This window comes from Gossypium hirsutum, chromosome D13 (assembly GCF_007990345.1).
Source record: "Gossypium hirsutum isolate 1008001.06 chromosome D13, Gossypium_hirsutum_v2.1, whole genome shotgun sequence".
NCBI classification, from domain to species: domain Eukaryota; kingdom Viridiplantae; phylum Streptophyta; class Magnoliopsida; order Malvales; family Malvaceae; genus Gossypium; species Gossypium hirsutum.
The window spans coordinates 59,895,528-59,967,616 of record NC_053449.1 but is presented as its reverse complement, the minus strand read 5'-3'; the positions used below and the strand labels follow the sequence as shown (position 1 = coordinate 59,967,616).

Here is a 72,089-nt window from a genome sequence, read left to right as displayed (position 1 = left end):
GAAGGTAATTTCAACCTTACCAGAGAGGTATGAGGCAAAAATCTCATCCCTCGAAGACTCAAGGGATTTGACCAGCATTCCTTTGACAGAGCTCATCAATGCTCTCTATGCACAAGAGCAGAGAAGAGCTAGCAGATTGGAGGAGCACCAAGAAGGTGCCTTTCAAGCAAAGACCAATACTGCCTACAAAGGCAAGAAGATTTGGAAAAATAGGCCTAAGTCTGATGCTGCAAGGAGCAATGATCAACCTTGCAGGCATTGCAAGAGGCCTGGACATCCGAAAGAAAAATGCTGGTTTAGACCAGATGCTGTGTGTCAACACTGCAAGAAGAAGGGTCATGTTGAGAGAATCTGCAAAAGCAATGGCAAACCTAGGCAGAATCAGTTTCAACAATTGAAAGCTGAGGCTCGAGTAGCCAATGAGGACAGTGACCAAGAGGAGCAAGTCTTTGCTATGTCATGCTCACCTGCACAGGAAAGGCTCTCATCTAGTTAGCTCCTAGACAATGGATGCACCAATCACATGACACTTGATGCTGCAATCTTCAAGTCTTTAGACAGAAGCTACAGAACCAAAGTCAAAATAGGTAATGGCCACTTTATAAAAGCTGAAGGCAAGGGTGATGTGCTGATATACACTCCCACAGGTGCCAAAGTCATTTCAAATGTGCTATTGGTACCTGAAATTGACAAGAACCTACTCAGCATAGCTCAATTGCTGGAGAAGGGGTATTCTATGGTGTTCAAGGACAATCAGTGCCAAATCAGTGATCCAAGTGGATCCAAGCTGATGGCAGTCTCTATGGCTGATAAAAACTTTGTGATTAACTGGACAAAGGAGTCAGATATTTCCTACATGGCTACAACAGATGAATCCAAGCTTTGGTATCAAAGACTTGGTCATGCCAACTACAAATCGATGGAGCACATGTGCAGGAGTGGCTTGGCTGAAAATTTCATAAGCTCGGTTCAAAACCAGGAAGTGTGTGAAGTAGTTTAGCTAGGCAAGCAGGCCAGACTTCCATTTCCCTCGAATCAAGCTTGGAGAGCCTCTAAAAGACTACAACTGGTGCACACTGATGTATGTGGCCCCATGAAGACTGAGTCACTAAGTGGAAACAGGTATTTTATACTGTTCATTGATGATTTCTCGATATATTGTTGGCTTTACTTCTTAAAATAAAAATCAGAAGTGGCCTCTATATTTTGAAAGTTTAATACTACTGCTGAGACTGAAATAAGCTGCAAGCTGAAGACCATACGGTCTGATAATGGGACTGAGTACACCTCAGCTCAGTTCCAAGCCTTCTATGATAAGGCAGGCATCAAACATCAGCTTACCAACACTTATACACCTCAGCAAAATGGTGTAACTGAAAGAAAGTACAGGAGCTTGATGGATATGGCCAGGTGCCTGATGATTCAAAAGAATCTACCTAACGCTCTATGGGCAGAAGCAGTTAACACTGCAACCTACATTCAAAACAGGCTTCCAACCAAGGCTTTGGACTAAAAGACTCCATTTGAGGCCTTGTAACACCCCTAACCCGTATCCGTCGCCGAATCAGGGTTACGAGGCATAACCAAACAAACACAACCATTTTTTTTAAAAACCAAACTGATCACAAACATGGATATTAAACCATTTTCTCATGGCTATTTATATTTTACAATCCAAATCTAACCAAAATTATATTCAAACCTATACATGCCATAAGGTCGAGTTCAAAATTTTAACAAAATACCAAAAGAAGTCAATAGTGTGATAGACTATGCTGATGATCCCCGAGCTCGTAACGCGTCTCCAAAATCTATAAAACAAATGGACAAAAACAATCAAAGTAAGCTTTCATAGCTTAGTAAGTCTATAGCATATCTAAAATACATATAAAAGAATGTATATTTAACTAATACACATAAACAGACATATGTATAGACATTATATGCATATAATCAAGTTACAAACATAATCATTAACTGCATATACTGATTTCTCTTGTATTTTTCGCTCGCACTTCATCGGATCCATTTATATATAATTTTCGATTAGGGTCAAAACCAGGTTGTTACAACTCCCCCCTTAAAGGATTTTCATCTCCGAAAATCTTACCGGTGAATAGGTTTGGATAACGCTCTTTCATTGTATCTTCTGACTCCCAAGTTGCTTCTTCAACTCCGTGTTTATACAACAATACTTTAACTAACGGAATTTTCTTATTTCGTAATTCTTTGATCTCACGAGCCAGAATGTTAATCGGTTCTTCTTCATATGACATATCAGAGTTAATTTCAATCTCCGTCGGACTAATCACATGTGAAGGATCAGATCGGTATCTACGGAGCATCGAAACATGGAATACGTTATGAATCTTTTCTAACTCAGGCGGTAACATCAATCTATAAGCAACCGGTCCAACACGCTCTATAATCTCATACGGTCCAATGAATCTCAGACTCAATTTGCCTTTACGACCGAATCTGAGTATTTTTTTCCACGGTGAGACTTTCAAAAACACTTTATCCCCGATCTGAAATTCTATATCCTTTCTTTTCAAATCCGCATAAGATTTCTGACGATCCGATGCTGATTTTAGACTATCCCGAATCACTTTCACTTTCTGTTCAGTCTCTTTAATCAAATCAACCCCGTGTATCTTATTTTCACTGAGCTCGGTCCAATACAATGGTGTACGACATTTACGACCGTACAAAGCCTCGTAAGGTGCCATTTTGATACTAGATTGAAAGCTATTATTATAAGCAAAGTCAATCAAAGGTAAGTATCGTTCCCACGTACCTTCAAACTCGAGAATGCAACATGTCAACATATCCTCAAGTATCTGAATGATTCGTTCAGATTGACCATCTGTCTGCGGATGGAAAGCTGTGCTAAAATGTAGTTTCGTACCTAAAGCATCTTGTAGTTTCTTCCAAAATCGCGATGTGAATCTCGGATCTCTGTCTGAAACAATAGAAATAGGCACACCATGCAATCTCACAATTTGAGAAACATACAATTCAGCAAGTTTATCGAGTGGGAAATTCGTGCGAATCGGAATAAAGTGCGCCGATTTTGTCAACCTATCAACAATAACCCAGATTGCATCTTTCTTGCTCGGTGTCAACGGTAAACCGGATACAAAATCTATCGTAACTCGATCCCATTTCCATTCAGGTATCATGATCGGCTGAAGCAATCCAGATGGTACCTGATACTCGGCTTTAACTTGCTGACAAATTAAACATTTCGAAACAAAGTCAGAAATGTCTCGTTTCATACCATGCCACCAATAGTACTGTTTCAGATCTTTATTAACTTTGAATTTCTCGGTACACATAATCGGTTCCTGAATCTCAAACAATCCTCAGCATCAACTGGAAATTCTGAATCAACATTTGAGTCACACTGAGCTCGTTTTGCAATTAAATCATCATCAGCTTTCTGAGCTTCACAAATCTGTTGAACAAGTAACGGTTTTGCTTTCAATTCAGCTACTATCGCACCATCATCAGATATAGCCATATGTGCGTTCATTGCATGCAAAGCGAACAGTGATTTTCAACTTAAGGCATCAGCAACAACATTAGCCTTTCCCGGATGATAGTCAATCACAAGCTCGTAATCTTTTAGCAATTCTAACCATCGGTGCTGTCTTAAATTCAGATCTTTCTGAGTCATCAAGTACTTCAGGCTTTTGTGATCGGAATAAACATGACATTTTTCGCCAAACAAATAGTGGCGCCATATTTTCAACGCAAATACAATAGCTTCCAATTCCAAATCGTGCGTCGGATAGTTCTTTTCGTGCGATTTTAACTGTCTCGAGGCATAGGCTACAACTTTGCCTTCCTGCATCAAAACACAGCCCAAACCATTTAAAGATGCATCACTATAGATAACAAACTCTTTACCCGATTCTGGCTGAACTAATAATGGAGCCTTGGTCAAAAGAGCTTTCAACTGATCGAAACTTTTCTGGCACTTTTTTGACCACTCAAACTTAACGTCTTTCTGTAGTAGCTTTGTCATCGGGGTTGCAATCATAGAGAATCCTTTTACGAACCGTCTATAATAACCAGCAAGTCCCAGAAAACTTCGAACTTCCGAAACATTTCTCGGAGGTTTCTAATCAAGTAGAGCCGAAATCTTGCTCGAATCAACTCGAATGCCTGATGCCGATATAACATGGCCTAAGAAACTGACTTCACGCAACCAAAACTCACATTTACTAAATTTTGCATACAAATGTTTATCTCGCAAAGTTTGTAACACAAGTTTCAGATGTTCGACATGCTCAGTTTCGTCATGAGAGTAGATCAAAATGTCATCTATAAATACTACCACAAACCATCCAGATACTGTCTAAAGATCCGATTCATCAAATCCATGAAAACAGCAGGTGCATTAGTAAGTCCAAAAGGCATAACTAGAAATTCGTAATGTCCGTACCTCGTTCGGAAAGCTGTTTTTGGCACATCAGAGTCTTTAACTCGCAACTGATAATAACCCAATCTCAAATCTATCTTCGAAAACACTAAAGCCCCTTTTAGCTGATCAAATAAATCATCAATACGTGGTAGCGGATACTTATTCTTTATAGTTACCTTATTGAGTTGTCGATAATCAATGCACATTCTCATCGTTCCATCTTTCTTTCTCACAAATAGAACTGGTGCCCCCCAAGGAGAGAAACTCGGTCGTGCAAAACCTTTATCAGTCAACTCTTGCAACTGTGCTTTCAATTCTTTTAATTCAGTCGGTGCCATACGGTACGGAGCTATCAAAATTGGAGTCGTCCCCGGTACTAACTCAATACCAAACTCTACTTCTCGAATAGGTGGTAAACCCGGTAATTCTTCAGGGAACACATCTGAATACTCACATACAACAGGTACTGATTCAATCTTCTTTTCTATCACTTTACTATCAAGAACATATGCAAGATAAGCTTCACAACCTTTTCTCACATACTTCTGAGCCAACATAGAGGATATCACTGCCGATAAACCATTCAGATCATTAGATTCAATCCGAATAATCTTGTCATTCAGGCATCTTAAATCAATAGTCTTCCTTTTACAGTTAACCACAACATCGTGTAAAGTCAACCAGTCCATACCCAAAATTATATCGAACTCGTCAAATGGCAACAACATCAAATCAGCCATAAAACACAAATCTCGAATCATCAACGGACAATTCTTACACATTTTGTCAACCAATACACACCGGCCCATGGGGTTTGATACTTTAATTACAAACTCAGTAGACTCAACAGGTAGAGTCTTACTGAAGACTAAAGTCTCACACACATAAGAATGAGTTGAACCAGGATCAATCAACGTAATAAAATTAGTATCATAAAGAGTGAAAGTACCAGTAATAACATCTTGAGAAGAAGCCTCCTCTTGAGCTCGGATGGCATATGCTCTGGCAGGTGCACGAGCCTCAGATCGAACTGCTGTGTCTTTTGTCCCTCTCTGACTACCATTTACATTACTCAAATACCTTGGCGGTCTACCCCGTACTGACACATTACTCGGTCTGGTATTCTGCACAGTGTTTTGATCAGGTACTATCGGATACTCTCGAATGAAATGATCATTTGAACCACACTTAAAGCAAGACCGATCATGTAATCTGCAATCTCCAGGATGCCATTTCCCACAATGCTTGCATTCTGATCTATCTTGCCAAACACTACCAACGCTAGCAATTGAAGTAGCTCGTGAACTCACAGGGGGTCGATATCGATCATGCTTAGGAAACCCTGCAGTAGCTTTAGATCGGCTATGATCCTCTCTGGATTTTCTTGAGGCCGACTGGAACGATTTACTAAATGATCTTTTACGGGAATCTCGAGCTTCATAGTTAGCTTTTCTCTTCTCTTTCCCGAGCTCCTCGGCTTTACAATCTCGTTCAACAAGTACTACGAACTCCTTTATCTCAAGTATGCCCACTAACAGTTTAATATCTTCATTCAGCCCATCTTCAAATCTTTTACACATAATAGCTTCAGTCGAAACACACTCTCGAGCATATCTACTGAGTCTCACAAATTTCCGCTCATATTCTGTCACTGTCATCCGACCCTGTTTCAATTCAAGAAATTCCTTACGTTTATGATCAATGAATCTCTGGCTAATATATTTCTTACGAAACTTAGTTTGAAAGAATTCCCAGATCACTCGCTCTTTCGGAACCACCGATACTAGTGTATTCCACCAGTGATATGCAGTGTCCCGTAGCAAGGATATGGCACATTTCAAGCACTCGTTAGGGGTACAAGATAACTCATCAAATACTCGAATAGTATTATCAAGCCAGAATTCAGCTCGCTCAGCATCATCATCATCAGTAGCTCTGAACTCTTTGGCCTCGTGTTTTAAAATTTTATCTACAGGAGGTTTAAGTAATCTCATCGGATCACTTACTTGAGGTATAACAGGAACCGAAGATGGATTAGTCGGGGGTGGAGGTTGTTGTGCAACTGGATTAGTTCGGACATATTGAGTAAACCAGTCATTCATCATTTGGTAGAAGGCTTGTTTAGCCTCTCCCTCCTGGTTACTCGAGGTCGGTCGAGAATCTACCGGCTCTGTCCCTTGTGCGGGAGCAGGCGCTATACTCTCAACATCATCGGCTACAGCTCGATCGGGATCCATTACTATACGAAAACACATTTTTATATATCAGAAGTCTTCACACTATCTCAGTATAAAATATGGCATGTATAGCTAGACTCATACACGCTACGTTAGTCCTAGAATCGACTAAACCATAGCTCTGATACCAATAAAATGTAACACCCTTAACCCATATTCGTCGCCGAATTAGGGTTATGAGGCATAACCAAACAAACACAACCATTTTTTAAAAAAAAACCAAACTGATCACAAACATGGAAATTAAACCATTTTCTCATGGCTATTTATATTTTACAATCCAAATCTAACCAAAATCATATTCAAACCTATACATGCCATAAGGTCGAGTTCAAAATTTTAACAAAATACCAAAAGAAGTCGATAGTGTGATAGACTATGCTGATGATCCCCGAGCTCGTAACGCGTCTCCAAAATCTATAAAACAAATGGACAAAAACAATCAAAGTAAGCTTTCATAGCTTAGTAAGTCTATAGCATATCTAAAATACATATAAAAGAATGTATATTTAACTAATACACATAAACAGACATATGTATAGACATTATATGCATATAATCAAGTTACCAACATAATCATTAACTGCATATACTGATTTCTAGTGTATTTTTCGCTCGCACTTCATCGGATCCATTTATATATAATTTTCCAAATACATATACCAATAGCACATTTTTATACTTATCAATTACAAGTGCCGAATACACATATACATTTATAATCCACATATGCCGAATGTGTTCATATATATATCCAACAATTTCATGACAACCAATATATGTACATACTCAATAATCACAAAGATTCAAACGTTTATACACTCATCAAACACATTGAAACAAATGTTCATATATTTGTCCATTACATATAATCAAAAGCATATATATATTTATACCCAATGCATATAATCACTTAATTTAAACAGATTCACTAGCACTTCATCTGCTAGGTTTAAAGTCTAATTCAGTTCACTGGCACTTAGCCTGCTAGGCTTATAGCCTGATTCAGTTCACCGGCACTTAGCCTGCTAGGCTTATAGCCTGATTCGGTTCACCGGCACTTAGCCTGCTAGACATATAGCCTGAACAATTTCACTGGCAATAAATCCGATTGATACTAAGCTTTAACAAAAGAATCTCAATTCACAGAAGTTGTATCTCTTATTTGTATATAAAATCCACACAAAATTCAGCTCAATATTCATAACTTATATCTTTAAAAAAAAACACATGGATAAATATAAATCCCAATCATCAAATCTAACTTAAATAACTCAATAATTCAACCGAAACACATTTATGTATATATAACCTCATACTTTAGATTCCACTTCTAATATCATAAAATTTAACTTATAATATACTAGGTACCTTTAACATTTGAATTCCATATATACCTATACAATTTCATATACCATCTCAATACAGGACCTTATACATGTACATATATGCATATTCGAATCTAACAAACATATATTACTCTATACTTATATTCGAAACAAGAACATATACCTATATACTCATACATATTCGAATTTAACATATATATATAAATATAATTTCATACTTATACTCAATATAAATATTTATTCATAAGTACACTTACTTATTCACTCCAACTTATACAACTATTTTATACTAAATTCACACCTTATTCGCACACACATACATATGTTCGAATATATCTCATACCTTTGTAATTTCATACCTAATTTCAATACAACAAATTTTACATGTATATACATGTATATTCGAATATAATTTGTACATATATGTTCATACCTAAATTTATTTCAAGGACATTCATATGCATATTTGCATATTCATAGTCATTCGAATCTAACATATATATATACATAATTTCATACTTTCAATTCCAATTTTTATATTTTTAAATTCAACTCAACACACAAACCATTTATATACATACTCATATGCTGATTTAATAAAATTAAATAGCTAATAGACTTACCTCGGACGAAGGAAAATCGAAATCGGACGATTTTTCGACTAATTTGGCTTTTCCCCGATCTAACTCCGATTTCTTTGGTTCTCGATCTAAATATATTCAAAATAAGATAATTTATTTATTAACACATTCAATTTAATCCAAAAACACATAATTTGGTAAATTATTATTTTGCCCCTAATATTTACACCTTTTTGCAATTTACTCCCTATTGCATAAAACACAATTTATACAAAATTTGCCCATACCACACAAGGGCAGAATATTCATGGTTCTCATACAAGTCCACACATTGTATTTATTTCACATTTTAGTCCCCCAAAAATTTAATTTTACAATTTAGCCCTATTTACTCAATTTCACTAAAAATTCCAATACAAAACATATTAATCTATCACATATCTTTCATTTTTCATCATCAACTATCACAAAGTCCAAGCATTCATCAATGGCACATTTCAAAATCATCAACAATTCACAAAATTAAAACATGGGTTTTGAAGAACACAAAGCAACGATATCAAAAACGTAAAAATTATCGAAAACTGAACAAAACACATACCCGAATTAAGCTCCCAAAGGTGCCGAATGTTTAAAGCTTCCAAAGCTTTATTTTCTTCTTCTTAGAATCGGCCAAGAAAGATGAACACATGCATGGCCATTATTTATTTATTTAATACATATTAATATACATTTTACAATTTTAACCTTAATGATTTAATTAGAAAACTATTTAATGGTTGTCTATTTTTGTCCATGCATAATTCTAATGATTAAATTACAACATAAGGACTCCATATAATAAAAATCATAGCAAATAGGTACCTTTGCATATAGCATGCTAATTTTGCATTTTACACGATTAAATCCTTTTAATTAAATCGAGCACACCAACGATAAAATTTTCACACGAAATTTTCACACATATAAATTAACATACTGTAGACTAAAAAAATAATATTAAAATATTTTTCTGACTCGAATTTGTGGTCCCGAAACCACTATTCTGATTAGGGTCAAAACCGGGTTGTTACAGGCCTGGTTTGGATTCAAGCCATCACTGGCTCATCTGAAGGTCTTTGGATGCATTTGTTATGCACATGTACCTACTGTAAAAAGGGACAAGTTGTCTGAAAGGGCTCGACCTGGTGTTCTGGTGGGCTACAGTACTGTCAAGAAGGGGTATAGGATCTTGGATCCTTCAACAAACAAAGTATCAGTCAGCAGGGATGTTGTGTTTGATAAGAAGGTATGCTGGAACTGGGAAAGGAATCAACCTGAGACAGTTTCTGAAGAACTTGCAACTAATCAAGCTGAAATAGAGCAAAATGGTCCTGAAATGGACATTGATGATGAACCAATCAGGGGCACTAGACCATTGGCTGATATTTATGAAAGGGCTCATGTAGCCACAACAGAACCAAGTAGTTTTGAAGAGTCTGAAGCTCAGCAAGGGTGGAAGCCGACAATGGCTGAGGAGATCAGCATGATTGAAAAAAACCAGACTTGGGAATTGGTTGAAAGGCCAGTCAAAAGGAAGGTTATTGGAGTGAAATGGGTGTATAAAGCCAAGCAAAATGCTGATGGAAGCTTGAACAAGTTGAAAGCAAGGCTGGTTGTCAAAGGGTTCAGTCAGAAATATAGCCTGGACTACCTGGAGACCTTCGTACCAGTGGCCAAGCTTGACACCATAAGGCTGTTGATTGCCTTAGCTGCACAAATGCAGTGGAAAATTCACTAGCTTGATGTAAATTCAGCCTTTCTCAATGGAATTCTTGAGGAAGACATCTATGTTGAGCAACCACAGGGGTTTGAAATAGCTGGGAAGGAGCAGATGGTGTACAAGCTGAAGAAAGCCTTGTATGGCGAAACAGGCTCCAAGGGCCTGGTATAGCAGAATCGATGGCTATTTGATTGGTTTGGGATTCGATCGAAGAAAGAGTGAGCCAACACTGTATGTTATGAAGGAAGGGGCACAAACACAGCTCATTGTGTCCCTGTGTGTTGATGACCTGCTGGTGACAGGAGGAGATCGAGCAATGCTGGTCAATTTCAAGACCAAAATGCAGGAGATGTTTGAAATTTCTGATTTAGGAAGGATGTCCTATTTTCTTGGAATGGAGGTGTCTCAAACACAGAATAGGATATTTCTGAGTCAGAAGAGCTTTGCTTTGAAGATTTTAACTAAGTTCTCTATGCAAAACAATAAAGCAACAAGGACTCCTGTTGCTGTTGGAGAGAAACTATCGAGCCAATGTGATTTTGAAAGGGTCAATGAAACAACTTATAGAAGTCTGGTTGGTTGCTTGTTATATTTAACAGCCACTAGGCCTGACATTATGTATGCTGTAAGTTTGCTCTCAAGGTTCTTACATTGTTGCAATGAGAAGAATTTTCAAGCTGCTAAGAGAGTGCTCAGGTATGTCAAAGTACATTGAGCTATGGCTTGATGTATAGGAAAGAAGAAAGTCTAAAGCTAATTGGCTATACTGACAGTGATTGGGATGGTTCATTAGATGACATGAAAAGTACCTCAGGATATGCTTTCAGTCTTGGTTCAGCCATGTTTTGTTGGAGCTTGAAGAAGCAAACCTTGGTGGCTCAATCAACTGCTGAAGTAGAGTATGTTGCAACAGCAAGTGCTGTCAACCAAGCCATTTGGTTAAGGAAAATCGTGAATGATTTGAATGTGAGTCAAAAGGAAGCAACAGAGATTTTTTGTGACAATCAATCTACTGTCGTTATTGCCAAGAATCCAGTGTTCTATGGGAGAACAAAGTATTTCAGCATCAAACTCCATGTTGTTCGAGAAATGGAGGAAGCATTAGAAGTCAAGCTAATTTATTGCAAGACAAATGATCAAATTGCTGATATTTGGACCAAGGCTCTTAGTGCAACTAAGTTTGAATACTTAAGGAAGAAGCTAGGAGTTAGCAGCATGCTAACCAAGGAGGAGTGATGAAGTTGGCTAGCATGCTGTATGATGAAGTGAGCCAGCATGCTGCACCACCAGCCAACATGCAGATCATGAAGATCGAGGAAGGCAGAAGCTACTTCAGCAAGCTCAATCAATCTAATTCTTGTTCATTTTGTAATCTCTAGTTAATGAAATGTAATTTAGTTCATTTAAAACTATGTTAGGTAGATGACTGATGTAATTTGCAGACTTATGAGCTATTAAGGCAGCTTTGCTTGTATGCACAAGTTAAATACTTCAAGTTTCAATGTTTAGTGGTGTTAGGTAACAATTAGGTGAATGCTTACTGTTTTTTGACAAGCTTAGTGCTTGGTTTATGTATTGGCATTATGCCATTATTCATTTTCATGAATGAAATCAGATTGTTCATCAATTTTCTCTCAAGTTTCATTGTTTTTCTTCCTCAAATTTATCTCAAATTTGGTTGTTTGCTCAGTAAGCATCGAGACTCGTTGCACAAGAGTGAAGTCAGACTTGTTTTGTTTCTGTTCTAACACCAACAGATCCCCTCTCTCCTTATTTGTTCGTGTTAGTAATGAAAAGGCTTGGGCATATGATTGAAGTGACTATGGAAAAGGGGTCTTGGGAACCTTTGTTACTTTCTTGTAGAGATCTTCCTTTATCTCTTTTTTTTTTGCAGAGGACCTTCTGGTCTTTTATAAAGCTGATGATAGGGGAGTTGATTGTCTCAAACATGTCCTGGATACCTTCTGTCATTACTCAGATCATCGTGTGAATAGGTTAAAGACCCAAGTATTTTTCTCAAGGAATGTTCCTGATGAGGTATCTTCAAGGTTAAGTTCTAAACTTGGTTTTACTAAAGTCGATAATCTAGGTAAGTATCTTGGTGTCCCTTTTTTTCATAATAGGGTGAGGGTTGGCACTTTTCAATTTCTAGTTGACAAAGTTTGATCTAGACCTAATGGTTGGGATTTTCGAAAACTTTCGTTGGCTAGTCGTCTTATTTTGGTTAAGAGTGTATTAGTAACGATCCCTAACTATTTTATGACTACTGTCAAAATTTCAATGTCGGTCTGCTATGAAATTGATAAGTTGGCTAGTAGTTTTTTGTGGGGATCATCAATATTAGAAAAGAAGGTGTCACTGGTTAACTGGGATATTTGTTGTACACCAAGTTTTAACGGGGTTTAGGGATTAAGAGACTTTAGGATCATAAAAAACTCTTCCTTTTAAAGTTGGGGTTCAATCTAGTGACTAATACTTAAATGCTCTGGGTTCGGATATTGAGGAATAAATATAATATTCACGGGATCCTGGCGGATGATATTCAGCGTAATAACTGCTCTTATATTTGGCAAGTTCATATCTAATGTTTGGGAGGATGTAAAGAAGGGTCTCATCTAGGCGGTTCGAGATGGTTGTCTGTTAATTTCTGGCTTGATACTTGGCTTAATGAGTCGGACCCTTTGGCACAATATTACATCAACAAAAAACTTATTCAAGTTTCCCTACGTATCTGTGATGTTGTAAATACGGATGGTTCATGGGATGCGGATTGGCTACATTCGATTCTTCCTTGTAAGATTGTTGAGCAGATGTTGGGTTGCGTTCCATCGATGGAAGCGATTGGTCAAGATTATTAAACTTGGATATGGATGTCGACAAGTGTTTTCTCTATTACAGGAACGTACAAGAATTTGCTTGCTCTTAACGTCTAAAGGAAGTTCAAAAGTGACTCCTTCACTTGGAAAGTTCCGGCACCACAAAGAGTTCATTTTTTTCTTTAGTTATTTGCCTGGGGAAAACTCTTAACTGATGAGGAATGTACAAGGCAAGGTATGTCCAATTATCCCTTTTGTGAATGTTGTGGCTTGTCTGTGGAATCTACAATTCATGTTGTTAGAGATTGTCGATTTGCTCAAGTTGTTTGGAAATCGGTGGTTCCAAGATTTAATTGGAATGTTTTCTTTAACCTTTTATTTGTCAAATGGATTATTTGGAATATTAGAAATACGGGGAAATTGAATTTCCAAAGTGGTGAGTGAGGTTCTTTCTATTCAATTATTTGTTGGTTCTTTTGGGAGAATCAGAATGAGTTTATCTTCAATCATGCTAGTGGTAACAATCATGATCTTATTTCTTCGGTAGCCACTTAGATTGAGTCTTTGAACACCAAGGGTTTGTCTCAAGCTTGGGCAGCTACATCTAGTTTAAGGAGGTGGTGGCAACTTCTAGATATCGGATGGGCCAAGGTTAATGTGGATGGCTCAGTTTTAACGGTAAGATCGAGGGCACCCTTAGGTGGAGCAATAAGAGGACCTATTGGGGGTTGGCTTGTGAGATTTGGAATGGTGAGAAGATTGACTAATATATTTCATGTTGAAGCTAGAACAATGCTTGAAGGTCTAAAGATAGCTTGGGCACGTGATTTCCATCAGGTGGAAGTGGATAGTGATAATGCTCTTTTAGTCGATATCCTGAGAAATGGATTAGCTGGAACCAACAATGTTGCTGAAGTTAGGATGATTCATACATAAGTTTATTAAAAATTGACAAGAGGTATAGACTCATCTCGAGAGATAGTAACAAAGTTGTTGACTGCATACTGAAAGAGGCTACAAGTAATTTGGATCAATTGATTATTTTTTATGATCCACCTTGCAATGTGTTACGAATTTTAGAAGCAGACATGCATCATGCGCTGTCTGCGATAACTACTGTTTATTATGCTAGATAGTCCTTAGCCTAAGTTACTCTTTCTTGCCAATAAAAAATATTTAACAACAGTTATAAAGATAATTTGAAAGAACAATGCATTAAAAGAGATCAAATGAAACATACTTTCCTAAAGTTTTTCTTTACATGTGACCTTTAAAATAATAATGATAGAGATGTTCAACAAATCCATTCAAGTGATAATTTGGCTCATATAATTACTAAAGCATTGGTTACCACAATATTTGAAAAGTTAATATACAAAATTGAAATACATAAACTCAAAGATCTTACATCATATTGTCACAAGGAGAACAAATTCGAGTTGCACTCCTCTTCCTCCTCTATCTCAATGGATATTTTGATAAGACTTTAATAATACATCATGTTATGTGTGTTAAGAACATGTGTAAGAATTTTCTTAGTAAAGTTGTATTGAGGTACATTTTGTAGGGCAAACTATACTTAAGGTCACTAACTATTAGTAAGTTTACATTTTAGTCATTCAACTTCAAAACATTATTGTAAAATGATCACTAACTATTGAAAAGTCTTTATTTAAGTTAATAGGCTGTTAAAAGCGTTGTTATATGCCATTCTTTGCTTGCACCGCTTGCACCAATCGATAATCGAAAGCTCTCCTTCTCTTTTTTTTTATATAATTTAGTTTTTTTTCTATGAAACAACTTTAAACTTCATTAATTTATGAACTAAAATCTGAATAACTTTTTTTTTTTTATCTTTGACACTGATTGTTAGATCAAATTAGATCTAAGGGATATTTTTCTACTCGTTGATGCAATAGCGGAGCCATACAAAATAATGAAACCAAGTACGATTGAAGAAGTTAAGCGAGAGTGACTGTGGGCATTGCTCACCGTGAACATGACTATCAAAATTAGATTTAATATCTTATCTATACGATCTTTTTCAATAGTCTCACAAATGTCACATTCCTATAAACTCCTTATTGGATAAATTTTCAATTTCATTTTCATGCTATGGTACTATGTCCGAATATTACGTGTCTCATCATCAATATTGTAAAAAAAAAAAGTCAGAAAAAAACCAGTGGACAAATTGACAGCAATTAGAGAAGAGTAGCTTTCAAGATTTTAATGGTCCATGTATTGGCTGGTTAATGTTTAATTGTAGTTGGCAGTTAAGGTTTAATCACAGTCATCAATGGCTACCATCAAAGCATTTAATATATTTCACTAACAAAGTATTTAAACTTAATTAATGTAAGCCGCTAAATATGATAGAAAACTAATGTTAGTCGAATTCGGGTCGAAAAATAAATATGATTGTCTAAATTGAAAAAAATTATTTTATTATTGTAAGGCAGTGGTCGATGACTGCCGGACGATACTACACCGTTCTTGATGTCTCGGAACTAGGATTCGCGGATGATGAGCTTCCCTAGCTCTTTAAGCCTGTAAAGCATAAGGATTGCTGCAGAGTCACAAGAGCTCTTTTTGTCGGCTCTTACATCTCCGCTGCATTCAATAATGCCTGAACTCGGTACATTCAAGGTGATCTTCGTTACAAAGCTGTTAAACCCGATTTTTCGGTCTGCACCTTTGCCGATTTCCATAGGAGAACTGCAAGGGAAAGCGGTAGCAGATCAAAAACCAAAACCTTAAAATAAAGAAACGAAAAGGACATACCGTGATCTTCCTTCTGTTGTTTCGAATGTAGGCCTAGGCCATAACTGTTTCTGACAAATCTCGTAAAGAGTGGCCCTCGGTCGTCCTTTATTTGTGTTTATCCTTGCAATAACTATAAAAACGGAAAGAGAGAAATGTACTCGTTATGTTCTAAATTCACGATGGTAGATTGCATAATGCAGATCCTCGAGATGACGAAAAGTAGAAAATCATACGGTTTCAATACCAAATTCTGAACTGAATGTTGCATCCCTAGGGCGTCGGAGCTGAAACCATATGCTGTCCTTGAAGAAGCGTTAGCCGGAGAAGGAATCTCAGTTCCATATGCTGTCCTTGAAGAGTCGTTAGTCGGAGAAGGAATCTCAGCTATCCTCTGCTTCTTGCACATTTTTGGCTCTAACAAATCATCATCAGTGGTTCCACTCGAACCGGCATGATCCTGTTTCGTTCTCTTTCGGGAGATCCCTCTATCCTGAAAAATACTTATGGATCAATTGTTGATCTCAACATGACTACCCTCACTCATTTTCCTTATCTTGGAAAGCTTTAAATCGTAATAGGCACATACCTCGAGTTCCTTCAATAGATATAAAGCTGCTTTTCCTTTTGCTACCTTTTTGCTTCGATTGAATGCCTCTCCGACCAACAAAATATCATCCAGCTGTAACCAAAGCTTGGCATGCACCATTTCTCCCGTATTAACGCACTTTTCCCTTATGAAATACCCGAGAGAGTCACATAATTCATTCAGTTCTCAAAGTGGAGGCAACTCGAGCTTATCGGGAGTCACGATCGGAGATAACAATGACTCAACAATTCTCCAAACTTCGTCAAGGTTCAGGTTTGTATCGATCAAGATTGCCGCGACGATACTTTCAATAAGGTCTCCAAGAGCCTGTTGCAAAGAAAGTAGAGATCGTAAAGTACAATCTCGAATGGCTGATAAATGTTCTAGTAGCCACATGGTAGACATGGAAGTTGCATAAAAAATGGAAACTCTATCTCTAATTCTTTAGTATAAAAAAGATGATACTTGAACATACCTTTGGACCTTTTATGCCGGGTACTGATCGTGTAGTGTCCCAAGATTCAGGGAAGGACTGTGCATATTCACTTATTTGGTCCAATAGTAAAGTTGAACAATGTCGAAGATGCTTATGAAGGTCATTACGGACAGCAACTTGAGCAAAAGTTTCATTACTAACTGAAGCCGATCGGAGGTCAGTCAGTTCTCCTGAATCTATATCGGTATGATTGCAGTAGAGATATCGGGTTATCAGCAAGTCCAACACGGAATCACCAAGAAATTCAAGCCTCTATAGATAATTTTAAACAAGTAAAAGAAGGTGAGTTCACATACGAACCATGCACTTGCATTTATATTATTCGGCCAATTTGACAATTTAAAGACAAGTAGAGAAGTTCCATAACTACCTGGTAACAGTAAAACTCGTTTGCCGATGCATGTGTCAAGGCCTCCTGTAAGAAAAACTTCATAGAAAATTTGTATCCAATTTTCGATTCTATAATCTGGATTTCATCATTAGGGACATAAGATTGTAGGGATGCACGATAAATGGCTTCAGCTACCAAAGAGGGATCAAGTTCGGCATCGATCCCAAGCCATTTCATCATATGAAGAGCAGCAATGAGTCCACCACTTACATAGTATGCTTCTATGAGAGCTTCAACACAATCCGATATGGTTTTCGAACACATCCATCGGTGGCCTCTATCACAAGATATACTGACCTTAATTTCCAGGTCTTCAGTCTGAAACTTTTTATCTAAAGGAACTTCTCGAGAGTCCACCCTGCAGTTACAAGGAAAAGACCGAAGACGTAGTTGTCCTGGAGCTACCCAACGTCGGGGGTCGAAAGCACTGTCTCTAATGTAACCCTATTATATAGGAAATCAAAGCAATGTAGCCAATTAGCAGATACTTCATTGCCTAGTTATAGACTCCAATATCCGATAATAGCAACGGGAAGTAAACATATTATACAGGCGACAATATGTCGAGATATTAGACGCACAATGAGCATTAAAAACCATGATATCCCGGTAATGAGCAAGAAGGGTTCAAACAGATACAACAAAATACGAACCTGTAATTTGCAGTCAGTTCCCAGCTTATGCAGCGTCGAGTTTCTCAGTGCCAATGAACGTATCATTGATAATTCTCCTTCGTGTTTCTCGGGATCTCTAAGAAAGAGGTGGTAGCTCACAGCATACTTCAGAACTGAATCACCGAGAAATTCCAGCCTCTCCATCGAAAAGCTTTCACAACATCTAAGCGTTGTTAACGCTTCCAGGATCTATAGCATAGAAAGATATCAAATTATTATTAAAGGAAAGACTTGTTTCCAAAACAATCAAAGTTATGAAAGCAATAAAGCAAACCATTGAGCTCGGTATACCGAAGTTGCTTGAACGAAAATCGATCTCTTCCCTAAGTTGGCTAGCCAACATTAAGGACTCGAGCCGGTGCATCAGTGATGGTAGTAAGTAAAAGGCTTTTAGAACATAGACCGGGACATCAAGGACGAGCAAAAGCTTGGGTGGCATGTGGATATTATTCCATGACTTTTCATTAACCGAGCTTGCTTGTAATGCTTGTGCTGAAAAATCTGCTTAGTAAAGGGAAAATATTAGAAATCATTAGAACATAAGGTATAATAAGTTAGTACTATTTTTCGACAGATTACAGGTAGCAAATGAACCAACCTTCATCGTTAAAATCAACCAGCAAGTTGTGCGGGTTATGACTCTGCTTTAACAGCAATAAAGGTTGTCCTGGATGTTTCAGCACGATGCAGTACCTGATCAAAGCTATTGCTGTCAGTGGAACCGTAAAAACCATGTGGATAAAACAACACTTGCTAAAATCACCAATGACTTACTTTCTGTTGCAGTATTCGGAGAAGGTCGCGAACTTCGATGAGTTCATATCAACAATGTCATTGAAAGAACTTTTGGCGGATGTATCATGAACTAATTCAATGGTGGAATAGATTCTTCCGGTATGAATTGCCAATACTACGATGTTACTGATATTGTTAACATCTATAGATCTGTTAGCAAAGTGGATTACATTGGTCTCCTTGTGTTCTGTCACGGATGAATCCGTTTGGTTCAATGACGGATTACCTCTGTTACCGTTAGCAGTTAAAAACTCTACAGCTAATGTACAAGCTGTTATCCCAGGCCAGTTTATTCTCAGTTCATTACTCAAACTATCTCTAGGGGCAGAAGCAAATACATGTTAAATGGATGCCACAACAAGCTCGTTTTACTATGAAATAAAAGTTCCCTCGATGTTCTGGATGATCCAACAAACAGCCTCCCGAACAAGCCATTAAAGAAAATTTCCTGAAAACGCTTTGCTGCGGTAATCTAGAGTGAAGAAAATTAAAAACATATAACAAGATTAACTGTAAGTGCTTCATCAGGGGTTAAAAACATGAACAATGTTAACACTATGGTTATACCTGTACAGCATCCAAATGTACTTTCCCATAAAAAGAAACACGAGCCTTAGCTATCTTTCCGATCAAGTAAAGATCTACTTCGATGTTCCCCACATCATCAGCAAGCTTAGATTCAATTAGAAGTACAAATCCAGAGTAAACAACGCTAACAACATTGCATGAAAAGTCAATTTTATAGGCAAAGAAAACTGAAGCATCGGCTTTTTCTCCCCAGCTCCCGGAAAATGCACGAATCTGAGTTGTTCCGTGCAGCTCCTTCCATCTTGTAGTTCCTTTGAACCACACAAAAGAAAGGAATATGAAGCTAATTTACTATGAAAAGCAAAAGCAATAACTAAGGCGACCTGGACACAGTTTTACATACGGAATTTAAGCAAGCGAACACGGAGATCGATCATAGCAATGAGCCATATGGTTCCGGTTTGAACTCAAGACAACAATACTTATTACATGCCATATTCTATCGTTAAACACAAGTTTTAGACTTTGAAAGTTTATCTATATATATACCTGCACCTGAATCGAAAATGGGATCTTTTCCTTTAGAAGCACAACGATTTTTGGAAGTTTCTTCAATGGAAGCTCCAGTAGCAGCCATGATAGAAACATTTGTTTCTTCCAATGTACGGTTTTCCGGAAGAGATAGATCAGGATCTCTATTCATAGCTATATTCGTCATTGAATGTTCACTCCGAATTAGATCGTATAGTTGATCTCTTTGTTTCTCTTTTCCCCTGTCAATGCATCGGTTAGATTCTACGCTGTAGTACCGTAAATAGAGTCGGAATTATAATGGACAAGCATTGCATGCATGCATGCATAGCAAGGAACACGATTTTACCTCTCTAGCATCATGATGAATTGGGAACCACTCTGCCTAGCTCTTCCTCGAGATTGTACATAACTCAACACTGTTTTCGGCAAGTCAAAACGTATCACACATGAACAGTTTGGTATATGAATTCCCTCCTCGACCACATCGGTAGCAAAAAATAGATTCACCTGAGCAAACTCCACAATCATTAACCATAAAATATCTAATCATCAGTGCATACAAGTAAGCTATCATATAGATCACATACCTTCCCGGATTGACATGACTCCAAAGTTTCCTTTTGAATCTTTAGTGCCATGGAATCAACTGACGTATTACTTCCAGTCAAACACGAAACCACAAAACACATAAACAACTTACTTTCTTCACAAATCTTTCGATTACTTTAGCGGTAACAATTCTTTCAACAAAAACGAGGCACAATACTTGACTAGGTTCTCTGCAACCTCGAAAAGTAAGATTAAGCCAACATTGTTATTATATTCAAAGAAACTAACCATTAAGGCTTCCTATTACCCGAGTGATAAGAAAAATTCAATTAGTTCATGCAGTTTCGGAGATATATAGCCCGAATCTACCGCCTTTAAGTAGTCAAACCCGGAATTCAGAAAATTTTCATCACCTGAAGAGATGAGATGAGTTAACTTCTCTAAATACGGTGCGAACCAAATGAAGTAGGATAAGAGTTACAGCATAGTATACCCAGGGGAAGGGATTCCCCGATTATCTGTAGCACTTCGTTGAGGAACCTTTTGCACTGCAATACACCTTCTTTATATGCTTCACACTCCTCTTTTGTATCAGGGATGTTCTCAAGACAGACTTTAACAGCCTATGAAAGAAGTAACACGAAACAAACAATGTAAAGCCTGAACAAACCGTGTTTGTGTTACAAGAGCATAACATGATCATACCTCATAAGCACATATGAGACCAAGATTGTCGAGACAATGCAGAATCTTAGCATGGTCATTGGATGACCGTTTATGGAGGGCCTTAAACTTATCATCCATGTCTGTATAAGAAGTTTGAATCGAGCCTTGCAACGTTGATAATGAAGCATCTATCTATATACATTTGCAAGATACATTCACATTAACAAAGTATATTCCTACTTGCATTTGCATCACTTATATTAAGTAAAAAGATACCTTTAACCACGAGGCTTCGATCATTGCTTTCAAACCCGAACTACAAAATCGTGTTGGATCGAAAAACCTACAACTTTCTTTTGCTGTAGGAACATATGTTTCCATCTCTGTCATGTCTTCAATTGCATATATCTGTAGCAACACATATTAACATACGATTTTTCGAGCAAACCGATTAAATCTAACGAAAAAGATTTTAAAGGAACAGAAATAATGAATACCATGCAATCCATAACATTTTCAAGTTCTGAAATTTGATCCTCACAATCATTGTTGGATAATGCACCTACACAAAGTTGAGTTACCAAAAACCCTTAAAAGCATAAGATCAATTCAATATAAGATGGAAAGAAAAAAGTAACAACAAAAACTTACCTTTGCTAACTACGGGCGATGCCGTCATCCCGAAAATCTTCGGTTTGTTGTTCGATTTGTGATAGAATTCCTAACCCGAAATAAGAACAGAACAATGTCACCACTATTAATCAGAAAACAAACAGATGAAAATATCAAAAATAAAGTAATAGTCATCAAGTTCTAGCAAAAACAGGGTTCGGATTCCCGACCTTCATTATTTTCGCGTACGGATGGTTACCGGTAGCATGGTGGCACTCGTCCGTTATCATTAAGGACACCATCTCTAAACGCTTTCCACAAGGCATCCAACAGAATTTGGGGTGTCATAACAAGAACCTACAAGATCAAGAACATAATAAAATCATTGATATGAACAATTAAGTAAAAACATGTTACTCGGACTTGGATGTGAGAGTCGGGCATGAGTACGTTCAATTTTTTTCCTTTTCAAGATTTTAATGTCCGGATATATGTTAGATACGGCTGTTAAATATATGTATTTCGAGAAAAATAAAGATTCGGATTCGGATTAACATAGCAAACAAATAAATAAGAGATTTAGTGAATTAACATAACTTAAAAAGAAAACTTACATCATGCTCCTTTATGTCTTTCTCCCAATACCCTGAGTTCCATTCATTAACCCCTTTATCTCCATAATATTGTTCAACATCCAAACTTGTATGGAACTTTATATATTCAAATTGCTGCAAAACACACAATATGAACAATATATACATAGATATATAACTTAAAATGATCATTTTTTTTTTGCATTACCAGAAGAAATTTTTAAACTTTCCAGGAAAAATAAAGAGAAGTAAACCTGATTAACAAGATGAACAGTGGGGGCCAAGAAAATAATCAACTTTTTTTTATCAATGGAGTTGATAGGTTGAACAAAATCTTTGATAAGCATTACAGCTATCATTGTCTTCCCTCCACTTGTATCTAACACTGCTATGATATTTCTTCTCTTTGCAACTTCATACACCTGCAGCTGATGCCTACAACACACACAGAAAAAAGAAAAATTAACAAAAACTGAAAAAATAAAGGAAAAAAAGAAAGAAAAAGAGGAAGAAAAGGGCAAACCCTCTAGGGATAGAGTGATCAGGATTTAAAGATGAAGAAGGGTGGTGGTTCTTAGCATGATCGTCATTGATTGAAACCACAATCTGAGATGGGTGTAAGTGTGTTTCACTGAAGGTTGTTTTTAGAGGGTAACACTGCTCTTCTTCCATGGGAGAATGCATGTTGGATGCTGAGTATTTAGACAAAAAGACAAACATTAAAATTTTATCATTGAAATGAAAACGACTAGAAAGGATAAAGATGAAAATTACCATATACGTGAAGTTCTAAAAGAACGAATATTTCAGTGAGAAAACTGAGAAAATGGGGGTGCGAAGCAGACTGTGCAATGCAACGACATTGATTCCATTAAATTCACACCATTTTTATGGTAAAAAACATTTTGAAATAAAAAATATTTATTTAGTAGTAATTCAATTAAAAAATTAATCTTGTAATAAACTTTGAATTTAATTAAATAATTTTATTAGTGTTTATGAATTTTAAAATTTTAAAAATAAAGAGATTAAAATTTTGAAAATAAAAATACAAAAATTAAATTTTAAATTTATGAAAAATATAATAACTTATTTTTTGTTGTATTAGAAAGTTCCAGGTTTACTACCATAAAAAGAAAAAAATTCCATATTCAGACGAAGCTGTTTAAAAGATTCGGACGAAAGTTGTTTGATTTACGCGCCATCGGGAGAAGCACATAAACGCCCCAATCATGAGTTGACACGTTATAATGCCCTATGCATAGAGTGAAACAGATGTATTTTAAACTATTATCGTAAAACTAAGAAGGTTTTGCATTTTGTTTTTTACTGAAAAAATAGATAATTAAATTTTTATATATTAGATTAAAGAGTAAATTAATTATTTTTGTAAAAAAATTATCTATTTGTACTATTAAAAACTAACATGATTGATAAAATAATCAGATAGTAACTCATAGTGTGCCTCATGTACTTCAAAATGATGTATGAGAACTAATTTTTAATAGTAGAAATAGATAAAATTTTTAACAAAATGACCAATTTACTTCTTTATCTAAAGTATAAGGACTAATTTACTCATTTTATAAAAAAAAGAATACAATATAATCTAATTCTTAATATAAAGACCTCTATTGTAATTTTCCCTGCTATTATCGAAGCCAAACTCGAACTATTGGATAAATTAAATTCTAAGTGTTCTAATGATGGATTTAAATCGAATTTAAGTTCAAACACAAATAACCAAGTTTATAATCCCGTATAAAGCAGATTAAATTAATAGACTCAAAAGTAATATAATTTTTTATCTTAAATCAAACTCGAATTTTAAAACCGAAACTCAACCAAGCTCAAGATGAACTTTGAATGGCGAGTTGAGCTTGAACTTGAATACTATACAGCTATATAGACCTAAAAAGTAATAATGAAAAGTTTTCAGCATTTAGCACAATAGTTTAATTTTCATGAATCATACAATCATGATGTAATTCAAGAAGTAATTTAACAAAGTATAAATTTAAGATACAAAATTAACAAAACGGAGAAAAACAAGTTATCGGCTAGACTCAGCCTCGCCCTCCCCTGATGCTCTACCAAAATGCATTTGCTATTCTCATCTAACCTTTTTAAACATTAATCATACACTTCTGCTACTTCTGTTCTTTTTTTCTTTTTTTACCAACCCTTTTTTTTTCGATTTTTTTTCGGACTTTAAATGCTTCCTTTTCCTTTTCCTTCCCTTGTATAGATACAAAAATGGCTACGTTTCAACGGATTTTTTCCTTTTTTTTTTCTTCTTGTGTCAAAAACTCCTAGAACTCGTGCTGTGGAGTCCAGGTCTTCAATATATCACAACTCGAAGTAGTCCCGGCTGTGGTTCGGTAAAGTCAAGGCACTCTTCTTCAAGGAGATAATGTTGTATGGCAACTGGAAGTCTTGCTGGAATACGAGAACCCCTAGCATGGTTGCCAGTTCCAACACTTATGTAAACCTGAAGGCGCTGATCTGCAGCCCGAGCTGTTCTCCTGAGCACTGATAGTTCATAGTTCAGCATATGAATGGCTTCACTAACAGGCAATCCATGCAGGTCTATGATCCGTTCCTGCCCTCCAACAATCTCAGGAGGAACTTGGTTCCTATATTAGTTCATAACCAGTCGAAAAGTATCAAGACTACCAAAATAATATAACACTGATTTAGATACCGCAATAAGAACAAACAATTACTAAGATTCATAACCCAGAAACTCATGTACATAAACAAATAGAGACAGGAGATAAGGTATTGTGGAAGTGATTGATATGGAACGATTACACTTAACCTCAATGTCAGTAATCACTGATAAACAGATCTCAGACGCAATAACATTACCAGCAACAAAAGAACGGGTTTAAGTCTGTTAACCACCATCACGAGGAACCAAGTGCGACAGGAAAGAAATGACAAACCTCTGGCGAAATAAAGATTCTTGAGTGTTTCCATGAGTTGCCTTCATATGCATATTTTGCAGTTGTCCTTTCACACTAAGTTCCTTTGTTAAAGCCTTATTGCCAGTGAGAAATCCTTGACGTGCCTAATTATATCGATATATATATGTATAAAGTAGCATCAGTTAACAATACGGATAAGTTGAGCAGACTAAGTTCAGTAGGGAAGAGAGAAGAGAGAGAGAGGTGAATATTTAGAGCAAAATTCACATTCATGAGTAGACATGGCAATCAAACTTCAGAGATTTGCAGTCTACCTGTCTAATGGTTGATGACTCGAAGCACTTTGTGCTCTGTACAGTACCATCAACTTTGAAAAGCAAGGGATTCAAGATATTGAAATGGATGATTGTGACTGATTATTTGTTGCCACTATCACTAGACTTATAGACTTCCCAACTTAAGAAATTCGGATAGCTAAATTACTAAACATGAAATACAATGAAGCTTACCTTAAGAGAGAATGGAGGGAACCACTATTGGAGTACATATTCTATTAATTATGTCTATTTGTTTGCATATCTAGCTAAGTTAATTGATGCCTGATATAACTTGGTTGACAACTGTAAGAAGAAAAGGTAGTCGTAGTAGTTGAAGCAAAACTCATTTCCCAGGGTTGCAAAAGGAGAGCAAATAAATGAATAATAAATAAAAGGATAAGATAGGCAGCACCTTATTCATTGCTTGCCAACAAAAATGTAAAACCTATTATTGTATCAGTTTAAACATATGCAATAAAATTCCAAGGAGATACCTGGTCAAAATATGCGTTACGAGATCGTGCATGGTCTTGAGCGTCTTCCCGCAGTTCAGGGTATAAATTTGCTGCCAGCTCAATAATATTAAAACAAATAGATATGGACAAAGACATTGATTGCTCCTATTAAAATCTGTATAAACACATGAAACTTTAGTAACGCAGAATATTACCGACTGCATCTCCAGTTTCAAGCCAAGCAGGATCTGAATGAACACGTGTCTGCAGCCTATTAGCGTAAACCCCTCTTCCAGGTGCAAGACTGAAGGTATTAGCCAACCCATGAGAACTTCTACTAGACCCAACAGTCGAATTGGCAGAACCATTTCTATCATACTTCCATACTCCAGAATCTTGACATACCATTTTCCTGATACCTGGTACAAAATCTATGGCACCTCTAGATGGAAGAGAAGAGTTGGATTTGAAAATAAGAATGTTGTCCTTGTCAGATGATAGATAAGGATCAACATTAAGTTGAAGATCATCCCCTGCATATTTTGTAGCACCGCTCTGATCATCTGACACAGTAACTGGGAAGCCTAGCGTACTTAGATTGGGAGCCAACAAGGTTTTTGAATTCGGGTTCTGGTTGAAACCACCATCAACTTGAAGCTGCAATAAAAATCAAAATGATCTATGAAATGCTAAAAGATCTTAAAAGGAGAAAACACAAGGCAAAAATTCTAAAAACTTTGTGAGGATGCTGGAAACCTGTGAGCCACAGCATGTAAAAACAACCTAAGAAGAATATGACTTCAAAAACCACGAGGAGAAACCCCGATAAAGAAAAACTACTCGCCATCCAGGCCTCATAATATTATGAACTAGAGGCTACATGCTGTGGTGAATTGAGTCGCCTCAAAACTTCATTAGGAGCCAGCTTTTCTGTCAAACCACGGTTTGCATCCAAACCATTAACATTCCCGGGATCCACAACAGAAAACCAACATCCCGTAAATATAGCATAAGTAGGGGGGGGTGTTAAAAACATTTCCAGTGTGTATAAATAAAGGAAAATTAAAAACTTAAAACTTCCGCATCCTGATCTAGACCATAAACCATTTCTTAGAGTGGCTGCAACTCTCCAACAATTGATAACAACAATCGTGAAATGGAAAATATAAGACTTCAAGACCTAAATAACTGACACATCACTACATCTTCAAACAAAGGGTAAAAAGTAAGCACTAGAAATCAACTAAAAACAGTTAAGGACCTCCACTCACCTCATGTTGTGTGAGCATCTCAATAGTCAGATTTAAATCACAACCATTGGCAAAATAAACTTCAGCAAGGCTTTCGGCAGCAAGTCCGGGGAATTGAGAAGCCAAAAATTCCACAGGATTCATTTCAGGACCATCCATAATGGTCTGCTCCCCCAACAAATCATTAACAAATCTATGTCTAGAATTTCCACTATATGGTTGTCCCTCCCTCCGATTGCTAAGTAGCTGATCACTATTAACAAGTTGCTTGTCCCAAGGTTTGGCTTGCAAAGGTAGAAAACTAGCTGCAGTAGGATTCTTTCCATAAGATGAAGCAGGATGTCTCAATTTTTCAGCGATGTTACTGCCATTACCATTATGGTGCAGTAGTTGCTGCTGATTACCAAATATACAGCCACCACCAGCAGAAGCAGGAAACCTTGACGCTTCACTATCACCATGCAAGGATAAACCTGCTAAAGAGAGGCTCCCAGGTCCAATTCCTTGAGAATCATCCTCATTAATAACCTTAAAGTCTGGAGTAATGTCATCAGGGAGCTGGCAACGCCAGAACTGATGAGCCTCATCATCGGAATTATTTGAAATAGAAGACTCAGACCGATCAAGAACTGCTTTTCCTAAGGTTCTAGAAATAGCAAACCTTGTTGCATCAGCCGCAATAGTGCTTCCTGATGAAGATGGTGACCTAAGAGAAAAAGGAACGAACTCTGCTGCATTAGGATTCAAAGTTGTTACCTTGCTAGGGGTATTCAGTTTTGTGTCTCTAATTTGGATCCCTTTCTTAGATAAGCTCATTCTTTACTAAATGTATAAAAAGGAAAAAGTAGATTCTGCATAGATAAAAGAAACTAAAGCAGAGGATACACCCTCGAGTTCCACTAACTCTAACCAAAACCTGCAAAACCATCCATCATATCACATTATCAATAAGTCGAACTTACAAAAGAAACCTAAATCGAAGACAAAATACGTGCATGATACCGATCCTTAACAAATATTATACCAATAACCAAATCTAGAATGAGATTGACACCCCAAAACCACCAAATCTCAACATCACTCTTTAAAGAAAATTTTACAATAACCATTTCCATGAAAATACAGATGATAACAATGGCAATGAGGAAAATAATAGAAGTCTTAATAACCATATCTGACTCTTAGGCATGCATGCAAAGCCATTGCTTTAAATGAAACAAACGCTATAGATAATACTATGCCTAATTAACAGCTGAATGGCAACTACTGTTACTCAATTTCGTAAAAACAACATTAAGATATGCTTAATTCAAGATTAGGAGCTAAGCAACAAGTTTTTTATTAAATCAAAACCATTAAATAGACCAAAATCACGCCAATATACAGTTCAAAACCCTAGAATCCACTTTTCAACAAGACTTAAAACCTGGAAAAGGAAAGCCACAAATTCCTCAGGCAAACAATTAAACAGCGAACTCATTTACAGTAAAAATCCTTAATAATAAAAACAACAAACTCAGATTTCCAAAAAAAAAAAACAAAACAAAATCGAAGTTCTAGCTAAACAAATAATTGAAACGAAAATCAAGCATAAATTAACGCTATAAATCTTGCATTATCCAAGTCATTAATCATCAGAGATCTCAAGTCAATCCATAAAAAAAATTAAAAAAACTAAAATAAACACAACGAAGAAAGAAAAACGAAAATCGAGAGATCTAAGAAGAAATTTATACCTTTTCGAAATAAATAGAAAGGATTCATAGTTAAAGAAATGAGATGATAGAGTTCCAGATATATTTTTTTTCTTTTTAAATTAATTTTATAGGGATTTGAGCTTTGGTTTTTGTTTCGCTTTGGCTTGCAGCAGTATATTATTATCTCAGATTTTTGTTCTCTTTATTTATTTATTTATTTTTATTTCTGAGATTTTTATTTTGTTCGAAAATGGCTTTTGCTAGTAGCTTAACTACCACAAAAATATTAAACAATTCATCCAATTCCAATACAGCCCTTCGCCACTCGATTTGACCTTTTTTTTCTCTTTTCTTTTTTAGTTTGTAAGCAGAGAATTATGTATCTAAATGTGTAATTATGTGAAAATTTTTAATAATATTTTTTTACATATTTTATTTTTTTAATTTTTCAAATATAATTTAAAAATAAATGGTAGAATTAAAAAAATTACCATTAATGTATTAAATATTTAAATTATTTATTTTATTAATTTATTACATATAAATTATTAATTTTTTTAAAAATTTATCCATATAAATTTTTGAACCTTTAATTTTTATATAAAGAATTTAATGTCAAAGTTTAATAATATTGTTTGGACTAACTTTTTTTAATTTTATAAAATATGAATAAAAATTACGATAAATTAAAATAAATAAATAAATTTTCAATTTTATAGTATATTAAATATTATTTTATTTATGTATCTTTAACTTTGGATATTAATTTAATAAAAATATTATTCTAAATAATTATTTAATGTAAACAAATTAGAATGCGAGGTGCGAGTTACACTAAAGTAATGACAAAAGAAATACTTATGCACCAAGAACGACGCGCATGTGAGGCTCTGAAGGTACGCTCCTAGGCGGGACCAATCAAACCTTTTAGACAAGAAAGGCAAAAGGGGAAAACTAGGCAGCCATGTTGAACCAAGCACTAGTAGACGACACGCGCTGGTATCTGGTCGTGGGGAAAGATAAGATAGTGGAAAGAAGAGAAATCTGTAAAGAGCACGTTTAGCTTAGGTAACCCATAAGATCGGTAATTGTCCTGACAGCTGGCAACGGCAGATCCTGTCTTAACAGTAACAGAACCCGCACTTCGGCATTATAATCGCCTACTGCTCAAACCATTGCAAATAGAAAATAGCAACCAATATCAATGTCCCACTTGTGAAATTAATGATTTGCTCCTTTACTATATTAAATTTGGAGATTAATTTTTATATTTTAATTTAATAAATTTTGATAAATAATAATTCATATAGGAAGATAAATTGAAATAATGTTTGAATAGAGTAGCTAAAAATATTCAAACCAATTATCAAAATCCGTAATCACAATTATAAAATCATTTAGGCATTTATTTTAGCCATTACCGTTAAAATTATTTCTAAAATTTTAACTTTCCACATCATTTAAATAAAATAAAAAATTATCATTTTAACTCTTATTTAAAAAAAAACTCTTTTTCGCATCTCCAATTTTCCATCACGAAGGAAAAAAATTTCCAAATCCATAAAGAAAAAATGAGTTTAAGGAATTGAATCCGAATCTCTTATAAAAAAATGTTGGAGAGAACTCAAAAGTTGAATTGCAAATCTCTGAGGGGTTTTCAAAACAAAAATTGATGGGGAAAATGGATTTTTTTTCAAAGGATGAGAAATCAAGTAAAATTGAAAAAAGAAATTTGGAATGCTTCTTTTGAGCTGATATAATTTCTGCAGAGCTTATTGTAGATGAAGGTCGTATTTGTTTGTTCATCTAGCCGTTCTTTCTATTATGTTATGTTTTTTTCTCAAATTCCAAGTTAATATTTGAGGATGAAGATGGTGCGTGCTTGGATTTATGGGAGGGTTTTCAACTTTTTTTTTTGTTAACAATTAGTATTAGATAAATTATATTTTAGTCTTTTAAAGTGGCATACAACACTTACGACATGATAAATTATGTCATGTGGTATCCAATGATCGGTCCACATGTTAAAAAATATCATATCGAATCATCATTAGAGTTTTTAATAGGAGTAATCAGAATAAACAAATTATATAACGTGAATATCGGAATTACAAATAAATTACTATCTATAAAGTTAATATATTTACTCTCTAAAAAAAAGTACATTAACTTGAAATAAAATGAGCCACTTTAGCTTAACAAGAAAATCTTAATAAATTAGAGGTTTCAAAGTTGAAATCTAATTATATCTATTTAAATAATTATATTTTAAAAATATTTGGAAAAAAATTAATCAGAGGAATTGTGAAATCTATATAAAAAAAATTGAATAGTGACGTGGAAAACAATTACAGTGGCTTCAAGCCGCCAATGATTGAGGCATTGCGTTATCTCTTTTCTTTCCTTATTTGTTGTGTTTATATAAACAAACATTTTCACATTCATTTCTTAAAGGGAAAACAAATCAATCAAAGGCATTTAGCCGGAGAGAAATACGCGGAAAAATATAATCTCTTTGCATCCATGCAATCAATATCTATAGCTGCTTTTATTTCCCCATTTTAAATAGACTCCGATCAAGAAAAAGAAATAGACAGTACGAGCCAATTTCGGCTCTGAAATGTATATGAAATCTTCGCTTCTTCTTCACATGTTCATTGCTGTCGTTCAAGAAAGGGAGTGGGAAAAGGAGAGATAAAACAACTTTCCTCATCTGGGTTTGAATCAAAATCAAAAACCCATTTGCTTGATTACAACAAGTTCGAGTTTTTTTAGTTTTTTCTTTTCTTTTTTGCAGGTGAGCTTCAATGGTGACCAAGATAATGGAGCCTTTTAAAAACAAAAACAACCAAATCGAAGTTGAGTTCGCTGAGTGCGATTGTTGTGGGCTAACGGAGGAGTGTACGCCGGCATACATTGCTCGTGTACGTGAAAAATTCGAAGGGCGATGGCTTTGTGGGCTTTGTTCAGAGGCGGTGAAAGATGAGAGGATTAGGTCGTCGTCGCCGGAAGATATTAGTACGATCAACGAAGCGTTGGTTCGACACATGAAGTTTTGTGAACAGTTTAAGTCGTCGAGTCCGCCGGTAAATCCTACTGAAGATTTGATCGCTGCGATGAGACATCTGATTTTAAGAAGTTTGGATTCTCCCAGGAAGAACAACAACGGGTCGTCGTCGTTTGTCCGATCCAAAACTTGTTTTTCCAGGTTTCCGGATGGTGAAAGTTAAGAAGGCGGTTTCACGTTCTGTCTATGTAAGTTGAAATAATATTTGTGCTTTCAATAAGTTCTATGGCAAATGTTTTTCTTTAACATTGATATTCTCGTCGTATTTGTTTTTTTAATAAAATTATTACGTTTTAACACATTTAAATTCACGCCTTTTTATAATAATCGAGTTAAACTCAATCAATATTTTTATAATAATCTACACAAATATTTTTAACTTAGTTAACTTGTGTTTTTCTTTTATCTCCTTTGAGATATTAACAAAATTCGAATCGAAGTATTTTTTTTAACTAATTTTCCATCCAATAGTACATGGAAGTTCTAATGCGAGTTACTTAAAAATTATTGTAGATTCACAAAATTCTTAGAGGCTCTGATCGGACAATTCAGAGTAATTGAATGAAAGTATTAGAGTAGCAAATACATTCTATTGTAATTACAAAAAAAAAATTATAATGGTCTATTTGAATAATTTTTCTTATGATTGAAGTTATGTATGAACTATGCAATATGCTAGTACGATCTAATTTTGATTGTTATGTTATACTAAGGTGATAGTGTTACTATGATAAATATTTTTTTTAAAACAATAAACATTTTCCTAATCATATTTTGAATCCCCGAATATCTCAAATTAAAGAGTTTGTGAGTTGTCTATAATGCTTGTGTCTGACATCATTCTCTCAAATGATATCATACCCTACCATATGGTGCAAAAAACCTTTTTTTATTTGCATAATTAATATTGACCTTATAATATTTGAGTTCAGAGTCCAAATAATTTATAACTTTAATTATAAAAACTTATTTTATAAAAAGGCTTATGCCATGTTAAATCCCTTTTATATTATGTAAATTAATTCAAAATAATATAAAATTTATAATACATAATATTTATAAGAAGGTTTTACAAATTGTCCAAAACTTTCATAACGCTCGTTATATATAATATATTTTTTCTATAACTTAAAAAAAAATATTTTTCACAAATAAGCTATGATAAAAAAAGCTATAACAATTTTTTATGAATAAGCATATTATTTTTATAATATATAATATGGAGAAGTTATGTTCATACTTGACCATAACTTTTTATAAATAAATATATTATAATACTTTTATAATATATAAATTATTTTTTATGATAATTTTTTTATAACTTCAGAATTTTTTTTAAGATTTAGATAATATAATTTTTTTTAACTTTATAATATAAAAAAAATTCTATTGTAACATTCCCACTTAAAAAAAAAGAGAAAAAGAATATTTATGGTAGAAGTTCTTGAATAAATAATTTATAAATAAATAGCAGTATAAGAAATTATGATTGTTTTTAGAAAAAATCGTCAGATATGAAAACAAAGATGATTATTAGTAGGAGTACGAGGTTAATTTAAAAATTCGGTATCGAATTTAGAGATTAAATTGAATAAGTTAAAAAAGTATAGAGACTAAAGTGCAATTATCCTATTTTATTTTAATGGAAAGGGCTTAATGAAAATTTTACCATTATTTAAAAAAATCAAAAGTTTCATGATGAGTTTAAATGATATTTTCATTAAATAATTATTATTTAACATTTTATTTAAAATAATTAAATATTATAATGTGTATATATAAAGAGAGAAAGATGAGTTGTTTCTCATCTTTCTCACGAAAGATTGGGAAAAAAAGAAAAGAAAAACCTTTTCATCATTTTCCTTCAATTTTAAGTTTAAGGTGTGGTTTTTCTTCAATTTTTTTTATAGATTTTGAATCTTTGAAGCTTGCCTTACATATATATACCAATAGTTTTTTATTTTATCAAGTATTTTGAAAGTTGTCATTAAAGGATATTGATAGAAGCTTAGAAAATTTAAGCGAAATAGATATGTTTTTGGATAGGAAATTATCAGAAAACGAGTTCTAACTTGTTAGAAGTGTGAAAAAGAAACAAAAATGGATGAAAAGTTTATTTAGTATATTTGACCATGTTAAAGGGGAAGTAGAGAACAGTGGTCACTTTGTATAATATTCGTGCTAAATAATAGTTTGTAAAACAGTGAGTACTCTGGTGAAGACAGAATTGAAAACGGATAATCGAGTTGACAGATATGCGAATTTCGTACTAGAAAAATTAAGTTGTCAATATGAATAATCATACATATTTAAGTTTGCTTTTTATTAGTTTTAGTTTTAGAATGGATAAATGATGTTGTTTCGTAATGAATTGCTCCTGTTGTAGCTAAAAACGAAGCGAACATCTTGAAGGAGAAAGACGAAAAAAAGGAGTAAAGCAATTAAAACTTCGGTTTGTGCTAATATCTTATTTTCATTACATAAAACTTTAGAATATTTAATTTAATATGACTAGTTATATTTATTTTATTTTATTTTATTTTTATGAGTTTTGGATGAGCTTGAATAATTTAGCTAATATTTATAAAATTATGTTTTGAGATGAATACTATGTTGTTTATAAGACTAAAATAGCGAATTCATTGTTATGATTTGGATTTGAGTATTATGAGTTTAGATGATTGAGCAATAAAATATTTAATATGTTTCAAATTGGAAGCCTATTTTACATTAGGCGATATGTGATTTGAATATTAAATAGAACTGAAATGAGAATAATATGAAAATAGAATTGAAATGGATTGTGAAATTTGATTTTTACCCTGTTTCACTAAGTTAGACTAAATCAGATATAGTTGGTATGTCATAGAGTCTTTATGCCAGAGAATTTAGACCTCCTAAATTCCCAGATGGTCGAGGGAGAAAAGGCCAAGTCGGTCAGTTGTTATTATTGTTAGCCCCAATTCCCAGAGGGTCGTGGGCAGTCCCAATCCCGAGAGGGTTGTGGACTACTATGATAGTCATCGTTGCCGAACAACTCGGGGTGGCGGATTCATGTATCTGGTTATGAGTCTAAACTTTAGTACGGGGTCTAAATTAAAAGAAAGCAAAAACAAAACTTGAATTTATTTAAAATTCCATATTGTGCAAATTAAATTAATTCCGTGATTTTGAATTTAATTAAAAAGCTTATTTTCTTTATTCAATTTGTCAATATCAAAATATTAAATTTTATTAATATTAGAATTTTCATTTATTGTGGTGTTATTAATGATATTTATAACCATGTTTTAGTTTATTTCTATCAATTAATTTGTGTTCAATACTTATGTAATGATTTATATGATATTAGCACCACTGAGCATGAAAAATTTGCTCAGCGTACGGTTTGTCTATTTTTCCGTGCGCAGGTAATTAGATTCGTTAGATCGTTCCAACAGCATCCGAAAAACCGAAGTTCAGCTAAAACAATGTTGGTGAAGAACTTACTTTATAGTTGATGTAAATGGTTTGTACCTAGACTTATATATATATAATATTATGTCGTAAACTGAATTTAAATATTTTTATTATGTTTTCTTAGCTAGTATTTTATAACTAATGTTTTGATAAAATAGTAAAGCGTAGAAATCTAGTTTATTGATATGTATTGAGAAATCGTAGTGCTGGGAATTGATTTGGGAGATAATTTGAATGTGAATATTTTGTGAAAATCTAAATTTTGTTGGGGGTTTATGTAAAATAGGCAGAAATGCTGCCAAAATTTTTATAAAATAGTTTTACCACTGCGTTTTCTTTTCAGAAAAAAAAAAAAAGAAGAAAAAGTGAGTTGTTTTAGCAACGAAATGTGACATTTTATATTCGAATCCAACAACTAGGTCGGGTATAAGGTGTCACATCTATAATCATCCCAAGCACTCATACATGTTTATGCTTATAATATAATTTTTATAACTTGTATAAAAATATTTTTAAAAAATTGAATTTGAGTGTAATTATTTGTGTAATTACTCCAATTCTTGTCATTCCTCTAAGAATTAGGGTGCACCCAATTCGTTGGGGCCTACCAATCACATTGGTTACCAAAACATGCCACCCTTGTATAAATTGTAAGCAATTATACCCAAATCTAATTACTAAGTAATTTTTCAATCACTGCCTAAATCCATTGTGAAGTTACTTATATCTGTTAGGTTCAAAATTCTCTTGAACTAGGTGAAACCATCTCATTAATCACTCTAAATTTTGTATTGAGTAATTTGGTCATTCTCAATAAAATTAGAGCAATTTAATCAACGTTAATTTTGAAAGTGAGCAACTAAAGATAATTAATCATGACAATTAATGTTTCTATCAATTTAATGTAATTGTGATTGATATAATAACAAATTAAGTCTCAATATTACATGTTTTATTAATTTGATCGTGATTCTAAAAATAAATATTAAAAAATGTATAATTTTTTTAAAAATAATATATAAAAATAACTTTAGCTTCATATAAATATATATAAATAATCTGAATGTATAAATATGTTATTATACCAATCAAAATTATGTTAAATTGATGAAAAACATTAACGATATAATTAATTGTCCTTAGATACTCACGATTAAAATTCACATAGATTAAGTTGTTCCAGTTTTATTAAGAGAGACTAATTTGTTAAGTATCGAAATTGAAAGAGACAAAAAGCTATTTTTACCCTTCAACTCATGTGTTTTAACTTTCCTTGGTAAAAAAAGCATTGCTGTTACAAAAATTCTAGTTGTATAGGGCTATCTGATTGGTAGTATTTTTCTACGTAAATATTAGCAATTTGTTGAGAAATTTCGATGGTTGACTCCTTTACAATTCATTATTATCTTTTGTAGCAAAGTTGTCTCTCAACTCTGTCGAGAATTTGAATAAGTTCATAAAATGATTTTATCGAAACTCTTACAAGTTTGGATTCATACTCATTCCCTATAGCTTATAAAAAATTCATTGGTAAACATGTTACCATTTGAGTTAACTTAATAGCCCCTATAAGTTATATGGTATGAGTTCAAATTCAATCAGGTAAATGCACCCTATGAGTTGCTTTCACTTTATTAATTTACTGTCACTTCAAATAATTAGGTTTTCTGTAAAGTCGAGTGACAAGATAATCACTAAAAACAATACTAATTTTAATTTATTGATTTTTAAGTTTAAATATGCTAAAGGTTTTTATACTTTTTTTAAATTTAAAATCTAGTCCTTATACTTTAATTTTGAGAAAGTGAATCATTGTACTTTTTTTATTTAAAAATCTTGGTCCCTTCATCTAATTTTGCTGTTAAAGTTAATGGTATCGAAGGTAAAATAATTTTTTTACCCCTCAACATTTACAGGATTTTGTCAATTTGGTTCTTACCTTTTAAAAGTTTTTTTTTGAAATTTTTTAAAAATTGTTTTTTTCCATATTTTAAATAAAACATAAAAAATATATAATTTCAAAAAATGAAAAAAAACTAAAAATCCTTAAAATTCATAAAATAAAAATTAATTTTAAAATTATAAAAAAAATAAAATTCATTATTATCTAAACCAGATCGAGGTATCATGACTGGAGAGGGTGGAGTAGATTTATGTCACCACTTGCCCACAACACTCATATTCATCGTATGCTTTGATCTCCAACTTGAACTTACATAAACATCTCCACAATTTCCGAAAATGGTAACTTCTTATCAAGTAGTAAAAGTGAACTACTAAGGAACGTGAAATTCATCAACATTAACTTAACGTACAAACGATGGATGAAATACATGGGAGGATCGATTGACTATCAGTCGAGATGTCAGGGACTTGTGAATCACACCACAATAGGGGTTTTCATGGAACACATTGATGGGTTGGATGTTGAGAATATAAATATGAAAATTTTAAAAATTTTATTTTTCATAAATTTTTTAAAATATATTTTTATGTTTTTACTTAAAATATGAAAACAAATAAATTTTTTAAAAAATTAAAAAATTTATGTTAAGAACCAAGTTAACAAAAAATTGTAAATGTTGAGGGCTAAAAAAATTATTTTACTCTTAACATCATTAACTTTAACGACAAAATTAGACGGGAAGACCAAGATTTTTAAATCAAAAAAAAAATACAAAGACTCAATGTCTCAAAATTAAATTACCGAGCTCATGATATATTTAAACTTGATTTTAAGTCAACCACATTTCACATCCTCTTAATAAAAAATAATTAACCGTTTAGCCGTAAGTAGGTTTGGAAAAATATATGGAGATTGGCATCGGAGTTGTTTGGACCTTAAGGTTGGGTTTGGATGGGCGATTGGGTACAGTGCGGTGCGTTTAGCTTACTCTTTCTCTCACGCTACAGTGTCGCTACAGTATCTAATCTCACCGCCACCGTTGTTTTTACACTAACCGCAGGTAAACGCACTGTCCATTTTAACCACCCTAAGAATGTCACCTCACAAAGGCCAACCTTTGCAATTTGTTCATGTGCTACTTGTTTATATTTTCTTCTTTTAAAAATAAAAACAAAATAAGGGCCCAAACAGGAAAAACAACCTAAAGCTCCACCTATATGTATCAAAACTTAATTTTTGAGTGGTTAACCAGTCTAATCAAATATTTTTTTAATTAATATTAATAATTTAATTTAATTTTAATTTTATAATAAGTACAAATAATTATTATGTAAATTTGAAGTTACCCCAAATTTCAGGTTATATATGTCGAATTTTATTTTAATTGGTTAATTAGGTCTTTTTTTTAAGATTTAGGGAAATAGATCGATTTTGAAGAGTGTGTGTAAAAATCGCGTTCAATTAGGCATGCTTTCTGTACAGTTGGCAGAAAAACTCATCCAACTGGACGAGCTTTCTGTACAGTTGGCAGAAAAGTTTGCCCAGCTAGGTGTGTTTTCTTTGGAATTTTCAGAAAACACTTCTAGCTGGACGTACTTTCTCGACATGTCAGTAAAAAGCACGCCCAGCTGGACTCGCTTTCACACTCTCTCTTCAAATCGACTTATTTCTCTAAATCTTGAAAAAAAAACCTATTTGACCAATTAAAAAATGGCATATATTACCTATTTAACCCAAATTTCAAATTAAAATCATTAGTAAATATTTAAATTTTAGCAATTTAAGACATTTAAAATAAGTTTTTGCATAATTATTATTCGAAATTTTTTTTATTTTAACCTCTTTAAAATCTGTAAAGTTATATGTTAATTCAAGATAAAAGTTACATTTTAATCTTTAAAATGGTAAATTTATATTTTAATCTTTCACAAAAATTTATAAATTTATTTTAAAGTTCTACAATATTTCTGATTTCATCCTAATTAAAAAAACTGTGGCTATTGGGTAATTCATACAAGTTTAGGAATGCATGCATAGGCACTATAATAGCTATTTGGGTACCTTTTTGGAGTCCTTAAATATATGCAATTCTTAACGAGTTCTAAGTAAACCCGGTTTAATTAAGTAAAGTCTTAAAATAAAAAGATAATTTATTTAAATTTTAAAAATATTTTTAATAATAAATAATTAACAAATGTAGTAATTAATGGTTAATAGTTAATAATTAATAGTTTTTGTAATAGCAGTTAATAATGTAATAATTAATAATAATAGTTAACAAATATAGTAATTAATAGTTAATAAATATATATATGTAAGCAATAATTGATTCATGACATTAAATATGAATTGCTAGTGTCTGTAACTATTTAATAAAAATATTTGATTGCAGTCAGTATGGCTGTATGAATCATGATTGTTTGATTACGGTCAATATACTTAATGGTCAGATAGAGGGGAGTCTAGCACGAATCGTCAAAGAACTATTAACAAGGGATTGACATGTGAAGGCAAAGTTTACTCCACGTGCAACGAATATGGCTGTTGATTCTATGGTAGCATTAGGAAGAAATGTTCCTATTGGTTTGAGAATTTATGATGTTCCTCACAAGATGATCGAAATGGGGATTCTACAAGACAGTGTTGATGTCATATATAATTCTTGTGATGGCTAAATGTATTTAGCTTCCTAATCTACCAAAAAAATTATGGTAATTTGAATTTTAATAAAAAGAATTTGTTAATTTGAAAATATGGGTTAAATTGAAATTAATTAAAACTTTTAGCACATAAAAGTTAATGTTTTTGTTAACCTTATTCCCTTAAAAACTTTTAGCATATATGGTGGCAGCGACACTAACATTTGACCGGCGGTCACACGTTGACCTCCCCCCAACCTTTTACTCTTTTTTTTTTCTTCTCATTTTTTCCACTTTTCTTTCCTTCTCCTCCCCTTAAGACCACCAAGGGCTCCCCCTATAAGGGAGGCTTTTTTCGAGTTGGTGAGAACTCATGTCGAGTCATTGATGACTTGGTTATTCAAGTTCGAGCCAACTTATTATTTGTCTACATTTGATTTAGAGTATTCAACTTTTTATGAGATTTAGTTCAAGAGAAATAATATTGTCAGTGTCAGATCCAATACATCAATTCATATGCTACATTTAGTGGATAAACACCTAATTATGTAGCTTACGATTTTTCTTTCACTCTAGTATTCGTATCATGTTTTTTTTTTTATGTTTTTTCTTGAGGCTTAATTCCAATTACTAGTCCTTCAGGCCCTTTTTCCTTTGATTTAACAATTTACAAAGGAATGAAATTCCTCTTCCAACAGAAAAAGGAAACGTAAAGTTTTAGAATGTTTTCTTCCCATCATCTTACTTATCAAGATCTAAATCTTTTTCTTGCCTGCATTTATTGTGTAGGTGTCAAATCGTGACATAAGACTTTTAATTATTGTTGAGTGTTTTAGTGTGTATATCTTTTAAAGGGGATTAAATTCTTTATTTATATCATATGATTTTTGTTTTTGGAGATGACGTTTTAGGTAGATCCTTATGTATGTTAACGCGTATTCTATTTTAGGACTAACACGTATTCTCTAGGTGGAGATTCGCCTGCATGATAGTCGAACCCATCTTGTGTCAGTTTACGAGAGGATACGAACTCATCACATGCGAACTCCTATATGTGAACTATGTAGGCTATGGATTGATCCTAATCGGGTAACCGGATAGCAGGTTGGTGATGGCGAACACCATAACAATTATAATTTCACAATTTTATAATAAAATTAAATGTCATTATACTTTTATTAGATAATATAAGGTATATCCTTGATTTAATTTTACAAAAGTTTATGTATTATAGAATATTATTTAAAATTTTGTAACGAGATGATACAAAATCGAAAAAAATTATTGAACTATTAGATTGGAATAAAAAACCATTCATCCCGTTTCATTGCCATCCATTTTGCAAACCCAATATTTTTTTCCCTATGAAGCATAAATCTGAATAAAAAGAATTGCTAAATCAAAATTAATCCCGACCCACCCAGTGTTGGAGCATGTCTTAAAGCAAACGTATGAAGCTTTGCTTTTGCCTTGTAATAAATCCAAAGAGGCGACAAGGTTGTATGCTGTACAAAGTACAACTTGCTCTATTTCTTTTGTACTGCACACCATGTTTGTTTTTTACTGTGAAGAGACAAAGTAGATTATGATATGATTTACCATTTTGCATAGGCGATCCAAAATTCTGTAATAACAAAATGAAAATTAAAAGGAAAAGAAAAAGAAAAATGGCACATTAAATTCTTATTAAGGATGAATGTTGATAAGATTTGTTTGAAAATAATGATTTTGATCTGATAACATCAACGTCCCTTCCCTTAGTCTTTTTATTGGTGAAGACCAAGAGTGTACGTCAAAAAGGGTTGGCGGCTAATCCAAGTCTTCGCTTCAATTAATCATGGGATCAATCCTTTCTCTTTCAGCTAATCTTATGTTTACCCCCAATTATTAAGTATTCTTTTATTTCGAGGGTGAGATTTTGTGATTTTTGAGATTCTAAATTTGAGTTGCCAGCTGTTTTTCCTGCATTTTATATAAATTTGAGTAAGTTATTGTAGAGATTGGTAGAGAGAAAACATTGTAAACGATTGAATGGAGTGGTGTAAACAGAAGGGGAGGGACTGGCCTTGGCTCTCAAAAAATGGTAAAATTACTTTATAACACCTTCAAATTTTTAAAAATTCCAAGTTAGTGTAATAGTAAATCTACATTTTGCCCTCCCAAAATTTATGATTAATTTTTGGTCTCTGTAAAGCAATTTTTTTTTTACTTCAATCTTGATTGAATGAAACGTACGAGAAGGAAGAGAGAGATTGAAACAGGCCCTATAAAATTGACCGAGAAGAAGATTAAGCAAATTAACCATGAAAAAAGTACGTACTTGCGAGAGCTTTGTATTTTAGGTTGGAAGAATGAGCGTTACAAAATTAACCATGTAATGAATGAGATTTTTAGTTACAAATATATTAGTAGTGTAATAAAAATAGTTTAAGTTGATAATAATGGTGAATAGTGTGATAAAAATTCACCATGTTTAAAAAAAATGTTATAGGAAAATATTAACATTTTTCTTGTGAAAAATTAAAATTACAAAGTAATTAAACTAGATCAACAAAGTAAGATAATCAAACAATCTTAAACCGAGGCTTCTAGTGCGAACTGACTTAGCCAAACTATCTGCACTTGAGTTCTCTTCTCTAGGCAAATGTTGAATCTTCCACTACTTAAAAATATTCAGGACTTTAAGAATTCTCTTGATTAGGGTAGAATTAGAATTAGGGTAGAATTAATTTTCTGTACGTCAATATAAGATACATGTCACGCACTAAATGTCATTGTTTGATTATTTTATGAGTCATATCATTTTAAAGTATTACATTGTACTGCACAAATTAAAAATATAGTATAGTACAGTCTTGTTCCAAGTTCAAAGTTAGGACCTTTTTCAATTCTTTCCACCTACATAAATTCTTCAACTTTTATCTTTTATTCCTTCTGTTTTAAAATCTGGGAAAGTGAAAATTTTCTTTTTGATTTAACTGCAATTTTCTACGATCAAAAGCCAAAAATGATGCATATGACGTTTTACTGGAGCCGACAGGTGACTCTGTTGTTCACCTCCTGGCGAACCGATTCATGGCCGAGTTACGCGTTGACTCTCCTAGCATGTGTTTTGGCTTCTGCTTTTTACCAGTACTTGGAGTACGTAAGGTATCGCGTCAGGCGTGGCAGGAAGCCGAGGGAGGGGACGGCTGAAGAGCCTTTCTTGTTGCGGTCGAAGGGAGCTGGGATGGTGGGGAAGATCGCCGGAGGGGTGCTATTCGGGTTGAGCTCGGCTCTGGGGTATTTGCTGATGCTGGCAGTTATGTCGTTTAACGGCGGCGTGTTTTTGGCCGTTATTTTGGGGTTAACGGTTGGGTATTTGGTTTTCAGGGGCGAAGACGATGATCAAACTGCTGGTCTTAATAGCACTTGTGCCTGTGCTTAAAATAAAAGAAAATGGAAGCTTCTTTATTTTTTATTTTTAATTTGGTGATTGTACGTAGAATTGTTTCAAATTGTGTTAAAAATTTTCTGTTTGGTTGGAGGGAAAATGTTTTCACTGGATTTATGCTGATTGATTCTATAAGTTTGATCAGGAAATGAAGCAGAGTTAATGCCTATATTTACTTTTTTTTCTTTCTAATATTATTTTTCAACTTGAAACTTTATTTAAAAGATATTAAATCTATTATAAATGTAGATACAGATATGGATTCATCTACTTCAGTACCCAATTAAGTATTTATGTTCGACATTACCGAAGTATGAAAAACAAATCTAATAAACAACAGTTTTCCATTAAAAACAACAAATATGGTCCTTGTTCTAGTGTCATGGGTTGCGCGTCGGTGCCCGCAACCATGACAAACTGGTGCGATCCATCGTGTTCGAGGGAGGTCATTTAGCCCAACCAAACTGGCCCAACCAAACTGGCCCGGTGATTTGAGAGATTAAAAGCCCATCTCAAGAGCCTGATAGAAATGGGAAGTGTTCTAGAAGATATAATTATGGAATCTTAGAGTTCTATTTGTATATAGCTGGTTACATAAGCTTAGAGTTCTAATTGTATTCAGCTTTTAATTATAGCTATTGATATACTGTGAGGCTCAACTATAAATAGAGACCTCTTTGCTCATTGTATATTCACGGAGTTATTAATAAGAATTTTGAGAGTATTCACTCAAACTTTTCTCTCAAGTGTTCCTGCTTTTGTTCATCTTTCAAGGCTCGTTCTTACTTCGTTCTTCTGCTGTTCTTCGTGAAAATCTTAAGGGAATTCTATTGAATCCTTTATTGTTGCGAGTGAAGTTGACTTGGGCGTTTTTGCTGCTGAATCTTTTTTTTGTTACAAGTTAGGCTGACTTAGGCGTTTGAAGCAGAGAAACTGCCTAAGGCCGCACGGATTGCGTGGGAAAACTCTAAGTCCGTGACAGTTGGTATCAGAGCCAAGGTTCGAAACCACCGTTGAAAGATGTCAAAAGAAGTTGAGGTAATGGAGACCCGTGGGAGGGCTAGGAAAGCCAGTCGCTCAAGGGACATATTGTCAGCTTTAGAGGATCGCGTCGTCACTCTCGAGAGTTCAATGGGGGATATCAAGGAGAGGGTTGAAGATGTTGATGATAGGCTCCATGATGGACTGCAGTCCATGCAGGAACAGCTTAAAGAGTATGTGACGGATAATATGAAACAGTTGACTGGTAGAGATGATGCCATTGAGGCTATGGTGGTGGCCTTGAAGGGAGAGATTGCGGAGCTCAAGGGTGAACTCACAATCTACAAGGTTGCCTTGGGCAATGGTGGGTTAGCGGCTGCCGCACCCAAGCCCAATATTGATGTTCCCAAGCCCAAAGAGTTTAAGGGAACAAGGTCCGCAAGAGATGTGGACAACTTTTTGTGGGGAATCGAGCAATACTTCTGTGCCAAAGGCATCACGGAGGATGTCACTAAGGTAACTACTGCTGCGATGTATTTATCTGACGTTGCTTTATTGTGGTGGCGTCGTAGGTCCACTGATGTGAGACGTGGTGGGTCTGAAATCGAAACATGGGAGGAGTTTCGATGTGAGTTCAAAGCACAGTTTTACCCAGAGTATGCATAGGATGAGGCTCGGGCTAGGTTGCGTCGGCTTGCGCAACAAGGCACTGTGAGGGAGTATGTACAGGAGTTTAGCGAGCTTATGCTCCAAATCTCAGATATGGGGGAGAAAGAGGCATTCTTTTCCTTTATGGACGGATTAAAACCGTGGGCGAAGCAAGAGTTGCAGCGCCGAGGAGTTCAAGAACTCACCAAGGCTATGTCAGCAGCAGAATCACTTGCTAAATTTGGTGGGAGGAAAGACAATTCCAATTCTTCTAAACCCAGATTAAAGGGTAATAGTGGGGGAGATAAAGAAAGGCCCACTAGGAACGGCGATGGTAAGAAACCTTGGGACAAGAGAAAGAGTGGGCCTATAAAGTGCTTCCACTGTGAGGGTCCACATATGATCAAGGACTGTCCAAAGAAGGCCGCTCTCAAGGCTATGGAAGCAAAGGGGGAGTCCGATGTGGAGGATAACAACCTTGGATCGATACTAGGGGGTGTCGAAGATAGAATGAGCCATGGTTTGATGTTTGTAGACATCATTGTGGCCGGCAGAAAATTGAATGCACTCGTTGACACAGGCGCTTCTGATTTATTCATGTCTGAGGAGGCTGCTTGTAAACTGGGCCTCAAGATAGATAATGAAGGGGGTCGGATCAAAACAGTGAACTCGGAAAGTATTCCAATCAAGGGGGTTGCAAAGGGAGTGGATCTTCAGCTCGGCGATTGGTCAGGGAAGGTATCCATTAAGGTAATACCACTTGATGACTATGATTTTGTGGTGGGACTAAGCTTCCTTGATCAGGTTAAAGCTCTTATAGCCCCTTCGAGCAATTACATGGTGATTTCAGATGCGAAACATCAATGCATGGTGAAAGTGACAAGGAAGAGAAGCTTTGAGGGAAAAACACTATCAGCAATTCAATTTGCTAAAGGTGTACGGAGAAATGAAGTCTCATATTTAGCCACCTTGAAGATCGAAGAGACCGCTGAGTTTGTTAGTGAGACCCCGAAAGAAGTGGGACAATTGCTACAATCATTTCGAGATGTAATGCCTGTTCAGTTGCCAAAAAGTTTGCCACCCAAGAGGGAGGTGGACCACAAAATCGAGTTAGTATCCAATGTGGTGCCGCCAGCAAGGGCCCCCTATCGTATGTCTCCGCCAGAATTAGAAGAGTTGCGGAAACAATTGAAGGAACTTTTGGATGCGGGATTCATTAGACCATCTAAATCCCCATATGGTGCGCCAGTGTTGTTCCAAAAGAAACACGATGGGTCCTTAAGAATGTGCATCGATTATCGAGCTCTAAACAAGATCACCGTGAAGAATAGGTATCCTATTCCTCTTATCGCAGATTTGTTCGACCAGCTTGGTAGTGCAAGATGGTTTACCAAGTTAGATTTGAGATCGGGGTATCATCAAGTTCGGATAGTCGAGGGGGACGAACCAAAAACAGCTTGTGTGACACGGTACAGTTCGTATGAGTTCCTTGTGATGCCTTTCGGACTCACGAATGCTCCAGCTACATTCTGCACCCTAATGAATAAGGTACTTCAACCCTTTCTTGATCGTTTTGTGGTTGTTTACCTTGACGATATTGTGGTCTATAGCAAGTCGCTTGAAGAGCACGTAAGACACTTGAGGGAGGTGTTCCAGACTTTGAGGGAAAATGAGCTGTTCGTCAAGGAGGAGAAATGCTCATTTGCCCAACAAGAGGTGTCATTCTTAGGCCACATTGTGGGAGGCGGTAAGATCCGAATGGATAAAAATAAGATTCGAGCCATTTCAGAGTGGGAGCCTCCAACCAAGGTAACAGAGTTGAGATCTTTCCTTGGATTGGCAAATTACTATCGCCGCTTTGTCAAAGGCTACTCCAAAATTACCACTCCCTTGACGGACATGTTGAAGAAGGGGAAGGTATGGGATTGGAGTCCAGAATGTGAGAAGGCCTTCAACCAATTGAAGCAAGAAATGACGAGGGAGCCCGTACTTGTCTTGCCAGATTTTACGAAGCCTTATGAGGTACGTACAGATGCATCAGATTATGCTATTGGGGGAGTACTGATGCAAGATGGACACCCAATTGCTTTCGAGAGTCGAAAGCTTAACGAGACGGAACGTAGATATACGGTCTAAGAGAAAGAGATGACTGCGGTAGTACACTGCTTGCGCACATGGAGACATTATTTATTGGGTTCCAGGTTCGTGGTCCTTACCGACAATGTTGCCAATAGTTACTTTCTAACCCAGAAAAAGTTGTCTCCCAAGCAGGCTCGTTGGCAGGTTTTACTAGCAGAGTTTGATTTCACAATGGAATATAAACCAGGAAGTGCCAACAATGTTGCTGATGCACTTAGTCGAAAGATGGAGTTTGCAGCAATCAGTCAACCTGATGGCTCTTTGTTGGAACGCATTCGAGAGGGATTATCCCATGATCCTACGGCCAAAAATTTGATTGAGCTTGCCAAGGAGGGAAAAACAAGAAGGTTTTGGCTTGATGGGGAGCTAGTATACACTCATGGACACCGCCTCTATGTGCCCCATTATGGGAAACTCCGTAAGGAAGTAATGAAGGAATGTCATGACTCGAAATGGGCAGGCCATCCAGGGATGCATCGCACTTTGGCCCTTTTGGAGGATCGCTATTATTGGCCTCACATGGGTGCTGATGTGGAAACCTATGTGAAAACTTGTCTAGTGTGCCAACAAGACAAGGTTGAGTTAAAGACTCCAGCCGGCTTGCTTCAACCCCTGCCAGTCCCAGAAAGGCCATGGGAGAGTTTATCCATGGATTTTATTATTGGTTTGCCTAAGTCTGACGGGTTTGCTAGTATTCTTGTTGTGGTGGACAGGTTTTCAAAGTATGCGACTTTTATTCCGGCGACCAAAGAGTGCCCTGCTGAGGAAGTAGCTCGGTTATTCCTTAGACACGTGGTGAAATATTGGGGAGTGCCACTATCTATTATCAGCGATCGAGATGGTCGATTTACTGGTCGGTTCTGGACGGAGTTGTTCAAGTTAATGGGCTCAGATTTGAACTTCTCCACGAGCATGCATCCACAAACCGATGGGCAAACTGAACGAGTAAATGCACTGTTGGAGACGTATCTTCGGCACTATGTGAGTGCCACACAAAGGGATTGGCCAAAGTTGCTGGATGTGGACCAATTTTCATATAACTTGCAGCAAAGTGGGACCACGAATCAAAGTCCATTTGAAATAGTGACGGGTCAACAGCCACTCACACCCAACGCTGTTGTGACCCATTACACAGGACCAAATCCAGCAGCCTATAGATTCACAAAAGATTGGCAAGAGAAGAATGACTTGGCTAGAGCTTGTTTACACAAGGCAAGTAAGCGTAGCAAGAAGTGGGCCGATCAAAACCGAAGGGATATACAATTTCAAGTAGGTGACTCAGTCTTTGCTAAACTACACTTGATTTTACGATATACTGGTTTGCACAAGGGTCTTGTGCGAAGGTATGAAGGGCCGTTTAAAGTTGTGAAGAGAGTGGGCAAGGTGGCCTACAAACTGGAGTTGCCACCAAAACTTAAAGTACACCCAGTCTTTCATGTAAGCATCCTTAAGCCGTTTCATGAGGATCAAGAAGATCCGAATCGAGGCAAGTCCGAACGAGCACCGATGGGGGTAAAAGTCTCGTATGATCGTGAAGTAGAAAACATTGAGGCAGATCGGGTAATTAGACGAAAGTACCACCGACCACAACATGAGTACTTAGTTCGATGGAAGGGACTTCCTGATAGTGAAGCAAGTTGGGAACCTGCTGAGGCATTGTGGCAGTTCCAAGGGAAGATTGACCAGTTCCATAAGGAGGATGCGACGAGGGCGTCGCTAGAATAAGTGGGGGAGAATGTCATGGGTTGCGCGTCGGTGCCCGCAACCATGACAAACTGGTGCGATCCATCGTGTTCGAGGGAGGTCATTTAGCCCAACCAAACTGGCCCAACCAAACTGGCCCGGTGATTTGAGAGATTAAAAGCCCATCTCAAGAGCCTGATAGAAATGGGAAGTGTTCTAGAAGATATAATTATGGAATCTTAGAGTTCTATTTGTATATAGCTGGTTACATAAGCTTAGAGTTCTAATTGTATTCAGCTTTTAATTATAGCTATTGATATACTGTGAGGCTCAACTATAAATAGAGACCTCTTTGCTCATTGTATATTCACGGAGTTATTAATAAGAATTTTGAGAGTATTCACTCAAACTTTTCTCTCAAGTGTTCCTGCTTTTGTTCATCTTTCAAGGCTCGTTCTTACTTCGTTCTTCTGCTGTTCTTCGTGAAAATCTTAAGGGAATTCTATTGAATCCTTTATTGTTGCGAGTGAAGTTGACTTGGGCGTTTTTGCTGCTGAATCTTTTCTTGTTACAAGTTAGGCTGACTTAGGCGTTTGAAGCAGAGAAACTGCCTAAGGCCGCACGGATTGCGTGGGAAAACTCTAAGTCCGTGACACTAGGACCCAGATTATATTTTACCTCCTCAACTTAAAAAATGAGTAAATAGTTAATGCATGTTAAATCAAAGAGCAAATTAGTCATTTTGTTAAAAATTTCATCCATTCATGTTCTTAAAAATTGATCCTTGTACGTTAGCATGAAGTACACGTGGCACGTCACATGTCACTGTCTAGTTATTCTGTCAAGTACACTGGTTTTTAATAGTACAAATAGATGAATTTTGTAACAGATGTGTTCAATTTGCTCTTTAATCTAATGTAATTTGCCCATTTTTTAAATAAAAGAGATAAAATACAATCCGACTTCTAATATAAGGTACTTATACCGATATCACTATACAATTGTATTTATTTGAACAATTAAGCTGCAGTCTTGCATATTAATTTTTAGGAATATGGTTATTAAAATATTAGCGGTTTTTAATTTTACATGTAAGCTTTTTTTTTAAATAAACATGATAATGTTTTACTCTTGGTTGTAGAATTTTTTCTAGCTCTCAGTCAAATAATTTTCTTATTAATATTATCAAATTAAAACGTGTCTATAGTTTTTGTACTTTTTAAAAATTAGGAATTTGGTCTATGTACTTATATTTTTAGGAATTTAGTATATTTACTTTTCAAATTTCTAAATTCAAGTCCGACGATTAACATTATTTTTTTTGTTAAATTTATTGTTATGATATTTTGAAATAAAAAAATACCATTTAGTAACCATGTGATTAAAAAAATATTGTAATTAACTTGAATTTAACAAAAAGAAATTAACAATATTAACAGTTGGATGTGAATTTTGAAATCTAAAAAGTATAATGACTAAATTCCTGAAAGTATAAGTACAGGGGATAAATTCCTAGTTTTCAAAAAGTACAGGGACTATTAGCATATTTTAACCTTATTATTATTATTTCTTTTGTAAAGAGGCTCATTTGCCAAACTATCTTCACTTTCTTCAAACAACCCATAACCCATTTCATGTGGGCTTAATTGAGCTACATAATTGGGCTTAACCCTTTGTCAGCTGGTTGTTGGACCCTAAAGTCCTCAACTTTACCCATAACCATCTAAACTTAAAAATCAAAATTTTAGGGGTATTTTAGTCTTTAGACACGGTAAAGAAAAAAATTAATTAAAAATATGAATATTATAATCATTATTTGTAGGAAATTTGGAGTGCATGTAGATAGGGGTGTTCAAACAGTTAACCGATCGTTTAATCAAACTGAACTGAACTAGTATTAGCCGAATTAACTGAATTTTTTAATCCTTTAACCGTCAACCGAACCAAAATTTTTTCAAAAAAAATTGACCAAATTGAAATATTTCGCTAATTTGGTCGGTTAACCGAATTAATCGAAATTTATATGTTTTGTTTTTATTTTTGTTAAAACAAGTTTAAAACATATAAAAATAAATTTATAATGTTCATTTGACTGGATTAACCGAACTAGTAATAGCCTAATACATATTAAAAATAATATTATTTATTAATTACGGTTAATTCAGTTAATTATTTGATTTTAAACTGAATTAACTGTTAACCGAAATTCTAAAAAACTTTTAACCGACCTCTAACCGAATTATATCAGTTAACCAACCGATTAACCGAATTATATAAATTCGGTCAATTAATTCGATTTTAACCAAAGTTTGAACACCCTTAGATGTAGATGTTATCCTATCGAATATCAATGATCTAATTTTGTCTTAAGTGGATAACATATATTTATATTTTTTTTTCTTGGGACAAATTTGGACATGGTAATTATTATTCATAGCTAAATGATTGTTCGTACTACATTTGAAGTGAATGCTGATACCAACCTATGGTATATTACCAATATGGATAACATTGCTGTTTTTTTTTTTGAGAGGGGTATTTAGTTTTGGTTAAATTTTGTTATTAGTCCTTATATTTTATGAATTGGAAATTTAGTTGCCATACTTTAATTTGGTCTTTTGTAGTCTTTATATTTTTTAAATTTTAAAATTTTAGTCCTCACCAAACGATAATTGTTAAATTCATTAAGTTAAGTTCTATTATTTCCAAAATTTGATACATTAAACATACTATCATATGTGTAGTGTCATGTCAGCTTGCTATTTTCACATATTACTTATTAAAAATCTAGTTAATGGATTAACGATTGTCATTTGCGTCAAGATTGAAATTTAAAGTTTTCAAAAAGTATAAGGACTTATAATGATCCAATTGGAGAATATGAACTAAATCTATAGTTGTATGCTTAGTACAAGGCTAGTAATTGAATTTAATCAAATGGATTTAACTGCTACTATTTAGGTCAGGACTAAAATTTTGAAATTCAAAAATATATGGACTAAAATTGAACAAATAAAAAAGTAAAGGAACTAAAATTGATCAAATTATAAGTATGGAAACTTTTATAAAGTATATGGACTAATAGTAGAATTTAACCTTTAGCTTTTAGACACATATAACAAGGAACTACCCATAGTCCTTTTCTAACTCTTAAATAGAAAAATGATGTGCTTCAACACACTCAAAACCATGTCCTCTTGCACGGGCAACAATACCGATATTAACAAATCTCAGTTGGATCTAGATTCGAATAATAATAATAATAATAATAATTATTATTATTATTTTACATAATCTCATTATAAGTTTTGATCATATCTACTCTTTTTTTACACAATGCCTAGAGCTACTCATAATCTCTTCCCAACCTATATAAACAGGAGGATAATACGCTTCAGCGCACTCAAACCCACGTCCTTCAATATTAACAATAATATCTATACTAATCGAATTAAGACTCAATCGACATATTAATAATTATTAGATGTTATATCTTGATTGGACCAAGTAGTGCGAAATATAACATAACTTTAAAAGTGTGGTTGTTTTTAAAGGTGGGGTTCATTAGACAACAAATCAAGAATAGTAGTGCAGTACATTTCACTTATAGTCAAAAGAACATAACAATGAAAATAGATAAACAAACGTTGTTATCATACATCTATGCGTATGTCACCCATCAATACAATAGAGAGATTTGTCTTGTTCTTTTTTTTCTTTTAATTTTTAGTGGGATTCCAAGACTTTTCCCCGCATGAAAATCTAAGGACGATACGTTACAAAAAAAACAAAAAAAACCCTACTTCAAAATCAACCTTAATATTCACCCAAGACTTAGACAATGTAGCTTTCTCTAAGCTGGATCGCCTTTATTATACCCCACACCAAACCACAACATTTCCATGGCCCTCTCTTGGTCGAGCCAGTTGTATAGAACTATATAGGAAGTGCTTAAGTGGTCCAACCTCCATCTAAACCTAACCATTCTTCGAAAAATGTTGGTGGTTTTTTTTCACGTATCATGATCATGTTTTTTAATGATTCGTGTTCATGAATCGAAGTCGGATTCGTGTTTGACGTGTGATGGGTGTCATTATCGTTATCATCATCCATCATCATACAATGAATAATCAAAGACATATATATATAAATGTAGGAAAAGAAACCATGGATACAACTGTAAAGTTTGTAGGTTTCAAACATGACTTTAGTTACTGCAGATTTGGCAGCGGCTTGGTCCAACTTTGTTTTTTTGATTGTCTCGGATTTTCAAACAATAATAATATGTTAATTAAAAGATTCCGTACCTTTTGGCTTTAAGATTCAAATCATATAAATGTAGTGTTTGGGGAAATTAGTCTTTTGATAAAGCAAACGATTTGCATGCTATACAGCATCCCATGCACGTGTCTCGTAGAGGATCAATATTATAAATTCAAACATATATATCTAAATTGATACATAAATATAATTATTTGTATAAATAATTTAATAATGTAAAATGATTTTATATGAAATTATACAAACTTCCTTGATTTCTTAAAAGGCAAAGATAGTATAAATAGAATTCCTATTTCCAACACATGTTTGTCGATATTGTCTTCATTCTCATTTAATTTCAATAACCCAATAGAAGATTTATATTTAATTTTTTAAATTACTTTGGGTCGTGAGGAATTGGCTACAACATGCATATATTTTTATACAAAAGAATCTGTAATTATCTGAAGATATAGAAAAGGATTCTAGATATTAAGATTTAAACTTTGATCCTGTTAAACGTAAATTAAAAGAGATATTAAAAACAAATGTTGCATATGATAGGGTTGCATTCCAACCCAAACCTTCAAAAGATCAAACATGCAAAATTTAACGAGAAAAAACTCTTCAAAAGAGGATAAAAATTTACGGGCCAAAAGAGATTTCACTATAATAAAATAGAGTACAAAAGATGGAGAGAATTAAAGCAAAATCCGAAACCCCACAAAAAACGCCCTTCGAAACAAAAAGCATAATTCTCTCAACCTAAAAATTTTTGTTGTGTATAAAGTATAAACCTAGAGTGACTGAGGCCTATTTATAGACTGAAATTTGTAGTATATTTTACTAGAATAACTCTAAGCTAATTAGAGTTTAAGTGAGCGAAACTAAAAATAGGATTTAACCGGGAGAAAAAAAGTCGAAAAACTTAAACTTCTGTTTGCCTCAAATTACATTTCAGTCACTTATGTTATCGTTTTGTTACGAAATAGTCACTCTACTATTAAGCTCTGTTACCTCCCTAACAGCGGTCTTACGTGGCTGCCCAAATGGTTTTAAATGCCAACTTGGATGTCCTACGTGGCAGTCTTAGTTAAATTTATTTAATCAAAAACCTATTTTCATCCCAGCAATTGGACATCCAAGTTGGCATTTAAAACTCATTTGGACTGCCACGTAGGACTGTCGTTAGGGAGGTAATGGAGTTTAACGATAGAATGACCACTTCATAACAAAATGACAACGTAAGTGACTAAAATGTAACATTTCAAACATAAATAACTAAAATGTAATATGAGGCAAACAGAAGTGACTATTTTTATAGTTTACCCTAATAATTATTATATGAGTCGATTGAGTTAAGTTATAAGTTACTTAGGGTTACATTCCAACCCAAACCCTCTAAATATCATCTTTTGAACCAACTTAGTTAAGCTCCAAGTTCGAATCAACTAATCTTGTCATTTTTCATTGGTCACTAATAAGGGAAGAAAAGGTTATTACTGCTAGAACCTTTTTCATCTACGAATAGAGAAGTAGCAGCTTTATTCATTAATTAACTACAGAGCTCTAAAAAAATTGCATGCAAAACAGGCTGAAAGTGTAGGACAAGATGGAAAAAAAAAAAGAAAAGTGGATAAGGATACGTCGATGCATGACACGAATTCCAAAGAAAGTATAGGATGCTCTGCATGGGATATTTAAGATTACGAGAAATCATGTTCTTATAATTGAAGCTTTAAAGCTGCTATGGAACTCCTTCAAATTTTTTTCAACTTTTCTCCGCTTTTAACAACGAGAGGGAAGGGAAAAAGAAGGTGCAAAAAAGAAAAAGGTGAGATTTGGAGTAAAAAACGATGTGGATTTGATTTACTTACATCAACTTTCGAAGCAATCAATCCCCGAGGAAACCCTAAAATGATGAAGACACAACATTGGGAAAATGCTAAAAAAAGGAAAGATAAATGTTAATCGTATCTAGCGACACGTCTTAGCTAAAGTTATGTTTATAAAAAGCAGCTACCATATTCTTAAAAATGAAGATAATTAAATTTAAACTTAATATTTATACTGTTATTTAACCTCTTAATCGAGTTGGTGTCACGAGTTAATTGATCATCAGTTCGATTAGGAAATTATGATTAAAATAAGTAATATTATTGAGGATATTTTAACCTTTTCACGTTAGAAATATTAATAAAAATATATGTATAATGAGATTTGAACTCATGCTAATTACATCAATAAAACCTTTAGTTTATTACCCAACTGAAACTTTATTATAATATTTTTATACATTTTAACTTTATTATGTACACTTTATTGAGTTGGTGCCACAAGATTGATGGCAACATCATAATAAACGATTTAATCTATTTTTTTATTTTAATAATGTACATATTTCATGTGTTATTATTAATTAGTTTCAAAGCATAAGTTTTATTATTTATTGTATGTTTTTTAAATACACATTTATGTTCTAAATCTGTGATTTCTACAATATACACGTGTGATAAAATTTCTAATATGTATAATGTATTTTTTTATCATTATAATGGTGAGAGAGGAGAAAATAAATGATAGGATTTGAATCTGTGTCTTCTAAATGTCAAATGTAAACTCTAGCAGTTATTTCAAACAAAACTTGACAGTAAAAATAAAAGTAATTTATTAATCATAAAAATGTTTAAATTAAAAAAAAGTAATCTTTAAATCGTGCCTATAATCAAATGTTTAGAAAACCCTCAAAAACAATTTTTCAAAAAAAAAGAGAGAATATATATACTTTAAAAATAATATTGCACGTCTTTTTTTAGTTTTATATTTTAATTAATAAACTAATATTAACTGATTCAGTCTTAACTCGATTGGCATGTGCATTGTTGCTTATGCAAAAAGACCTGAATTTGAGTGTGTTGAAGCGCATTATCCTCCTATTTATGGATTAGGGAGGGGCTATGGATAATTTTAAGAATTGTGTAAAAAAATAAACGTAATATTAAAAAAATCTATTTTGACAAGTTGAAGTAGTTTATAGTATTGCTTCTTAGAAGCAATTACACCAAAAAGCACTTATGAATACTAAATTGACCTTAAAACAATAACCTACTTGGTATATATATAATTCATAAGAATGGAACGGTCCATATGGATTGGGTTACAGGTAGTAAATTAAATAGATTTCAATGTTAATGTATTTTTTAAGGTTTTCTTTTTAATACAAATAATTTCTATTGTATTTATATCATATTTTGTACAGTGAAACATGTCATGTTCAAAGCTACATCAATGACAACTTAGTCTCTACACCAATGAAATAAAAGCTTGTTAGTCAAATCATTTGTTAGTTGAAAAAATCCAAGTTTTCTATTTTCTTTTTGGCTTTTGAAAAAGCCAATAAATAAATTAAAACATAATTAATCAGCGTATTTAGTCAAGATTTTATGATTCTTTTTTTTTTCCTTTCAAACATTGATTATCAACCAACTTGACCTGACCCACCAATTTAATGGGAAACATCAAAGAAGATAAAATTTCATATGCAGAATTAACAAAAAAAAAATATTACAAATTGGGTACACTAATTAAGGTTTGATGATATGGGTCCTTTTAAAAATTTTTTGTCCAGGTGCAAGGATAGCCATTGGATCAAAACTGGTCTTCCTTTCCACAAATCGTGTCCATTGATTCCCAAAATGTCGTTTCCAATCCTCTTTTGACTGGTAGTGAGGGAGGTATAGCTTGAAATCCAAACCCTCTTTGTTGCACCACTTGATGATCTCGTGGTTTTGTGCCACCAATTTTTCCACCGTTGGACCCTTAGGAACGAACCGGAGCAACGCCACTATGTAGAATATTTCGCCTTCCGGTAGCACCACCGATGTCCGACTATCCCACCTGTCAACACATTTCAAAACCAACCATCCATAAATCAGTTACAAACAACAATAAAGGTCTATGCTTATAGAAAGTACTAAGATTTGACTTAAAATTGCTTAAACTCAATTTAATAATGATCTAAATTCAAAAAATTCTGAAAAATTCGATTAAATTAATCCTGAAGGGGAGAGAATAGTTGCTGGAGGCCAGACAAATTATGGTGTCATTATAGCTTGCTTGGCGAATAAATTGGTTTGTCGTTTTATCAAATGGCCAAATGACTGACTCTGAAAGTTACCTCTCTTGGAAAATCTCATTTCCCATAAAAAGATTTATCCTAAATGACCAAACTACCCTATTTGTTGTCTGAATTTCAAACAATTCAGACAGTAAATTTCTTTTTATCATCACCCGGACCCACCCCGTATCTTTGTCCCACTACGTACTTACATTTTTATTTTTTTTCCCTCTACGTTTGCTTATACGCTAACATCAACTACAGTTGAGCTCAGAATAAAATGGTACTCTCGTGGGTCCTTCACACGTGTTACGATCATGTAGTTGGGGTGAAATGGAATACTTACTTGCTTCGCAAGAGGGGGTAGATCAACATGGGCCCTCCGATGCCATCTTTCAACATCTTTCTAAACACCGTTCGATCAAAATCAACTATACTTGATTTGGATATGAAGATATTCAACCAAGGGTGAGGGCTATCCCAATTGCCATTGGCTTTAGCGTGTTCCTCCCCCTGTTTCACACGCAATAAAAACTCCACGTAACTAACATTCAACTGGAACTTCAACCGTTGGATGGATCCTAGCCGTTCAAGAAGTCTGCTTACGGCCTGCACGATGAATGGTTAAAATATAAAGAAGGAAAACATAAAAATGATCAGTGGCAATAATGTCATTATAATGAAATTACAGATTCCAGAAGATGATGGGCTTTTTGGCCATTTGCGGACCCCGGGGGGGGACCAAAACGTCAGCCGAAATCTCAATGATCAGCCAGCTACAAACATTATACTGCTGTTTTATTTACTATTTTAACCTCGACAAATTCCCGATTTCACGAAAGTGACAGAACCCGGAAAATACGAGAGAAGGGACAGTAGCGTCACAGTCTTGTAATTAAACCCCCATAGAATGGGCACTTTCAACAGCTTTTATTTTTTGTGTCAGAAAATCCAATAGAAGATAGATCAACTGTATGGTCAGTTTCAAAGCTATATAAGAATAATTCAGAAATTAGTATTATTTTCTAAAAATAAGTAAATATTATTGGCCAAAAGATTAACGTTTTACTAGTGAACTTCTTTTACTGTTCCGGCGGGAATAGGGACGGACCCACCTTTATAAGGGACCCATTTAGAAACGGTCCCACAGTTTCCAAATTCCGGCGAAAGACTTTTTTTTTTCTCATCTAATCCGTCATCGACGGCTATCAAATCAAGGTTCTATTTTGGTATGATAAGAACTGATGCAGGAGACTATTAAGCAAAAAAAAATTGTTTACCGTATCTACTGTTGAAGGGCGGTCACTGTTGCGGTAATGGAGAGCCACTTCGAGGCAGTAGAGGACTGAGCCGGCGGTTTGAGGGATGTAAGCCGGGTTGAATTCATGGTCCGGGTCTAATGGTACGGACGGCCAGCCATTGATTGGGTCGTCACTGTTGGAGAATACGAAGCCTTCTACGTAATCAAACGACTCACCTTCTTCCTGAGTCACCAGAAACTCAGCATCCCGAGTGAATTCTTCGAACTCAGTATACACTACCCTTATCCATCTTACCTAAATCGAGTAAAAAATTAAAAACCTTAAAATAAACCCTAAATTACGTAGCGTAATCGAGTCAGTCATGCACTAAAAAAGGTTTTTTTTTTGTTAAAATATACTGAAATGACCCACCATGTCCGGAGCTCGTTGAAGCTTTACCCTGGCTCGGGTTATAATTCCGAGCTGACCCAGTCCGCCGAGGGCTCCGAAAAACAGTTCGGAGTTTTGGGTTTCGGAACAAACCGTTATTTCTCCTTTTCCAGTTACAACTTCCAATTCCGTTACATTTGATGTTTGGGGACCAAAACGGAACGCTTGTCCACTAACGCCAGCGTTGGATAACGTCCCGCCCACCGTCAAGCTGAGATAATCGGTCCATGACCTCGGAGCCAAACGGAACATCGAAACGCACCGTTTCAAGACGTCTTCCCATAATGCCCCGCCGGAGACGTCAATATAATGAGAGCCATCGATTGTCAGCGGCTTGAAATGGTTTTCCTCCGTCGAACGCATGTCTATCACGAATCCACCGTCAGCCATCGCCTGGCCATTGATGGAGTGGCCGTTACCCCTTGCCGCAACCGTCAGGTGAGAAGTCCGTGAAGCGGCGTTAACGACCCGAGCTATATCCTCGGTCCCAGACGGTTTAATCAAAGCTAACGGCTTGACAGAGTAAAGACCACCGAAATCTTTACCAGCTACGCCGGTAATTCCGCCGCTCTCGATGGTGCCTTGGAGGTCGAGGGATTCGGATAGGGTGGAAACGTCGTCGTCGGGTATGGAATCGGCGTCTGTGTCCTGAACGATTCGTCCCAAACAAGCTATCATCTTTGAAGACTTCGTTGCAAAATGGGAATATCGCCGGTAACTGTTCTCTGTTTTGCTGTATCAATTTTCAGTTTTCTGTTTCCTCTCAATCTCTCTTGGTTTTTTACACAAATTAAAAAAGAAATAAAAGAAAAGAAAGATATTAGAGGGACAAAAAAAAAAAACTACAAGGGTAGCTGAGTTGTTTGTGAATATAAAGGAAACAGTATATGAATTTAAACCCTGCGATGCATAGTAAATAAATAAATCAACCCCCGTCGAGTTGATGAAACAAAAATTTCTAAGTTTAGTATTACACCTTAACCCCGATATCAACTAATAATAAATTTCTCATTGTTTAAAACTCCAGAATTATAAGTGATATCGAAACAACTATATTGATTAGTATTAATGTATTCTTATATTTTATTTTTTAATGATATATTTTTTTAATTCTTAAAAGAAATTGAAAACATAAATTAAAATGACATTTTCGTATCAACATCTCAGTATGAGATGCGACAAATATAATAAAAATTTAAAATCTATAAAATATATAAATTAATAAAAATAAAAATTTTTTACATCAAGAATGAACTTGAACATCAATCTTGTCCAGATTCATTTTAGAGGTATTTTTTTAGTAAGTTTATATATTTTTAATTTTTAATTAAATATCAAGTTATTTATATTATTTTTTAAATTAAAAATATATAAAATTTAAAAATATATTAATAGAAAACTATTGACGTACTGTCTGCCACTTCCCTTTAATTTAATGGGAAAAAGATCAATACTAAATATAAAAGGTAAATGTAATGATAACTGGAAATTAGAAATAAATAAATATAAAAAGAAAGAAAATATATAATTTCTGTTTTAGGGTATGCGAAATATGAGAAAGCAGAATAAAAAAAAAATCATAAATATGATTTGGTCATGATATGCATTCTATTATGCTATGGTTTGGTACTAAATTGGGATGTTATAAACTTTAATGCTGTATATAGTGTAATTAGTTTTAAATATATTTTTTAAATTAATATTTTTATAAGAAATAAAGAATAAGAGTTGTCCGAATATCAATATATTTTTAATTCTTATTAAATAAATTTTGAGCAGAGATCTTTATTACTCCAAGTTGACTTTTCCAAGTAATAGTATTGATTGCTTACTTAATTTTGAAAATTGTTGATACAAGGTTAGAACTAAGGGGGAAAATAAGGAGGAACAAGGAGGAGAGTGGGGGTAAAGCTATGGAGGTTGGTTCATTTAAAGAGGTCGAGAGTTGGAACAAGGACAATAAGATAGGCTGAATGAGACGACAATTGCTCAGAGTAGTTTCAAGGTGTTGAAAATCGATCCTTTTTTCATCTCTAATCAATATATTTATAGGAGAGGTCCCCTTGCCTATTGGTGTGACATAGCAGATTGCTATAAGGGAAAGTTATCCTCATCCAATATGTGAAGGACATGCACCATAGGGCCTATTATGATATTCCTTTAATTAGTACGAGGTTGTTATGTTCGAGTGGGCCCTATATGACCTTAAGGGTATGTTTACACTTTAGGAGTGTTCACACCTAAAAAATGGGTGGCTAGTTTTTTTTGAGATGAGCGGATGGCCTTTCCCAAGGGTGTTGAGAAGGGTTGCTCAAGGGTGTGGGAAGTTGGTGCTCCTTTAACCCAAACAGCTGGTTCGTTAAGACATAATTTCAAATGGGGTCAATAAGAAGGTCAACGCTACTTCTGATGCTAACACGTATCTTAGTGTTGTGGCGTTGGGGGCAAAAAATTTGCTGTTGTTGAGATGCTTGATTTGGTGGGGGTAATAATGACAATTGGCTGAGGTTGAGAAATTAGACAAGAGAACATCTGCCTCAAAAGGTCATTTTTGAGATCTTGTGCAATAGCAAGAGGAGGTGGAGTGCCTAAGACCATTGGTGGGGTAATAATAGCAATGTTGGTAAAGGGAGTGGAAAGAGAGATATTAAGAGCAAACATGAACTGGGATAAATCCTCAATAGGGGTAACAATTGGTCGAGGTGTTGTTTGAGTGCCAAGGTTCTTGGTTTAGGTTGAAGGGAGTTCAGTGCTGGTGGCATCGTCATCATTTGCTGGAGTGGAGGAGTTGACAGGGTTAATATTGTTGTTTTCATTAAGAAGATTGTGGGTAGCATCATTCTGAGTCTGAGACATTTTTGGTCTACGCTCATTGCACCAATTGTTAATATAATGTTCAACAATGAAAGAAGATAAGGAGGAACAATGAAAAGACTAGGGTGGAGCTATGGAGGCTAGTTTACCTAAGGAGACCGAGAGCTGGAACAAGGACAAGAGGGCATGCTAAATGAGACGGAAATTACTCAGAGCAACTTTAGGGTGCTGGAAATTGATCCCTTCTTCATCGTTAATCACGGTTGTAATGGCTCAATTTTCAGTGATGTCGAAAATAGTGGTTTGAGGCCACTAAATCTGGAAAAAAAATCTCGTAGATTTCATTATTTAATATTTAAGAGTTAAATATAATTTTTAAGAGATTTTTGAATTAGTAATTTGTGTTTTATAAAGATTTATTAGGTCAAGAAATTGAGAAAAGGAGGTATCGAGACATCGATATTATAAACTGAGCCGTAAATATTTTTATAAATATTTATGGAGTGTCAATAAGGTAGTAGTAAAGTTTCGTTAGGAAATTTTAACGTTTTGGTAGTCAATTAATTAAAAAGGACTAAATGGAAAAAGGTATAAAACTTGCTAAAGTGATTAAATAGCCTAAATAGTAAATAAAGGACTAAAAGGGCAAATAGACCACATGAAATGGCTGAGGCGGCAAAGACAAGAAAAAAATCTGGAAATGTGATGAAATAAGGGCAAAATTGTAAATTTTGCCAAAATTAGATGAAATAAATGGGAAATTAGAGATTCTAGAGAAATTCATCATCATTTTCAGCTCAAAAACAGCCATTGAAGAGGATTTAAGCTGGTATTTTATATTTTAACTTCATGTAAGTTTAATTCTTTCTTTTTCCTCGAAATTTCTATGTTTTGGGACTTTTACAATTAGGTCCAACTTACTATTTCAATAGTTTTTTGATTTTGTTGAAAGTTTAGGAATTTACCATTGATGAATTAACATGATTTTAGTTATTATAGGATGAAATTGAGATCTTGGGGGATATTTAAAGGTATTTTATTAAGGAATTTTGGATGAAATCATGAAATAGGGGTTAAATTGTGAAAATGCAAAATTCGTGGAAAATTCTAATTTTTGTGAAAAATATGTGTTGTTATAGTTACATATAAAATTCGGCTAGGCTTGGAATAAGGTTTAAATTGCATGAATTTCATTTTCCGAGCCTAGGGACGAAGTCGTAAATAAGTAAAAGTATAGGGGCAAAATGGTAAATTGTCCTAATATGTGAATTGAGATGAATTGAATATGAATTGTATTAAATTGAGTTAAATTTACTCGTATAGATTTGAATAGATAAAAGACGAAGTTAGATCGTGGTAAAGAAAATGTATTGGATTAGAAGATTTTAACTCACGAACAATTGTCGAGGTAAGTTTGTGTAACTAAATTGTGTATATTTATGTGCTTAATTTGAATGTTGAATATGTAAATTGTATAAATGTCATGTATGTGTATATAATTTACCTCATATCTGACAATTCCTGATAAATGAATAAGTCCCGATAAAATGAATGAAACTCGATTGGATACAGGGTTCTATTTCCTAAAATGGTAATGTTCCTGCATATGTTGCAGACATATTATAGCTCGAAAGAATGTCCCGTTATAAGCCCTCTAAAGCTTCCCGATATAGTGTTCTTACGAGTTTCCCGTTAAATACTCTTCGGAGCATCTCGACTGGTTGTGTTCTGCATATGTTGTAGATACACCCACGCTCTTATGGGCGTTCTGTTTATAGGTTTTTTGTGAACCTCCTATTAAAGTGCTCTTTGGAGCTTCCCGTTAGTGCTCGCTTAAACTTCCCATTATATAGCTATCTCGTGCTTTCTGATTAAGTACTATTCGGAGCTACCCGATATAGGCTCTTTGTGAGCTTCCCGTTTTTAAGCCCGGATAAGTTTCTCGTTACATGGCTCAATGAGCTTCCCGTTATAGTGCTTGAGAGAGAGCTTTCTGTTTAAGTGCTCTAATGAGTACTCTCGGACATGAATTGACGGATTTCTGATTTGTACACTTTATGTATACTACCCTCGTATCCATCCAGATTTCAAATTATTCAACGGGTTAAATTCTGACATGAAGACAAGTGAAAATCAAAATGAAATCAATATCTGAAAAATACATGAAATGCATGGAACTTGGTATTTGATGAGCTTATCTTTGTTATTGATATTTACATGAAATCAATATCTAAAAAATACATGAAATGCATGGAACTTGGTATTTGATGAGCTCATCTTTGTTATTGATATTTACATGAATTGAATAACTAACATATTTGATGAGATTGTGTGCTTAGGCCATGACCAAGTTGTTTGGAATGCATGTGTATGTTTACTTAATGTACAAATGAATGGCAAGTTTATTTCACGTTATACGAACTTACTAAGTACAAAGTGCTTACTCGGTTTTATTTTCTTTATTTTATAGTACTCGGAAGCTCGTTGGGTTGGAAGCTTGGCAGAGATCACTCACACTATCCATCGACTCACTTCTGTATAATTATGACATTATTTTTGGATATAATGACATGTATAGGTTTGGTTAGCCAAAGTTGGCATCCAAATATTTTGGTTGTAAATAGCCATTGGAATGGCTTGTGATGAATGTGTTTTGGTATATTAACATATGATTTAATTACATGTTTGATATAAGTGCTTAATTTGGTTTATGAATATTAATATGATATTAAGTAAACGTGGTCAAATAGATAAATTCATAAACGTGGATTTATGAAGTGATATGGTATGTATGGGACTTGAGTTTTGCATGATTTTAAATGTTTTGGATTGGCTTTTGGATGTGTTAAAATGTTTGTGTAGGTGAATGATCAAATGGGTGAGAAATAAGGCTTGAAAATGACTTTATTTTGTCTACACGGGCAGAGACACGGACGTGTGTCTCAGCTGTGTGTGACACATGGCCTAGCTCATGGGCATGTTTCTCCTGCATCTTAAAATTCAAAACAGAATACTCAGTATTTTTCACACGGCCTGCCACACGGGCGTGTGGCTTGGTCGTGTGACCCCTACACCTTAATGTTTTACAAGTTAGAGAATTACACGGGATAGGGACATGGCAGTGTGACCTACTTCATATACCAGGCGACCTAGGACATGAGTGTGTCACCTGGCCGTGTGAGCCACACGGGTGTGTGACCCTTGCACCTAGGAAAAATTTTAAAATTTCTTGAAAAATTATTTGAGTTCCTGATTTAGTCTTGACTTTTTTCTTATGTATATTTTGGGCTTCGAGGGCCCTAATAGGGGACTTTACTATAAATTTTTTGACATGTATGATAAAATAATATAAAATGTATTTATTCATTCCGTAAGTTTTGGTAATACTCTATAACCATGTTCCAACCGAGCTGAATCTAAGGAAGCTGAGAGCTATGCTTAAGATTTTGTTTAAACTGAAGTATCCAGTAGTAAAAGGCCCGTATCTGAGGGCCGACCCGGAGAGGCTAAAAAAGCCTTCTATCAGATGATGAATGAATAGTTTATAGAACTGGTAAGCCTTCTGTTGATAAAATTTGAAAATATAGGGCAGGAGAATTCCAAGCTACTACTAATGATGATCCGGAAAAGGCTGAGTTTTGGTTAGAAAATACTATTTGGGTTTTAGATGAATTATCTTCTACACCTGATGAATGTCTGAAATGTGTTGTATCATTACTAAAATACTTAGCTTACCAATAGTGGAATACACTGATTTCTGTTATACCGAAAGACAAAGTCACATGGGAATTCTTTCAAACTGAGTTTAAAAAGAAATATATCAGCCAGAGGTTTTTTTATCAGAAATGGAACGAATTTCTAGAACTCAAACAGGGTCATATGACTGTATCTAAGTATGAACGAGAATTTGTTCGGTTAAGTAAATATGCTTGAGAATGTGTCCCGAATGAAGTTGCAATGTGTAAACAGTTCGAAGAGGGTCTGAATGAAGACATAAAGTTGTTAGTCAAGATTCTTAGAATTGAAGAGCTTAGTAAAGAGAAAAGACAGGCTGAAATGAAAACTAGAGTTTTGGATAAAATATTTATGGAAAAATCACAACCGTCGGCTTTAAAGAAGTCAAATAAAGAACATGATCGTTCGGTTATCTCTACGGGATATTTCGGGAAAACTAGAAGTATTCAACAATCTAATTCGAGATCTCGAGCTACATCCGTAGCAAGTGCAAGTAGTGTTGGGAATCTCAAACCCCGATGTAAATACTATAATAAATTTTATTTTGGTGAGTGCTGTGTGAAGAGCAGAGCCTGCTTTAGATGTGGATCTTATGACCACTATATCAAAAACTGCCCAGAAAAGCCCTATACAGATATTGTACAGACTTCAAGGCCGAGTAATCCTGCTACTGGAGGTAGAGCACCTTGTAACCCTGGTAATATGAGTAGTAGCTAGTGTACTACAAAAGATTTAACCGCCAAATCTGAAGCACAAGCACCGGTAATGACATATGTTATTCGTACACGTGAGGATGCCTCTACACCTGATGTGATTACTAGTACTTTCTCTCTCTTTAATACTGATATAATTGCTTTGATTGATCCTGGTTAAACTCATTCATATATTTGCACGAATTTAGCATTTAATAAAATTTTACCTGTTGAGTCCACTGATTTCGTGGTTAAAGTCCCGAACCCTCTAGGCTAGTGTGTGATGGTTGATAAAATTTGTAAGAATTGTCCGTTAATGATATCGGGTTACTACTTTTCAGCTGATTTGATGTTATTGCCATTTAATAAATTTGATGTGATACTAGGTATGGATTGGTTGACTCAGCATGATGTTGTAATGAATTGTAAACAGAAGCATATTGTGTTGAAATGTCAGAATGGTATGATGCTTTGTGTTAAATTTGATAATTCAGATTGTTTGTCTAATGTGATATTACCCATGTTAGCACTGAAATATGTCAGAAAAGGTTGTGATGCCTACCTTGCCTATGTGTTGGATACTAAATTGTCTGAATCAAAAATTAAATCAGTGCCAATAGTCTGTGAATATCCTGATGTGTTTCCAGAAGAATTGCCCGGGTTACCGCTAGTTAGAGAGGTTGAATTCTCTATAGATCTTGTTTCGAGAACAACATTGATATCTATAGCACCATACAGAATGGCTTCGACAGAATTAAAAGAGTTGAAAGCATAGTTGCAAGAACTGACTGACATGGGTTTTACAAGACCTAGTTCATCACCTTGAGGTGCACCAATACTGTTTGTTAAGAAGAAAGACGGGTCTTTAAGACTGTGTATTGATTATCGACAATTAAACAAGGTTACAATTAAAAATAAGTATCTGTTGCCTCGCATTGATGATTTATTTAACCAGCTGAAAAGTGCTATCGTGTTTTCAAAGATTGATCTCCATTCTGGTTATTATCAGCTACGGGTAAAAGAGTCTGATGTGCTGAAAATAACCTTCAGAACCAGGTATAGACATTATGAATTTTTGGTTATACTATTTGGTTTGACAAATGCACTTGCAGTGTTCATGGATTTGATGAATAGAATTTTTAGACCGTATCTAGATAGATTTGTGGTGGTATTTATTGATGATATTTTGGTATATTTCCGAGATGAAAATGAGCATGCTAATTATTTGAGAATTGTTCTGCAAACCCTGCGAGATGAAAATGAGCATGCTCATTCCGTCATTCCTTCAATAAATATGATATTGTTATGCTCATGTGGATCCCGCATGACCTTGAAGGTGTGTTAAACCGGACTAAAATATAAAAATAGAGATTTTGGAGCATGTTAATTATATTTATTTAAATTATATATTTAAAAAACAAAGATTTCAGAATTTTCGTTTAGATTTTTGCTAATGAATATATTGCTTTTTATTAATGATTTATATTTGAAGATTTAATAAGTCAACACTCAACGGAAATATAGTTTATAGTTATAAGTCAACGAATTTTATATGATTGTGACAAAACGAATTTAAAAATAAATATTTAATTAACATGAATGAAACCTTCGAACTACTAAACTGTACATTTAGGCTGAATGGATAATGGGAAGAAAGAAAACTCATAAACCCGTACAAGAATTTTAGGTTAATTTTTGGTCAATTTGTATTTTATTTTTTATTTTAAAAAATAAGTAAATTAATCTCAATACAGTACGTTATATCAAAGAGTAAATTAATTTTTTTTAAAGTTCATCAATTTTTACTATTAAAAACTGGTCATATATGTTAGAATGCAGTTATTTGGTTATTCCATCAGACATATCGGCTTTTAATTGTGAAAATGAAAGAAAATTTTAACAGAAAAAACTAATTTGCTCTTTAATTTAATGTATAGCGATCTATTTGTCCATTTTTTTAGTAAATGAGACAAAATGCAATCTCACTCTTAATACAGTACTTCTATAATATTTTACCGAGTATTAAAAATTCGACTGGCCAGTAAATTTTTTATTCATTTCGTAATTTCATTAGATATATGTATGTTTTATATTATTTGTTAATTAATTAAGGGAAACGTTGAATAATATTTGTAAACACTTGTTAATATTAATCTTATATATGAAAATAACTTTTTTTTAATCTAATACATATAATACACATTAAATCTAATGATAAAATAATAAACTTTTAGATATAATAAAATAATAAGCTTTCGATCTTTTTAATATTTTCCCTCGCAATTATAGCTTTAATATTAATAATAAGTATGTGTAAGAGTGAAAAACATGTTAGGGTTTTCTACTAGTACAATCTTAATTGTAAATCTAATATTTTTTTTATACAATATAAATTAGAGGCGCTCATGAGTTGGGTCAGGTCGGGTTTGAGCATGTTATTAACATACTTCATATTTGTCTAAGTCTGATCCGACCCAAAATGTGAGTTCAAAATTTTGCCCAAACCCGTCCATATTTATAAGTGACTAACTTAATCTCATTTTAGGCCCGCACACATTTAATTTTCTAAAAATATTTATATTAATTATTTTAATATTTAATAATTCATATATATTTTTATATAATCAACTTAATATTATTTTAATCTTTACATTAGAGTAGTATTATATATTTAGTATAAGTTTATTTTTTTAATGTGTTCTAAATTACATAATATAAATTATTATAAACTTAAAATATAGGTTGGGCCAGGTCAGGCTCGAGGCCTTGAATGTTCAAGCCCGAACCTGAACTATATTTTAAATAGGCCTAATTTTTTGCTCATGCTCATTTTTTGGGCCTAATATTTTTATCCAAATCTTCTCAATTTTGGGCGAGACTTCGAACTTAGAAGGGTAAATATTATATGAAGAGTAATTAAAGTAGAATACAGAAAATATCAATATAGATAGATGAATTATACTATTAAAATTTGCACTGTGAAAAGAAGTTATATAAGCCACAGCATGTAAAGAATTAAAATAAATAAATAAATAAAAATGATAAATCAAATAATAAATTAATTAAACAAAGAGACATGAGAATCCGAGGTATAGCATCATAACTCCTTAAAAGCACAAATCAAATATGTGGGATAGCTTTTTGCAACAACAACCCATCTAATTAATTAAGTAGGATAAAGAGACTTAATGGTTGTTTAAAGCTTAAACCTTTACCTTTTTAATTCATTTAGTGAAATAAGTTTACTTTTATTCTTTTAGGATAAAGTTATATGTTAATATATGTAAGTAATTAAGCTTTTAGTGATGTTTTTAGTGACATTTGGACCGAAAGCACCGCATACGGTTAAGCCGTCAATAAAGCAATAGCGACGTTAATGAGAAAAACGTCGCAAAATATCTTTTTATTTTTAACAAAACTGCGCCATTTTTATTAGGTTTAGTTTTATCCCAAATCAGTTTCCCGAAATTTCTTTTTTTTTTCCCAAATCAAAATCCCCAAATCCGTTAGATTTTCCCCGACCTTCTGCTACATTGTCGTTCGGCTGAGAAAGGGGAGTTCTAGGAAATCTGGTCGCGATTCGACTAAGAAGAAAGAGCCTGTGACACCTAGTAGTGATAGGTGTAGATGGTAAAAGTCCTTGCCAGCAATTGATTGCCGCCTCTGCATCCGGCTAGGGTTTAATGAATAACCAAGAAGGCGACATCAAGTTTCCTTTTATCCTATCACCATGAGAGCCAAGGTAATGCTGTTTTCCTTTTTGTCTCAATTTGTTCTTATTTATATAATAGATCTTTGAATGATATTTCATTTATGGCATCTTACATGATATGTAACAGTGGAAGAAGAAGCGCATGAGAAGATTGAAGAGGAAGCGCCGAAAGATGAGACAGAGATCCAAGTAGATAGAACCATCAGCCCCTCTATTATACGAGGTTTCTCAATGTCTTAGCTAATATCGGTGTACTTTTAGGGTCCACTTAGTTATCTGCCATTTTTATTTTAGTTTTAAGCTCTTTTTTTTCTCTTGGGTTTCTATTGTCTTTCAAGTTGGTGCTAATCCGACAGTGGGATGATGTATCATTGTTAAGATTGGAGTTTAATTTGAATTTTCTCTTATAGTCTCCAATATAATAAAAAAATTTCTCTGCTAGTCTCCAGTATAATAGAAAGAACCCTAGTAAATCGACGTGTTTTCATGGGTAAACTAGCGAGAGCTAAAATGTTAAGATGATTGGGAGACTCAAACAGATGAATTAGAAATACAGAAAAAGCAGCAATAGCAGTAAATGGTATGCTAATTACCAACGAATTTCATACAACAAAGATGCATTTCTTTAAATTTCAACGTCACTATGTTTGTGGATACCCTTGCTATTCATGGATTTTTCTTTCTGTGCAAGGTTTCAGGTTTTTTTTTCCTGTTCTGTTCTATTCACGGCCTTTTCCCCAGTAGCTTCTTTCTCATCCCTCAGAGCTGGCTTACTCGCCCGTAGTCATTGTATACAACTGATTTAAATGTATTGGAATTAATCCTCAACTCTTATCTCTGCTTAGTAGCTGAACCTACTGATATATTGGTAGATTGCTTTAGCCTTTTACAGAACTGGATTCCACTGCTACTACCTTTGTTTTAATGTTCCGTGGGAATTTAGCTGATCATGATTCATGTTGGAGACTGTGATCTTGCTCCTAAGTAATAAGCTGACACATCATGTTTGCTTTTATTAGTCTTCCCACAAAACCAGGAGCTTGCCATGGCAGCATGATTTGTTTGAAGACAGCCTTAGACCCAAAGGCAAATTTAAAGTAATTAACTGAGAACATTGACTCTTTGCCTGCAGTTTTGCTGGAACATTGAGAACCAAGAAAGTAGTCAAAATACATCTGAACTAGAGCGTATAACTAAGGTACCCATATCTGGCATCTTTTATTTGCTTATGCAGTTAACATGGCAAGAATAAGTGATATAGGAATACGCGCGGACCAAGATTGAGTTGTCAAGTCACGGGAAACTCCTACGAAAGCTCTAAACAATCAGATCTGAAACGAAACAGAAAATTAAAAGATTAAAACTTTGAATTTCCAGATCTGATTTCACCCAAAAAGAGTATGGATGAATCGGCAAGAACCCTAGAAATTGGGGATTTTTAGCTGATTCTTTAAGATAGAAAAAAAAGGCTGGAAACACAATAAGAACAGCAAATAAATTAGATAAAGATTCAGCACAAGCAAAAATAAAGAAAGAATTGATAGCAAGAAATTAAAAGATAAGTCCTAAGAAGCCTTGAAATCTCGAAAGATCTCACAACTCCCTTCAAACGACTCTAATCTCCCCTCCAAAGAATATCAATGGCAAGAAGAAGGCTGAAGATGGCTCCCATAATCAAAAGATTGTTAAAACAGCTTCTAAAGAAAACCCAAGAGAGAATTCTTGGAGAAAAAACTCAAAGAGAATTCTACACTTAAACAAATCTGAAATTTTTGATATATTTGAGAAGTGTATAACAAGGTGGCTGGCCAAGCCTTTATATAGGCCTCTCAAGTGTTTTCCTAATCTAATTAGAAAACTAAAAACAAAAAAACTCCTAATTACTTTAATATTCAAATGGAAATTTGGCTAAGGGCTTTTAATTGGGTTTCTTGGACTGAATATTTACATAAAAATTTAAACTAAGTATTAAAAAAATAAAACTTTACGAATTGGGCCACTTTGACAATTTGACCTGATTTTCAATTAAGTATGAGTGGGCTTCTTGATTGGGCCTGGAATCTTCTCATTGGGCATCGCCTTCAAGAATTTGGGCTTGTG

The 72,089-nt window shown here is 34.4% G+C and overlaps 4 protein-coding genes, 1 long non-coding RNA gene and 1 pseudogene across 6 annotated transcripts; 3 read left to right on the top strand and 3 right to left on the bottom strand.

Annotated features, from left to right (window-relative positions):
* Positions 1-15,480: 15,480 nt before the first annotated feature.
* LOC107894811 (endoribonuclease Dicer homolog 3a-like) lies at positions 15,481-23,209 on the bottom strand (annotated as a pseudogene).
* A 1,074-nt stretch (positions 23,210-24,283) lies between these two features.
* LOC107893387 (polyadenylate-binding protein-interacting protein 7) lies at positions 24,284-29,287 on the bottom strand. Its single transcript, XM_016818362.2, has 6 exons — positions 29,053-29,287; positions 27,338-28,232; positions 26,282-26,723; positions 26,106-26,176; positions 25,313-25,437; positions 24,284-25,000 (listed from the first exon to the last, which is right to left on the bottom strand). Exons 2-6 carry the CDS (start codon positions 28,130-28,132, stop codon positions 24,706-24,708), a joined length of 1,728 nt encoding a protein of 575 aa, XP_016673851.2. The 5' UTR covers positions 28,133-28,232; positions 29,053-29,287; the 3' UTR covers positions 24,284-24,705.
* A 2,144-nt stretch (positions 29,288-31,431) lies between these two features.
* On the top strand, positions 31,432-32,379 carry LOC121225179 (uncharacterized). Its single transcript, XM_041109361.1, has one exon. It carries the CDS (start codon positions 31,821-31,823, stop codon positions 32,241-32,243), a length of 423 nt encoding a protein of 140 aa, XP_040965295.1. The 5' UTR covers positions 31,432-31,820; the 3' UTR covers positions 32,244-32,379.
* A 9,642-nt stretch (positions 32,380-42,021) lies between these two features.
* On the top strand, positions 42,022-43,686 carry LOC121225178 (copper transporter 5.1). Of its 2 annotated transcripts, XM_041109360.1 has the most exons (2): positions 42,022-42,167; positions 43,125-43,686. In XM_041109360.1, the coding sequence occupies exons 1-2, from the start codon at positions 42,165-42,167 to the stop codon at positions 43,509-43,511; spliced, it is 390 nt and encodes a 129-aa protein (XP_040965294.1). In that variant the 5' UTR covers positions 42,022-42,164; the 3' UTR covers positions 43,512-43,686. The 2 variants fall into 2 exon arrangements, with proteins under 2 accessions (XP_040965294.1, XP_040965293.1); XM_041109359.1 differs by lacking the exon at positions 42,022-42,167 and having other exon boundaries at positions 42,919-43,686.
* A 12,970-nt stretch (positions 43,687-56,656) lies between these two features.
* On the bottom strand, positions 56,657-60,087 carry LOC121225177 (cytokinin dehydrogenase 7). Its single transcript, XM_041109358.1, has 4 exons — positions 59,019-60,087; positions 58,626-58,901; positions 57,692-57,954; positions 56,657-57,125 (listed from the first exon to the last, which is right to left on the bottom strand). Exons 1-4 carry the CDS (start codon positions 59,712-59,714, stop codon positions 56,813-56,815), a joined length of 1,548 nt encoding a protein of 515 aa, XP_040965292.1. The 5' UTR covers positions 59,715-60,087; the 3' UTR covers positions 56,657-56,812.
* Positions 60,088-69,569: 9,482 nt separating this feature from the next.
* LOC121225176 (uncharacterized) lies at positions 69,570-70,430 on the top strand. The gene is made up of 2 exons (XR_005923109.1): positions 69,570-70,019; positions 70,117-70,430. It is a non-coding gene; the product is annotated as an uncharacterized lncRNA (long non-coding RNA).
* The last annotated feature ends 1,659 nt before the right edge of the window (positions 70,431-72,089 follow it).

Bases quoted from the DNA above. Each gene is read 5' to 3' on its own strand.
- LOC121225177 (XM_041109358.1), bottom strand. From the start codon at position 59,714: ATGATAGCTTGTTTGGGACGAATCGTTCAGGACACAGACGCCGATTCC. The intron at 58,902-59,018 runs GTGGGTCATTTC...TACTCGATTTAG, and splicing joins TTCAACGAGCTCCGGACATG to GTAAGATGGATAAGGGTAGT. The intron at 57,955-58,625 runs GTAAACAATTTT...TTCATCGTGCAG, and splicing joins GCCCTTCAACAGTAGATACG to GCCGTAAGCAGACTTCTTGA.
- LOC121225178 (XM_041109359.1), top strand. From the start codon at position 43,092: ATGATGCATATGACGTTTTACTGGAGCCGACAGGTGACTCTGTTGTTC.
- LOC107893387 (XM_016818362.2), bottom strand. From the start codon at position 28,132: ATGAGCTTATCTAAGAAAGGGATCCAAATTAGAGACACAAAACTGAAT. The intron at 25,438-26,105 runs GTATCTCCTTGG...CGATATAATTAG, and splicing joins GTAACGCATATTTTGACCAG to GCACGTCAAGGATTTCTCAC. The intron at 25,001-25,312 runs GTTTGTCATTTC...GAACTAATATAG, and splicing joins GAATCTTTATTTCGCCAGAG to GAACCAAGTTCCTCCTGAGA.
- LOC121225179 (XM_041109361.1), top strand. From the start codon at position 31,821: ATGGTGACCAAGATAATGGAGCCTTTTAAAAACAAAAACAACCAAATC.